This window comes from Trachemys scripta, chromosome 1 (genome assembly GCF_013100865.1).
Source record: "Trachemys scripta elegans isolate TJP31775 chromosome 1, CAS_Tse_1.0, whole genome shotgun sequence".
NCBI lineage: Eukaryota > Metazoa > Chordata > Testudines > Emydidae > Trachemys > Trachemys scripta.
Window position 1 is genome coordinate 46,016,263 of NC_048298.1, and position 72,089 is coordinate 46,088,351.

The 72,089-nt window shown below is 41.8% G+C and overlaps 1 protein-coding gene across 1 annotated transcript; it reads right to left on the minus strand.

Annotated features, from left to right (window-relative positions):
- Positions 1-11,671: 11,671 nt before the first annotated feature.
- TES (testin LIM domain protein) lies at positions 11,672-48,264 on the minus strand. The gene is made up of 7 exons (XM_034768989.1): positions 47,899-48,264; positions 30,088-30,173; positions 20,976-21,228; positions 19,310-19,645; positions 15,828-16,043; positions 15,141-15,299; positions 11,672-13,146 (listed from the first exon to the last, which is right to left on the minus strand). The coding sequence occupies exons 1-7, from the start codon at positions 47,923-47,925 to the stop codon at positions 12,955-12,957; spliced, it is 1,269 nt and encodes a 422-aa protein (XP_034624880.1). The 5' UTR covers positions 47,926-48,264; the 3' UTR covers positions 11,672-12,954.
- Positions 48,265-72,089: the final 23,825 nt, after the last annotated feature.

Sequence of the window (72,089 nt, forward strand, 5' to 3'; positions counted from 1 at the left end):
GTTGCAGGTGGTTTTGGGTACATGTTGTCAGTTGCCCCTTCCTCCGTGAAAGCTACAGCAGACAATTGTTTTGCGCCAGACACCAGGGCGATTAGAAGAGCACAGCTAGGTGCGCTGCGCATCAGAGAGGCTTTGAAAACCAGTTTCATGACTAGCCAGGCTTTGGTGTGACAATTGTGTGTGTTTCTCCTTGATGCAAATCCGCCCCCTTTGTTAATTTTAATTCCCTGTAAGCCAACCACTCTCCCCCCTTCGAAATAAAATATTATTGTTTTGAAACCATGCATTCATTCTTTATTAATTAAAATGAAAATGAGAGAAGGGACAAGGTAGCCCGAGTGGGGTGGGGGAGGAGGGAAGGACAAGGCCACATTGATTTTTAGTGTGGCTACAATAAGCAAACTGTTTGAATGACAGCCTTCTGTTGCTTGGGCAATCCTTTGGAGTGGAGTGGCTGGATGCCCGGAGCCTCCCTTGCATTCTTGGGCTAGGCAGTTATACAGTAGATGCAGGCAGGGGTCTGTGTTCTTGTTGGCTTTCCTGCAGCTCCAACAGACGCTTCATCATGTCTGTTTGCTCCCCAAACAGACGCTTCATCATGTCCGTTTGCTCCCCCATTAGCCTCAGCATCGCATCCTGCCTCCGCTTTTAGCGCTCACTTAATTCTTTCCTGGCCTCTGCCACTGAATGCCTCCATGTATTAAGCTATGCCCTATCAGTGCAGGAGGACTGCATGAGCTCAGAAAACATGTCATCGTGAGTGCGTTTTTTCGCCTTCAAATCTGCAATAACCTCAGGAATGGAGATGATAGGGGGAGCATAGAAACATTCTACACTCTACGATTCTGGGGTCTACGATTCTGCATGGTCACCTGTGCTGCTGAGTTCGCCAAGCTGACCAAACAGGAAATTAAATTCAAAAGTTCCTGGGGCTTTTCCTGTGTTCCTGGCTAGTGCATCAGAGTTCAAAGTGCTGTCCAGAGCGGTCACAATGGAGCACTCTGGGATAGCTCCTGGAGGCTAATACCATCGATTTTCGTCTGCACTATCCCAAATTCGACCCAGCAAAGTCGATTTTAGCGCTACTCCCCTTGCCGGCGAGGAGTACAGAAGTTGATTTTAAGAGCCCTTTAAGTCGACGGAATGGGGTTGGTTGTGTGAACGCATTTTTAAATCAACCTAATGCGGCTAAATTCGACCTAACCACGTAGGGTAGACCAGGCCTAACATATGTATACTCAGTCAGGGAAGGGTTCTATTCCTTCGTTATGCACCTTCAAATATTCCATAGGAGGAGGTAGTACACTTTCTCAGACCACTGTATGCACTCTACATACTGTGTGTAGTGAAGCAGAGTTTCTTCTCACTCCTGCCTCCCTCCCTATACACCTTCACACATTGATTGAAAGAAGGTAGAACCCGGTGGAGGCCTGCTACCTTCCGCATGCAGCATCATTTAGAAAAAGGCTGTTTTCCTTTGGACCCCTTCACTCTCCCACAGACCCCTCTATATCACAAACACATGTAGAAATCTGGTGAAATACTGAGAGATCACTTATTCATCGGAAGTTTCCATTCCACTGATCTATGCGCACATGTGCGGTGCCAGTGGAACATTGGCACATCTTTAGGTTATTGTAAAACAAATATAGTTGACATGCATGAAGTACATTTTTAACCCTTCATAAACTCAGCTAAATCTCAGAACTGAATCTTCTCAGAGCACTAAAAGGCACATAGGCATATTTCTGAACTTATAGCATCAGTCCCTGACAGTGAGGCACTAGATCTTTTTTAAAAATCCTCTTTTCAATGGCAACAGGAATTCTCTCACTCTTTGCTTGCAAAAACTGCAGAACTTTTTATTCAAATTCACACCTGTTCTGATAGCAAATTTCATCTAGAAAGATAAAAGCATGAAGAGTTAAAACATCTGAAAATGAATGTGTTTGGGCAGCTTTAATGATAGGTGTTAGCACACATTCTGCCGATAATTAAATAATACCCAACACTTCATCTTTAAAGCATTTTACAAATGTCAATTAATTCCAGAAGATTCCATTAAGTGTTGTCATCCCTATTTTTAAAATGGGGACACTAAGGAAGAAAGGTTTTCTAAGGTGGGTAGTGGTGAAAGGGGTTAATGACAGAGCCAAAGAGTATCTGGTTCCCCCCGTCCTCACACTGCTAGTTCTTTAAGTGACCAATTAGCCTGTTATGCCAACATAAGCACATCTGATATGCCTCAAAGTTTAATGCTGTAGTCGCTTGCAATAAGTATGTCTAAGTTTAAAAAAAAAAAAATCCTATCCTCTAATGCCTCATGCACTACCACTGAACTTACTTTTTGGTTGATGACCAAACTTAGGGCTTGTCTACACTACAGGGGAAATTCAATCAAAGCTACGCAATTTGAGTTACATGAATAGCATAACTCAAATCGATGTAGCTTAGATCTACTTACCGCGGGGTCCACACTACGCGATGTCAATGGGAGATGCTCTCCTGTTGACTCCCCCTACACTTCTCGATCAGTTGGAGTATAGGGGTCGACAGGACAGTGATCTGCGGTTGATTTAGTGGGTCTTCACTAGGTCTGCTAAATCGACCACCGATGCATTGATCGCCGCTCATTGATCCCCCAGTAAGTGTAGACAAGCCCTTAGTAAAAGCCTTATTAAGCTATACGCTACAGCGATGGTTCCCAAACTTTTGCAGTGGCTCATCAACTGCATTTTGTCTTTTTTTTGCAATGCACCATTATATATATACTGTATACCTTCTCCTCTACCACCACTGCCACCTCCTCTTCACCCTGCTAAGGGGGCACCAACAACCTTGAGCAGCACGCTCTGCCCCAGCACCACAACCCTAATCCTGGCCCAGAAGGAAGGCCTGGGGTGTGTGTGGATGTTAAAGAGAGAGCTTACCCCACACTCACCCTGCAGAGGCAACTTCTAGCTCTCAGAACTGGGCCTAGCTCCCCGCTCCACGAATTGCCACCTGGACATGACAAAGGGGAGGCCAGGCCAAATGTGAGCAAGGGGCATTACAACCTAGCACACAGGGTCACAGTGCCACTCAGGTTTGGCCTGGCTGCCCCTCCATCACCCCATGCACAGGTCACAACTGCTGGACCAGGAAGCCAGGCCTAGCCCTGCAGGACTGTGGGTTGAGTGTGGGGTGGGCTTGTTCTCCAACCCCAACCCCTCTCAGGGGCCTGCCCTCTACACTGGGCTGTCAACCCATCTAGAATCTGGTCAGGACCCTCTGTTTGGGAAACACTGCTCTATAAGGATTTTTTCCTCCCCTCTCCACTATAAGCAGAATCCAGTTAAAAAAGTAATTCCACCAACACACTCACAATGCGATTACTATAGAAACCCTCCTTGCTGAGTGGTAATAAATCACCAGCTGTTTAGGATACCAGTTTTGGAAAGGTTTGCACGTGGCGTGACCCTGTACCACTCTGGAACACAGTGTACATTCCAAGTTTGTTCAAGTGCACATTTTATAATTGTGCATGAAGGCAAGTTTAAACTGCTTACATTAATAGCAGAACTGAGCTTAGGGCAGTAAATTCTACAACTATCAGAACAAAATAAGCTTTCCTTCTTTCTCCTTCCCCAGACTCCACCCGGTTCCTCAAAATTGCTGGCCTATTTACAGATGCTTAAGAGAACCTCTGTGTTGTTAGAATGTTTACACCACGGAGCATTTCAAATGCAGTCCGAGCTACACAATCAAGGCCCACCCCAAAGACAAGAGTTGTACTGTATTATTGAAGAATGTACTGGTTCTACGCTCTACTACCATACAAGGAAGCTCTGCATTCCTGCTGGTAACCTTTTATTACCTCTTAAGTTTCCAGAGCACTGCCAAACTTGTTGAACTTCACGGAATGATTACAAGGCTTTATAAATATAAACCTCAGATTCTGTTTTGTGGTTATGTATGGGAATGCAAAAATGAAGGTAACAACATGTAAAAGAGGACTGGGGCCCTATTTAATAATAGTAATAATCCTTTGTACTTCTACAATTTTGTATATTTCTAGAAAGCTTTACTGGTTTTAGTGAATCAAGCCTCAAATCATTACAATGAGGTGATGTATTTATCATGCCCATTTTACACAGGGCTAAACTGAGGAACAGGAAATTAGCACAGGAAGTGAAGGGGGGCATGGGATTAGATGTCAGGAGTTCTGGTTTCCAGTCACACTGCTTAGTCTAGTGTTCTCAGCCTTTCCAGATTACTGTACCCCTTTCAGGAGTCTGATCTGTCTTGCATACCCCAAGTTTCACCTCACTTAAAAACTACTTGCTTACAAAATCAGACATAAAAATACAAAAGTGTCACCGCGCACTATTACTGAAAAACTGTTTGCTTTCTAATTTTGGCTGTATGAAATTTTAGTTTGTACTGACTTCGCTAGTGCTTTTTATGTAGCCTGTTGTAAAACTAGGCAAATATCTAGATGAGTTGATGTACCGCCTGGAAGACCTCTGCGTAGCCCCAAGGGTATGTGGACCCCTAGTTGAGAACCACTGGCTTACTCTACTAAAACCATGCTGCCACCTCATTCCTTAGCTCTTAAAAAAAGTACTCTACAGTAATGATCCAAAGGCTTCAGTTTCTAGTAATGCTACTGTAGTATTCTGGAAGATTGAGTTGGAATAGGCTAGGATTTTCATTTTGTTTTTAAATAAGGGATTTAAGATATGAATACCAGCATCCAGAACTAAGTTCCCTGTAAGGTGCATGCCTGTGTAGGAGGCCACCGAGGGACACACACTTAACTCCCCCACCCCTGGGCATGGTGAGGAGACACATCTCTCCCTCCCAGCCCCGGAGCTGCAGTGGTAGGGGGAGAGATGCCTCTCCCCCAGCCCTAGTGCTGCTGTGGGGAGAGAGGGCCGGGGGGAGTCCTCTCTCCCCACAGCAGCCCCGGGACAGCCTGCACCCCAAACCCCTCATCCCCGGCCCCACCACAGAGCCTGCACCCCCAGCTGGAGCCTTTATCCCTCTGGATCCCAACCCTCTGCCCCAGCCCTGAGCCCCCTCCCACACTCTGAACCCCTTGGCCCCACTCCCGCCACACATCACCTCCATATTGGTGCACATAACAAAATTCATTCCACACCTGGATGGGAAAAATTAGAGGGAACATTGGCTAGAAAGTATTCCCCAAACTATTAGCAAACTAAAGCCATGGAACAGCTTTAGGTTTACAAAAGTCTTCTGAAAGCTAAATATAAAATAGAAAGCAAATTTTCTATTTGATCACTTTCCTGGAATGCAGGGAGATGCAGATTTCTTTCTTACACACAGTGTTGCTGGCTTTTTATTTTGGAAGGCTACTTAAATATTTTCTAAAGAACTGATTAACAGTTTATTGATTTCCTAGTTACTTGTCATTATGCCTGATTTTTGTCCCTCTGTTATGTTTTTTTAAAACTTGCTTTAAAATTTGTTCAAAACACTTCACTACATGCTTCATTTGGAACTTTAAAGAGGCGTGTTTTTATTTGTCTCTATATATACACTGGGTGAAATGCTGGCCCCATGGGAAACAATAGCTAAATCCCCATTGACAGCAGTGGAGCCAGAATTTCCCACAGTCTGACAAGAGATGATGGACCATATGCTTTTTATTTAGTTAGTTGGTTAAAACTGCAGTTTTTCATATCAACATTTTTGAGAAAAACAATTTTTGAAACTTTTTATTTTTAGTTGTCTTTTATTTTGAAGCAGGATTTTTTAAGAGCTTGTTTTTTTGAACAAAATCCTATTATGTGACTGACCAAAAGTTATACAGTAGTACAATTTAAAAAAAAAAAAAAGAGTGGAGAAGGGGTGAATTCAAAACCAATTTTTTAAATTTTGCTACTGCAGCTTTTGATTGGTCAGTTTAATCACAATAGGATTTATTTTAAAAATTAAAAAATAATCTTTCAAAAACTTGCCTTTTAAAAATATATTTTCTGCAAAAAATTGATAAAAGTTTTCAGAAACCTTTCCATAAACAGGAAATAATTTCCTCTTGAAAATTAGTGAAACAAAAATTATTTTGAAGTTTTTCATGATTCCCTCCTTCTCCCCATTTTTAACTGCATTTAACCATAACCATCTTTAAAGTGTTTGTCTTTATAAACTCCAATGATGTTAAGATAACAAATGTTGGAAAGTTATAGGCAAGATCTCATACATGTGAAGATGACCTAATTACAGTAGAGACTATCTCACAGCAAATAGCAGAGAGATGGAAGTGTGTACCATTATTATTATTATTATTTGTAGTGTTGTTGGAGTCAGGTTGGTCCCAGGATATGAGAGAGACAAGGTAGGTGAGGTAATATCTTTTATTGGCCCATCTTCTGTTCATGGAAGGTACAAGCTTTCAAGCTACACGGAGCTCTTCCTCCGTCTAGGGAAGGAAGCAAGAGCTTTGTGTAGCTCAAAAACTTGTACTTTTCATCAATAGAAATTAGACCAGTAAAATATACCTCACCTACCTCATCTCTTTCATTATTATTAGTCTGGGATCAGAGCTCCAGTGTGCTAGATATTTTACACATACCATACTAAAAAGACAAGAACTTGCATGGATTAATTATAGGGGAAATTAACCAATTTTGGGGGGGAGAGCAGTCAAACAGCCTATGAAATTTTGTGGTTTTAGGTAAGTCTGGCATTGCAGATTACTGGGAGGTACATAGCTAGCTAGAAGATGGATTAATGAAATTTGCATTGCATAAGTATTCACACAATGCTCACCAAAGGCTTGGTTCGGAGACACCCATAACTCCAACTAACATCAATGGGAGTTGTGGGTGCTCTGCACCCATCAGCAACAGATTTTAAATTTCCAGTCTTTTTCCAGCATGTACTGAGCACAGTGTGGGAAAGAGTCTCTGCGGGTGGCCCAAAGTCTAGGATAGGGTCATTGGTGGTAGGGTTATTGTCTTTTGCAGAATGCCTGGAAGTCACCAAATTCAGGCTGTTTCAGACCAAGGTATGAGCAAGTTTCAGAGTCAAGCAGCCCTTTCAAAAAACACTTTGCCTGTAGACCTTCTCTATAATGAGTGGGATCCAACTTGAGCACCTCTGCCTGTGGGTTGGAGGCTTACTTAAGGAAGAGAGAAAAATGTAATGAGCAAGAGGGGGCCCGTTTCCTTTTGGTAATATTTATCCAGATGATTAACAACAGAAATCAGGGCTTTGGAATTTCAAGTTTGTGAAGCCTTTTTGATAGCAAAAGATGCTGTTGTGTTATTTGCACCACCATTTAAAAAAAAAAAAAGTTTTCATTACCATTAACTTTTCATATTAGGTTATAAATAAGGGTATCAAAAAGGACATAAACCCAGAGTGAAAAATTAAAATTTAGAGCCAAACTCCTCAGATCACATAATAAACAATAATACCTAGCTCTGATATAGTACAATTCATCCATGCATCTCAAAGCTCTTTTCAAAGGAGGTAAGCATCATTATCTCCTTTTAAGGATGGGGAAACTGAGGCACAGGATGTTGAAGTGGTTTGCTCAAGATCAGTCTGAGTCCCAGCTTAGTGCTCTATCCCCTAGATAACACTGTCTCCCTTAAATCAATGCATTTTGTATTTCAATGCAGATATGGCTGAGTGGTCATCATCTTCAGTCAAATATACTGTTACGCAAGTGTGTTTACACATAATAGTGCCATTTAAACGCTGCTAATATAAAGTAGCCCCTGCTCACCTGGCAAGCAGCCCTGGATCCTGGAAGCCCTGGAGTTCTTGACTGAGGCAGTCTGCATGGTGGGCTGCCCTGGAGCAATGGACCCTGGAAGTTTGTATTTGCTGCGCAATTGTAGAACACCATGGAAATTTACAGTGCCATGGTCCATAATAATGTTCAAAGAAAAATTAAACTTGTTATTTCATCTAGCACAACTAGTGAGCATGATTTGTATTTTATCCTTATGTTTAATTTTATTTTGAGTGAAAAGTTAGTGTATTCATCAAGCTTCATTAGATGCTCACACACACGGAATACAAGGTAAACCACAACAAAGCCCAGCCTCAAGTCAAAACTGAACAATATCTGGCTTCATTCTTAGTAAATAAGTCCTCCTAATTGGTGGCACATGAACTTTATTCACTGTTACTCTAATTAAGTAGAGGCAGAATCACAAGGCCTAGAGGCATCAGTAGCTTTGCCTGTGCATTAAGGAGACTTGCAGAGGGGAAGTAAGAGAAATTCAAGCCAGTAAGAGAATAAGCAGATGCCAATTCAGTACTTAAGCACTGAAAAAAAAAAATCACTTAACCTAACCAGCTTACAAAGGAAGATGGCAGCACCAGTGCTCCTGAGCAAGGGCAAGAAAACATGAAATCTGAGCACTTTCTCCCATAGCGTACAGCTGGAACACAGTCATGCATATAGTACAAGTTAGTTACAAGAGCTAGCAATTTCTTCGCAGTATAGAGAAGTAAGTTGTCCATTCATGACCCACCATATACACAAAGGGTCCCAACTGTGCAACCCTTGTGCCATCAGTAAGCACCCATTCACATGAGTATTCCTGTTGAAGCCACTGGGGCTACTCATGTAATTACTTATGACTGTGGGGTAAGGATGGCAAAATCAAGGCCAGAGTGATGTGGCATTGTTAACCAGTAAACCGGATGGTTTCATTACTTAAAATAGTTATTTGATAGCATGCGGCTTAACCTAGCCTTGGATGTATTTTATTGGATTGCGATCTCAAACTCACTGCTCTGAGGGCCCCCCACTATCATCACAGTGGAGAACTCTGTATGGAGCCCTCATTGGTGCCACACCAGCATTACGCAGCTGGGGGAGTGTCAGCAGGGACATTCACATACAGGGAACTTGACAGAGCCCAAATCTTCTGTCTTCCAGGACAGATCCTAGGTTGCCTGAAAATGTATTCGAGAAAGGGAGAGGCCCACCCTTTCCCCACCAACCCAGCAGATGGCTCTCTACAGGTGACTCCTGCTACTGCCTTGTATTCTTATATAGGTTTTTGCACCATACTCATGGCTGTAGTCTGAGCGCCTTCATTACTACATTAAGCACTGTGACTACACACCTGTCATATGTTGTTTGTTCTCTCTCATCCTTTCCCCCCCAAGGGAGAAGCATGTGCAATGAAGTCTTATTTTGGCAGCAGTTTATTTGTTTATTTTTAAAATGCATTAGATAGATATACCTGGTGCTATGTGTTTATAACAGAGAAGGTAAGGTCAAAGAACTGCGTCTTGCATTTGGAGCAGAAAGTAGCAAGGTTTGTGATGGCCCTTAGGTTCTGGGGAAGTTCGTTCCAGTCTCAGACCATTCCCGAGAAGGTTCTAGCTCCTGCACAGATGAACTTGGCTTTTATGGTTGAGTTTCATTGTGGCGGAGGGGTGAAGTTGTTGACTGTCGTCTTCGTCCCAGAGCTTTAGACAGTGTTTTTGGTATCCTAGACCCAGGCCCTGGAGTGCCTTGAAGATAAGAACTAAGACCTCGAACTTGATTTGAAAAGTCTATCGGAAGCCAGTGCAAAGTGTGGTGGGCCATGTGTGATGGGCTCATGGTAGCCTGCGTTGCTGAGGGGATGAACTGCAATATTTTCTACTAGTTGAAGTTTCCTAAGTGTTGGAAGTTTCATGCCCAGGCATATCGAATTGCTGTAGTCCAACTGAGAGCCAACGAAGGCACAAACAACAAGGCCAGGTCTTTGTTCCTGGGGATGGGACGGGGGTTGGATCACAGTGCATGAGGGCATAGCTATAGTGAAGTGGAAGGGTCCCATGCAGGAGTGGAGCCTCAGCTTGGCTTAGTTCAGCCCTGAACACCACAAAAGGTATGCCTAGACAGCATAGCTCACGGGGCTCAGGCTGTGGGGCTCTTTCATTGCTGTGTAGACTTCTGAGCTCAAGCTGGAGCCCAAGCTCTAGGACCCTCCCACCCAGAAGGGATCTAAAGCCTGGGCTCCAGGCCGAGCCCAGAAGTCTTCACGGCCATGAAAACAGCCCTGCAGCCTGAGCCCGAGTCAGCTGGCACAGGCCAGCTGTAGGTTTTTCTTTGCTGTGTAGACACACCCAAACTGCTAACAGGTAGGTAGATCAACTTATGCTTTGGAAGCACCTGGGACCCAGACGGACATGGGCATCCCAGAAGTATGAAGCAGAGAGAAGAAGTAGGTTCATCAGAGAGCAGCATGCCTTTAGGCTATCTAGAGAAGAGAGCCAGGCTGGCATGCTTGAGAAAGCAATGAGCTCATTACTACAAAACACTGGGTTTCAGCTTGGCAAATTTAATTAATGACTGTCAGTCACTCAATGAGAAGATGAACGTGCATTGCCTCAATTTGGCAGTTTTGTCTAATACTCAGACACAGTGCCATCTATAAGCCTCAAGGTGTGAAACTGTATCATTTAATCATCACTACAACCAGCCCCTCTGGGATGTCTGAATGTTGCCATTACCTTGGGAACAGCAAAATCCCATGACAGTTGAAGGACAGAAAGTGAACATCTTGGCCAATTAAAGGATCATTTAGGGAGATCACATGCTATTACTAGAATGGAATTTGGTCAGACATCACGGCAGATCCACCCAACACTTGCAAAAAAGCAGCAGTTACATCTTTAGAAGCAATTGGACCTTGTTTTATTCTCATCCAACAGATGGTGCCTCCACCAGCATGACAGGTCTTTGGTTCAGTACTAATTCAAAGAGTTGTTCATGGGAATCACCCCACCACTTCCTATAGCACATGTGTTTTCCTTGGATGTCTCCCATCTAGCTACTGACACAGCCTGAACCTGCTTAGCTTGCAAGATCACAGTCCATGGTGGTACAAGTTCAGGGACATGCACTTTAGGTATGTCCTCTTGGGCTGTTAGGATGTCTCAAGCCCAAAGAGACGGTTGTACAATTTTCCATAATAAAGGGTCCAGGAAACCTATGTTTGTGTCCTGTTAGACCAGTGGTTCTCAAACTTTTGTACTGGTGACCCCTTTCACATAGCAAGTCTCTGAGTGCAATCCCCCTTATAAATTAAAAACACTTTTCTATATTAAAACACCATTATAAATGCTGGAGGCAAAGCAAGGTTTGGGGTGGACGCTGACAGCTCACGACCCACCATGTAATAACCTTGCAACCCCGAGGGATCCCAACCCCCCCAGTTTGAGAACCCCTATGCTAGACTGCAATACTAAATTGGTTATTGTTCATGTAGTTCCAACTGTGGTATTTTGCAGCACACTCATTGGCTCTCAAAGCACTTTACAAAGGCCTCAATGCTTTTGTGCAGTTCTAGCACATCATTCTCACTCAGCAGACAAGCTGAGAGAAATCATAGCCCTCAGGGCTCCCAGTCCTGTGCCTTAAGCACAAGACCTTTGATACAAAATTGGAACTAGTGGTATTTGAACAAAGTTGTATAAATTCATATCAAGATCATGATCAGTACATGGTTTGAACAGACCTTTCCCTTCTGTATTCTAAAGTGCATAAAAAGACAACAGGAACAAGTATTATCTTCAGAACAGTGCGAAGCTTAAAATCGTTACCCAAAGACTTTTTTTTTTGTCCTTGACATTAACTCCCCCTGCTGCAGTAAAGGCATAATACAGCAATTAAAAGAGTGGAATAGAAATTATGCAACTTAAGTTGAGCAAAGCTTTTTTATTTGTGAGCATTAAGGTACATACAGGACGTGTAATTTTTAAAGAGATGAATTTGAAAATTTGCATAGTTCTTTACAAGACCAACATCTCTTTCATTCATGTTTGGCACCTGTATTACACAGATTAAGACATTTCAGCATAGAATCTATTCTTAGAAAGTAAACAAATGTAAATTTTATCCCCTCCCCATCAGATCTCTCCCCAAAATAATCACAATATTTAATCCATTTTGAGTTCTAGAGTAAGTAAAGTTAATATGAAGCTGTAAAGTTTTTGTTCAAATACAAATACTGAAAGGGTCTTGTGAGAAAACTATCCATTTGTTTCTGCTGCTGCTAAGAAGTTACAACATATGCCACTAACTTCTGGATAAAAATTCAGATCACTCAAAATGTAAAGTTATTCACCTTTCATAGAATGCCAGATTCTCAGAATAAAATAGATGTGTTATTCTGTGCCATGCCCCTTGATAAATTGCACAAGTTAGGAAAAGGGCATTCACAAATACTGGAAAAGCCAGTTTAAAATTCTTTACAGAGAAGGAGAAAGGATATGCTCAAAAATCAGACTGGCCTACGCTTGTTGAACTAGAAGAATGAATCCTCACTCATATATTCCAGCTTGACAACAGTTTTCTTTAGTTTTCATGTACACCTACTAAAAAGTTAAGTTGTTTTCAGGGAGAGTAAATTAAGAAGATTAAGTGACAGATTGCATTCCGCTTTTATTGAGTTGTTCTATAAATCTGGGTGCATTTTTGTTTTAGACAAAATGTTTGGCTTTAGCAAATTGCTCGATGAAAGCAGGAATGCTTTTAAAACCGTTAAATTAATTTACTGCCCTAACTGAAGTGAGAAACCTGTATGTATCACTCACATAAAGAGCCACACCCAGGAAATATGCTCTGTTAGTTCTAAGCTTGTTTTCTATCCTACATTTTACAAAAGAAGGATAAAGGAAAGTCTTCTTGGTGAAGACAGCTCTTAAGGTATGTAGCTCACATCATATTTTTCTACATATCTGGGATATGAAAAAGTTAGCATTAAGTGCTCTAAAGCAATACCATAAAGAATAGAGAAATATGAAACTTTCACAAAGTATTACTCATAGTTAAAGAAAGTAAGTTACAGAGCAAGTTTCTTGGTTATTCATTCAGAGTCTTTGGGAATATGCCAATTTTAAAATGCCCAGATATTGCATTTTACAGTAAAAATGCAATGACTTTGAAACATGGGGATACTTAGTTTCATGTACATATTCCCTTTCTTAAGACATCATTTTTTTCTTACATTCTACTGAGCAGAAGACCATTCCTTCTATTGGCATGAATTTCTGGCCAATTAGACTCTTGCTACAACAGGAACACAGGAAGCACTCTGTTGTGGCATGCCAGTTGAAGTTGTTGTAGGTTACACGCTGAACTTCTGGATCAATAGCATTATGGCAGCCTTGACAAACCTGATGAGTGAAAACAGCAATCAAATTATAAACACATTCTCTCTCCAATTTGAGGAGAAGATAGAACTCATGGAAGGCAATAGGAATTACTGGCTGGGAATGACAGATGCACAAAGGGGAATAAATACTGTAAGAACTCTTCTAGGCCAAAAGAAAGCTTTAAAGCTAACTTGGCTATCAGATGGTTTCAAGTAGTCAGCGTACATGTTAAAAAATAAGCGAACGAGCAAGCACTAGTGTTTAAAAATTAAAATAAAAAAATAAATTAAAGAACCCATTGCAATAGAGCCTAAACTTAAACATTTATATAGCGATGGTGACTTGAGGGGCCAACCAGGACAAGTCCTCATTATGCTATATGTTGTACACGGCACCATATTAAATGCCACATCCAGGGTCATTGTCATTATTGGAACAGCTTGCCACTGACAACACAGCATTAACAGACCTGATGAATTGCATAGCCAGCGTAGGGGAAGTTACCTCGCACCATCACTGACCTCTGCAATTACTTGCATTTTTCACCCACTGATTTCCGTAACACAATCCAGTATGGTCAGTAGCTCCTGTTGTGACAGATATGGCAATATCCTGCAGTATTCTGGACAAACCTTACTGAATTAAGTCTAAGTATCTTAGGAGTTCATTGTATTACAAATGCAAATGAGTTTGTATTATTGTGGGATTGTATGTAAGGTCTGTGGGGGGAGACCTGACTAATGTAAACCCTGGAAAGTGTTATGAGCGTCAGAGGACTGTTTAAAACAATGTACCCTCTCCCGTTATACAAGAGCTCAGCCTTTGGCAACCCCACCCTGAGGGGGCCTTTGTCAGCTGATCATCTGTTACACGAGGACAAATCAGAGTCCCAAACTGTATAAAGGAGTGATTTAGTCATGAACATTCTTGGTCAGAGCAAACAGGTGTTATGAACCTGTGACCACAGAACACCCCTCGTATGGGATTTAAGGACTGTTCATCTGCTAGACTCCTTGTTGGAACTGGAGTGAGCTTTGGTAAGCTTATTAGCATGTATGTAGGTTCTTTCACCTCAAGAATAAATGTGCTTGCTTAGAAAGGGCAGTGCAGTAACTTAACTGTGAACAATTATGCTGTTTATAGCCTCAGAGGAGAAGGCAAAGCAGGGCTGCCTAGTCATTCTGACCTGCTGGGGAACTCACTTCCTACTTCATGATGATCTGCACTATTACTTTATGTGTAATCAGTAATACCTGAAAGGTAATGATGACATCTGAGATAAAAAGCCACTGATGGTGTAGTGATGAAACTGACAGTGTGAAAGTGTGAAAATGGTAGTAGCCATGGTTTATGTTAGCAAAATGACTTAATGTCTCCTAAATCTTAAAACCATCCTGCTATCCTAGTAAGTTACACAAGTCGTCATTATTGTATACAGTGTTGTTGTACTGTGTTGGTCCCAGGATATTAGAGAGACAAGGTGGTGGAGGTCATATATCTTTTACTGGGTCAACTTCTGTTGGTGAGAGAGACAAGCTTCTGAGCTTACAAAGAGCTCTTCTTCAGATCTGGGAAATGTACTCAGAGTGTCAAAGCTCTAAATATATTTCCCAGACCTGAAGAAGAGCTCTTTGTACGCTTGAAAGCTTTGTCTCTCACCAAGAGAAGCTGGTCCATTAAAAGATATATTACCTCACCCACAAAATCATCATTAGCCCATTTTCAAATCTTTCAGTTTCTCGGAAGTCTTGGTTCAAGTTTACATACTAAATGCTCTGTAAGTTGTCTAGTAGGTTAACATATTGCATTCTTTTAAACTGCTTCTATATATACACAAATTAGAAAATTATTTCAGTATCAAATGAAAGTAGAAGACAACTGATAGACTTTGACCCAAATTGAAACAATTCATACCTTAGATAGCATGGATGAGAATGTGATTGTATACTGTACCATCAGAAGTTATTGTAGTCATTCTCATTTCTTACAAATCAAGATAACATGAAGTATCTTACCACAGCATGGTTCTTCACGTAGCATGGTTTGCAGACAGGCTTGTCATTTACCATGACATAGATTTCCCCAGCCAAGACGCAGTCACAATCAAAGCAGCAAAAGTGTTTCAGGTGCCAGTTTTGACCCTCTGCCTGGGTATATTCATTGCTGAATATCAGCTATGGGGGAAAAACACCACAAATGTATGATTTGAACAGTATTTCTGTCTAGGAAACTTTATACCACTAACAAGGCATGTTGCCAGGTTTCCAAAATTGGTCATTTGATTCCACTATTTCTGAATCCAGATTGTTCCTGCACATTTAAGTGTATATTCCATGCACATTTAAAGTTACATTTGCTTGGCTTTGTTTCAGAGACCCTCTAATGACGCTGTTAATGCAGTAGATTCCAATGGCATTAATCAGTCTGCTCTCTGCATTTTACGTTAAGATATTTGTATAATTTAGCAAGGCACTCCACCTAGCGTCCTTAGCAAGAAAGACTTAAGCAAGACCAAGCTAACTGCATTGTATTCCACATATATGTCATCTCTCATTTAATTGATAATTAAAATGTATCATTCATCCCTTTGTATAGCACTGTTTCGTTAATATTCAATTATTTTCAGAAGAAAAGACTGGTTTGCAGTAAAAAACCAGTATTCTAAATATGAACACGGGATGGGGACTGGGGGCTTTCCCTACCTCATCACATCCAGCACATCGGGGTTTCTCACTGTCACAGTAGTGTCTTCCACAATATAGGTTTCCATTCTTCCAGAAGTAGATCATGTCCACCAGAAGTTCACTACAGGTGCAGCAGACAAAGCAAGCGGGGTGCCACAGTTTGTCGTATCCAGCACGCTCAGCATAAACGGCTGGATCACCTTCTTTCATGTTTAATTTGCAGCGGTAGCAGGACTACAATGAAGCCATCCAAATTAAGTTAGATATAAAATGAGGATATATAAAATATATCTATATAAAAAAAAATCCCACAATTTGTATTTCAGTAAATCCTAACTTCCCAGCCTAAAATTAAGGAGGTGGAGTTACTCCCAAGGTCAAGGTTAGAAAGTTTTATCTCAGGTCAAACAATAGGTTTAATTAAGCAATAATACAAGGAGATTGATGCTATGCTAGCATAGCACCAAAGCTAATTCACTGGAGGGTGGTTTTTGCAATGTGTATATTTATCCACTAGAACTGGACTGAGACCACCAGAAAATTTCACATGGCTCATGGAACAGTATGAAAGTAAATTAGTACATGTTACTACAGGAGTTCTGTAAGCTATGTCATACAGGAGGTTAGACTAAATGATAACCGTGGTCCCTTCTGGCCTTGGAGTCTATCAATCTGTGAAGAGTCAAGAACAGCACCCAAAAGGTGAGTGACCATTATCGCATTAGCTAATCTAGTATTCTATGGACCAACTCTTTGTGAGAATGAGGAATAACTAGTGAAACCAATAGTTGGATCATATAACATAAGAATAAGGCCATATACTTTTAAGTATTGAGAAGAGATTATAAAATAGTGGCTGTATCTGCCAAACACAGAAGGCACATATTGTTCTTATTTCAAAAATCTGTGTGTTAAGCCTACACTCCTGTGCTGCTGAGCCACTCAGGGCTGTTGTCCAATTATCTATCTTTGGGCAGGGGGAAGGAAGAGAAAAGTATAAACACAATCATACTACAAATAGGTTCCAAGAAGTCTAGGCATATTGTTTTACTAATATTTATATTCTATATTGAAGTGGTTTTGTCCGCCAATTTGACATTAGAGATGGTGTATGCTACACTGTTTATTTATCACTTACGCACTTGCCTGCACTGATTGGTTTTGTTTCACGGTGTGCCTCTTTTCCTCCCTCCAATAGCTATACTGTGAATATGAAACTCTCCACTGCTGCTGCAATCCCTCTATTCTGGTTGGCTCCTTTCATTTTTTCCCCCAAACTGAAGTCAATAAAATGTTCTACTCTGCTTTTCACGCCTTTCAAATAAAATATCTCCAGGAAGTGTACATGAAAGGGAGAGTCCAAATTAAAAAAAAAGGGGGCAGGGAAACAGCTGAAGGGAAAAGCACTAGAAGTAATAAATATTCTTTTGGCTCATATCCTTACTTCAGGCCTGCTTCTGCTCCCATAGGAAAACTTGCCACTGTCTCCAATTAGTTTCAATTTGAGCCAGAGTAGGACCTCCATGGACTCCACCTCCCCTACAACTCACTAGCCCTTGTGGGACAAAGAGGGGCATTGTTCACACAAGATTTTTTCCTGCACCAGACAGATAAAGTTTGACTCACGGAATCCTGACTATCCAATCTCCCTGCTCTACAAGGCTTCTTATTTATAAGAAAACAAAAAAGTTCATTTTAATGAAAATATGTATTTGGGTGTGCCCTAATATAGGTAAAAATTTGGTTTTATCAAGGTATTGGGAGACTCCCAACCATCCCCCTTTAAATTCAGTTTGGAAACACACAAATATATATGGGTCATAATGTCACTATTTGACTCCTTCTTACCAGGGCAGATCATGCTACACTGAGGTGCTTTAGCTTACAAACTCCTAGGAGATTTAAATGGGAGAAAACTGGCAGCAGGGCATTTTCTGTAAATGCTCCTCCACAGTGGGTTGTGAGTGATGTTTCCCTTAAGCCAATATATTTCCAGAGCAGTTCATCATTAGGGTGTGTTGCAAGGTATCACACTTTGCACAAGGGGGTGCTTCTAAGAAAATATTAGAGAGTTTATTTTGTAACACGAAAGATATTGCTGCTGCAGTATCATGAGAAGAAGATTCTGACTCATGACGTATCTTGTTGTATTATGGCTTAATTTCACCATGGCCTGTCAATAGGTGATTTGCTACACATGGGCACGTTATTTTAACATGCGGTAGCAGCAACCATTACTGCAATGGCAGTCTTGTTATTTATTTCAAAAAGTAGTTACCAATATCTAGTTTGCTGCAGCAGTTGAATAAGGATTGCAGAGATGGTCAGATAGAGTTCCTTAACTGCATCAGTCCACACTTAGTTTAAAAGCTTTGAATACACTAGACAAAATGCTACAGAATCTAGTCTTATGTTAGGAATAACTCTTATGATACACTTACAGAGAATGAACTCTAAAGTTACAGATTCCTCCCCCACCAGCCCCATGCCTTCCATGCATTATTCCATGTTTTTTTCTGAGATATTCTGAAGTTACTAAAAACACTTTCATTCAGTTGTAGCAGTCCCTTGTAAATGGTTGAGGTGAATAATATGAATTCCAATAAATTTCACTATCTACTCTTTGAACCCCAATAGCAAGAGTAGGAGGGGCAATAAGTAAAAAGTAAATGGTAAAGTCCTAAATTCTAGTAACAAGTCACCTGTGGTTCAGTCTAACCCTCAGTTACCTGTGTATAAAGAAGTGCAGTTTATCAGAGATATACACAGCAGGTGTTTGCAATCTCTAATCCTAACAAAGCAAGTATGGTTAAAACATACTTGTATAAGAATATAAAAGAACACAAGAGTAGTATTTATTTGCTTCATTTTTGTGGAACTGTCAACTAAGAGATCTTATTCAGATCTTGTTGAGACAATAAAATTTTACTACCAGTACTGGGAATGAATGCCTTCCCTTCAACACCGCATAGAACTGAAGACCATACTAGAGAAAGAAAATGTAGTTCTCAACATGAAAATCTGACTAGTCAAAATATCAATCAGTTATACAGTCTGACTGGTGAGGAAACTTACTTTATTAGGAATATATAATATTTTGGTTTTTTAGTTCTAGGTAAAAGTCAGCAAGTTAAGTTACCTCGGAAAATCTTCCCTTCCCAGCAAGAGGAGAGAGAGAATAGACTACTAAGAACATTCCTTCCCCTTACGAGATTAGTTTATAGCATAAAGAAAGAACACTACTCTCATCCATGATCACCTCTTTATGAACCACACTGTTATATTATTTAGGAGAATAAGGTATAATAGTCTACATAGTTAGGAAGCTTAGAGGTATTTGCGGTATACTTTTATTTAATACTGCCAAGAGTCATGCATTTAAGGATATTTCAAATACCTCCAATGTACAAGCTCAATAGGTTAAAATAGTAGTTTGAATGGTATCTGACAGCAGTCTACCTGTAGCCTTTGCTATTACCTGCTGCTATCTTTATACTTACATACTGGGATCCTTTTTGACCTGATGACTTGTCCTCCATTGCTCCTACAGCTGCTGAGGTGCTTCTGTCACCATTATTTGCATTATTCTTGTCAGTGGCTTTAGCTTCCACCTCACTAGGGAACTTGACATCTCCCACACCAAGTGCCTCATTCTTGTATTTCTTCACAAACTGTTCCATCTGCTTCACCTCATTAGGAGATAACTCATGGCATTTCGAAGGATCCTGATCATGAGCAGGCAGCTGCTTAGCCAACTGTTTCTTCCTGTACTGAGCACCTTCTGAGCCAGCCACAGGCTGTTTCTCCTTTGGAAGCATCTGCATATATTGTCTAGCCTAAACCAGGAACAATTAGATATCAGATGCCACTTCAATTATGGAATCTAGCTTTTTAAACACATGGCTAAAACCAGCAACAGTCAAATTAATCACTAGCAAAATCTTCTATATAAACATTAAGCTCCCAAATGTTAGTAGCTCAAGATGAATGCAGTAGATTAACTGACTTCTGCCCAACATGAAAGACATGCTTGATTCCAAGTCTATTACTGCATTAAAAAAAATTGTAGTATTTACTCCCGTAAGTAATCTCCAACAATGCTTAATATTTATATAGCACTCTGAAAACATTGTCAACATGTATATAAAATAGTTAAGTATTTTACAGATGGAGAAACTGAACCAAAAATCATTAGGCAGCTTGCTCAGGGCACGGAACTGGTTACAAATAACTGTAGCAAAAGAGGAAGATGTAGTTTCAGGAAAGCAAGTACAAAACTAAAAATACGATCTGTAAATGAATGTTAAGTACTGCAGGGTTTAGCATATGTAATTTTAAGCAAATCACTGAAAAAAGATACTGTGTCCTAGCATAGTTCGAAGCAGGCCATAAAGAGAGAATCTCCAGCTATGGATCAGATTGCACTCCAGTACATAAAGTCAACAATTCAAGTTAAAAAGTAAAATAAAAATCCCCAAAAGGCTATCCAAGTGTCTCATCTGGTTGAGCTGCTAACAAACTGAAGGGAGCTTTTCTTTTAGATGTCAACACTGAGCTTGTTCTTACCATATACAGTAACAAACGTGCAGCATTGAGTGTTTCCCTTTACTTTAAACAATGACATAAATTGTATTTTTTTTTTAAAACAGTACATCCCATTTCTTTCAGTCCTTCTAGCAAGGACAGATTTGGGCATTTGTAAATTCTCTTAAGTGCCATTACTAAAGGCATATGCCTAATGCAACGTTTAATCCTAACTATTAGACAAGAACATGGCCTCTTCCCCACCACTTCCAAAGTAAAAACCTCACAGACAGACAGTGTGCAGTAAACTATAAAATACTGAGATCCGTATGAAGACATAGGTGGGGCAGGCTGAATACCAGCACCTCTTTTATTTGAGAGGTAGAGGGGGAAAGAGGGAGAGAGAATCATGTTTTGAAGCAACTGGGAATTTTAAGAGCTATAAAACAAGGATCAGAGATACAATCAAATCAAAAACAAGGACTTGATCCTATACAAGATCCATAAATGTTGACCCTTCCTGTGGATTCCCACTGTCTTCCCCTCAACCACCAAAATAGAAAACAAACAAACAAAAAACCACAAACCCACACTCCAGGAAAATGTTATCACTAAGCAGAAAGTAAGTTCTGCATTTCTTACCAGTGTCTGATTCTGAACAGGAGGAGCCCATTCATATGTCACAGTATTGATGGATATATTCTTCTTGGCAGACACCGGATTAGTCAGTATCATTACGTTGCGTTTATACATGGGAATTCCATCAGTTTTCAGCTTTGCAATAAGGGTTGTGTATTTTGTATCTTCAAAGAGCTTCCCCACTTTCCGATCTTCCTCGTTGCTTGTGAGGACATCATGTTCTTCCTGGCCACATTTGCAGTTTCGACATATTTTTCTATAAATTTGGAGGAATATAGGCAGTTAGCACCCTAACTGCAGGCCACATCTCACGTTAGTTACGTGCATCAAAGTGAACCACTAAAAAAAAAAGCACATCTGCTGCTTTCCAAAAATGTACATCTATAATAATTTAGTGTTTTTAAAATAGGAATAGAGCAAAAACTGGGGTGACCCTTCTGAAATTAAAGAGGTTTTCCATCGTTCCTGTAGTAATCTTCTTTGCCCTTAAAAGACCCAATCTTTATAAAGCTCAAATGGTAATTCCTTTTCCAGTTTCCACACTTCCCTTTTATTGAACATGCCCACAGTGGTTTGTTATTATAGAGTTACTAATAAGTGCTTAAAAACAAGGTCAGATATTGCAATATTCGCTCAAGAGGACAAATGCAAATCTATATCTGAAGTAGCTACCACAAAAACAGAACATAAGAATTGCCATATGGGATTAGACCAATGGTCCATCTAGCTCAGCATTCTTTCTTCTGAGAGTGGTCAGTGCCGGATGCTTCAGAAGGAACGAATGAAACGGGGCAATTCATCGAGTGATCCCTCCCATCATCCAGTCGTAGCTTCTGGCAGTCAGAGGTTTAGGTATGCCCACAGCATGGGGTCTTGTCCCTGACCATCTTGGCTAATAGCCATTGATAGACCTATCCTCCATGAACTTATCTAGATCTCTTTTTGTATCCTGTTCAAAGAACTGTGGCCTTTACAACATCCCCTGGCTGTGTGTTGTGTGAAGTACTTCATTATATTTGTTTTAAACCTGCTGTCTATTAATTTCATTGGATGATCCCTGGTTCTTATGTTATGTGAAAGGGTACATAACACTTCCTTATTCACATTCCCCATACCATTATGATTTTATAGACCAGTTCCCTCAGCTACATGCAGATAGTTCTAGTGCTTAAAGTCTGCCAACTGAGGGGACACTCCCATTCCCCTGCCATGAAGTGATGTCCGCAGAAGACAATAAAACAGGTTTATTTTGGATGAAGACTGCCTAGCCTGAGTCCCTGGTGAAGGAGGAATTGGCATCTGAGAGTCTGCCAGATATCAACCTCTTCCCAGGTTCTAGCAAGGGAGAGAAAATGTGCCCTGACCAAGGGCCAGCAACTTGAAGAAATGACACAGTGGCTATTTTGTTCCAGATCACATGTGGAGGGGTGGGGGGGGGGGGGGGAAGAGGATAGCAATTGTTATTTTCCAATAATAAAGCACAATGAAGGGACTGAAAATCTGATGCTTTTGGTGGAAAAAGGTTGGGTTAGATCTCAGTTCTAAATTTTAAAGAAGCCGTATTGAGGGTGCAGGAACAAACCATCCTAATGTGCAGAAAGAATACTAAATATGGCAGGCAACCAGCTTGCCTTAACAGAGATGCTTACAAGAAGTGGAAACTTGGACAGGTGACTAGGGAGGCATATAAAAATATTGCTCGAGCATGGAGGGGTGTAACCAGGAAGGCCGAAGCACAATTAGAGTTGCCGCTAGCAAGGGATGTGAAGGATAACAAGAAAGGTTTCTACAGGTATGTTAGCCACAAGAAGGTCAGGGAAAAAGTGTGGGCCCCCTTATTGAATGGAGGAGGCAACCTAGTGACAGATGATGTGGAAAAAGCTGAAGTACTCAATGATTTTTTTGCCTCGGTCTTCACAGACAAGGTCAGTTCCCAGACTGCTGCACTGGGCAGCACAGTATGGGGAGGAGGTGAGCAGCCCTCAGTGGTGAAAGAACAGATTAAGGACTATTTAGAAAAGCTGGACATGTACAAGTCCATAGGGATGGATGCAATGCATCCGAGGGTGCTGAGGGAGCTGGCTGATGTGATTGCAGAGCATGGTGGATAAAAACCAATGATTTTTTTTTTATTTAAATCGGATTTTTTGACAAGTTTTTCCTCAAAAAGCATTTTATCTAAAGATAGCTATAATGTATAATGTATCTTAATTAAAACTCAAAGATATCTCATATGGAATAGAGATTATAAATTCTAATTCTTTAGTATGAGACAACATATTCAAGTAATGTTTAAGAAAAGTTTTGTAAATGAATTCCAATAATTCATGGATTAGGGACCCAATCTTATGGGGTTCCAGGGGCTTCTATATAAATTATTTAGGTTAATCTTTCTATCTACCGAATGGGATTCAGTGCTCAGTCTAAAAGATACCATCAGAGATGCTTAGTTTTGCAGTTCTCAAATGGTGGATTTGTGTCTCCAGAGATAACATGCTCCTTTACAGCAAAAATGTTTTAAATTAGTAAATAAATAAACAAACAAACTAGAGGTGAGAAATAACAGACCTCAACCATATTGTCCCTCTGCATATTTGTGCACACAGAGTCAATCCTTTACCTCTCTCTAAAAGTGCAAAGTTTCAAAAAGCATCTCTGTTAAGTCACCGCATCCAGAGCTGCTTGCAGAGAAGCCCAGGAGACCAACTTCCCCTCCTCTACCAGTGCGGAGAAATCCACCTGAGAATCGTGAGGCAGGTGCTCCATGAATTAGCCGTTGCCAAGCAGGTGTTATGTCTGTAGCGGCTTACAATGGCCTGCTGGTTGGCTATGTGGAGCTGCAGGCCTCCGGTCGAATAGACCTTTCGGCCAAATAGGTCCAGCTTCTTGGTGTCCCTGTTTTTAGGGGTGGAGCCTTGGAGCCCCTGGCGCTCTCTCTGTTTGGCCTTATCGACCACCAAAGAGTCCAGGGGAGGGTGGGTATAAAGGTGTTCGTACCCCTTAGATAAAAATCGATCCCTGATCGCTCTGCCGTCGACTCCGGAAATCCACCGCGGCAAGAGGCGGAAGCGGAGTCGACGGCGGAGCGGCAGCGGTCGACTTGCCGCTGTCCTCACAGCCAGGTAAGTCGACCTAAAATACGCAACTTCAGCTACGCTATTCACGTAGCTGAAGTTGCGTATCTTAGGTCGACCCCCCTCCCGCCCCCGTAGCGTAGACCTAGCCTAAGTGGCAGTTCTGCAGAAAAGGACTTGGGGATTACAGTGGATGAGAAGCCGCATAGGAGTCAACAGTGTGCCCTTGTTGCCAAGAAGGCTAACAGCATATTGGGCTGCATTAGTAGGAGCATTGCCAGCAGATCGAGGGAAGGAATTATTCCCCTCTATTTGGCACTGGTGAGGCCACACCTGGAGTATTGCATCCAGTTTTGGGTCCCCCACTACAGAAAGGATGTGGACAAATTGGAGAGAGTCCAGCGGAGGGCAATAAAAATGGGGGGTGGGGCACATGACTTATGAAGAAAGGTTGAGGAAACTGGGCTTGTTTAGTCTGCAGAAGAGTGAGGGGGGATTTGATAGCAGCCTTCAACTACCTGAAGGGGGGTTCCAAAGAGGATGGAGCTAGGCTGTTCTCAGTGGTGGCAGATGACAGAACAAGGTGCAATGGTCTGCAAGTTGCAGCGGGCGAGGCCTAGGTTGGATATTAGGAAAAACTATTTCAGTAGGAGGGTGGTGAAGCACTGGAATGGGTTACCTAGGGAGGTGGTGCTTGACAAAACCCTGGCTGGGATGATTTAGTTGGGGTTGGTCCTGCTTTGAGCAGGGGGTTGGACTAGATGACCTCCTGAGGTCTCTTTGAACCCTATGATTCTAATCCTTGAGCTGGGAGCAGCACTTACAGTGTGTATGTTTGGGAGTGGAGGTGTGAGGAATGGAAATCAGCTTCTTATACTTCCCACCAGATCTACATGTTGCAGAAAGTGGTTTCCCCTCCCTTCTACTCTCAGGGGATGGAGGATGGGTTTATTAGATCAAAACAAATTAAAAGTTCATGAAGAACAGGTTCAGTGCCTCTGCCAGCACCTTCCCCATCCCTGGATGTGTGTGTTAGGATGAGGTGGAGGGAAAGGGGGGATTGAAGAAGTTGAGAAAGCCAACCTTTTAATACCACTCTGGGCCACATCCTGGTCTTTACCACATCCACTTTGTGCTGGCTCCTGGCACAAAGCAAACCTGAAGCTGGCAGATTCAGCTGCCCAAGAAGAGTTCCATAGCATGCCCTCCCCTTCCCCTCACTAGCACAGGTTTGGTTTAACAGCCCTAAATCTCAGGGTCCTGGCCCTCAGTATAAAGGGAATACAGGTACTCCACATCCCTTCCCCCTGTAGGCATAGATCTTGCCAGGCATGAGTAAACTTGAGTGCAAGGTTAGACTGTAAACAAGGGTGTGACAGGCTGTGTGCTAGAGATAGTGTTTTCAGGCTAGTTGAGATAAATGGGAACACCTTGAACTGATAAGCTTGAAATGTAGATAAGGCGAGGACATAAGCAATTATCACACAATCTGCCCAGTGTCCAAACCAGTTAGAATCCAGAATAGATGTTCTGAGCTAGGAAAAATATATATAAACGGTGCAGTGACACAGGTGATTTGGTATTATGGTATCACCTTGTACGCAAACCCCAGGTCTGGGCCCGGCCAATGTGGGCATAGAGCTGTTACATGCCTAATTAAAGTAACCTGAGTGACTAACAGAGTTTTTCGATCCCAGAAAACAAGATGAAATGTTCTCCTAGAACTGGATGAGATGTTCTGGGTAAGCCGAGTGGAAAAGGTCTCGAAGGAAATCCTGAAGTTCCCCTTCTACTGGTATAGACCCTTGGAGCCGGTGCAATTTAAAACATCCTCAGGTAGGGTGACCAGCGGTCCTGATTTTGGGGTCTTTTTCTTACATAGACTCCTATTACCCCTCACCCCCATCCCGATTTTTCACATTTGCTGTCTGGTCACCCTATCCTCAGGGCAGCTGCAAGATGTGCCTCAGGATCTGCTTTTTGGCCCCAGAATGAGGGAAGATATGAAATGTGGCTTAAACCACCATATTTCCCATCCTGGGCTGTACCAGGTGTGGAAGGGTTAGATGACCTTGAGGAAACTACTGGTCCCAAATAGCTTTTTTTGTGAACTTGGCAGGCTATTAGCATCTTTTGGTATTCACACAGCATTGTGAATTCTCAGACTGCATTTCAAAAGGCAAGTCAGAACATCCCCTGCTGCTTGTAATAGGTTATGTTACATGACTCCAGTCTTACTCTCCCATCTAGTGGAAAAGTATGTAATCATACTTAAAGGGCTAGTCTACATTGGCAAGCCTCAGCAGCGCCTTAACGTGGCTTGTGTGGTCGTGGCAGAGCGCTGGGAGAGAGGGACCCTTAAAACATAAATAGGCAAACCTGCAGACCCCCCAACCAGAGGCAACACGTGGGGGTGGGGCACGTGGGACAACATACCCCCCTTCTCCCGATTTCTGCCTTCCATTTGGCCCTGCTCCCTGAAGTGCTGATGTAGCAGGACAGAGCAGTGGTGTATCTCCTTGGCTAGTTGCTGCCTGCTAGTGGAGCCAATGGCTGTGAGGCAACCCCTTCTGATAGCAGGGGGAGATCTTTCTTCTGCAGTAATTTTGAAATTTTTGGTTGCACCCCTCCCCAACCCACACAGGCCGGGTGACCTGCTGGGGTGAGTTGGAGGTGGAGATGGCGCTTCCTCCCCAAGTCCCGCCACCCGAGGCTGGAGCCCGAGTCTTGGCAAACCTCCTGAAACCTGCTCATGCCCCCCATCCCTGGTTGAGAAGCAGTGCTGAAGAAGATTAATATAAGAGAATGCCGGTTAATGTATAAAGTTTTTTCCCCCTTGCAGGGAGGTTTTGCCAAGTTTATAGAAGTCTGCATTTCAACACAATTTCCTTGCCTTCTAGGAGTGGCAAAACCCTGCAGGAATGAGTCTATCATCAATTCACACTGTATTTTAATTTGAACAGTAGATTCCATGCTGCCTTACTTTAACAGTTTTTAAGTCTTTATTTTACCTATGGTTTTTAATAGTTATCTCTTAAAAAGAAAAACCCTGATGGTGATAGTGATAGTGATAGTGGTTCAGAAATGCCAAAACAAAAACAAAACAAAAACCCAAAACAATTAGCCTGATAACGCTAAACTGCTCAGAGAAAAATAAGTGTTGTGGACAATTTTGAAGTCTTAAAACTATACAGTATTAATACCCCTCTGAGAAGAAGTGGGTGCATCCCCGCCACAAAGAGTATTGTTGTAGGCTATTTGCAGACACCACTACATTGACTTACACTTAGTTATTATAACCTTGAAGCCTAGACAGTTTTTTTTTTTTTTTAAAAAAAGCTTAGACTTTCAAATAGTTCTGTAGCAATTCGAAAATAACCTGTAGTTACATGGCTTCACAATCACACCATACACGAGGCCCTATTTATGACATAGATCCGTTCACCTCTGTCTTCCAAGCCATCCTGTGCTCTGGATAGAAAGAGGCTTATAGTTTCCAAACCTGGTCTGTTCCACACAAGGGAAATGGCCTGCCACCAGCTAGCCATACAACTCTCAATCTTTTTCTCCAGAAAGCCTATGGGGTCTTTCACACAAGCATAAGGAGAATCCCCAGCAGCTCTTTGAAGCGTGTTATATTGTTTTCATGCCTGACACTACAGCAGGGCTTTCCAAACTATGGTCATACCATCAGCAGTTGGGGTGGCTGCAATCCCTAGTATGTGGATGATACTCACAATGTGAGTATCTTTTGCTTTTCACAACGTGACCTCTTATGTATGGTGCGCGCAAGATCATGATGCATGGAGGATACCATTTTGCTCTACAAAATGGCATCCTCCACACAGCCTGACCTTGCAAATAACACACATACAAGGTCACGCTGTGCAGAAGATGCCATTTTGTAGAGCAATATGGCATCCTCCATGTGGCATGACCTCACAATATGGGCATCCAAGGTCATGCTGTGTGGAGGATGCCATTTTGCTCTTCAAAAATGGTGTCCTCCATGCTGTTTGGGGTCCTGGGAGGAATTCATTAAAATGGGGTCACACAGCAAAAAGTTTGGGAACCCTTGCTCAAGAAACCAAGGGAAGCCAATTAAAACTGAAACACTGGAGAGCAGATTCAATTCCATCCAGTAGAGGGTAGTACTACACTGGTATCATGCTGAATGTATTCAGACAGTAGAGCAGACAGATGTTAAAAACGTCCAAGCAGAATAAAACAGAGTGGTTGGGTTTAGAGATCTCGTTTAAGCCTCCCAACTTTAACAGCAACTCAGACTGCAATCCTCACCACTCCTGTTGCCCACATTTTCTTGTCTCAGTGAAAAGATAACTAGTAAATTCAAGGTTAACATAAATGAAAAGCTGATCGGGTTAAGATTTTGTCCATTTGTGGTTACATCCTATTTAAAATATGAGCATTTTTATTTCAAACTAGTATGATCAACTGAATGGATTTTCAGGTGTGTTTCCTCCTCCTGACTGATGAGCTGCTGCAACACATACTCGGAGGTCTGCATTTCCTTTATCAGCAAAACTTGGACTTTTTTTTCCCTTCAGTACCCATTTATACAGCATGATTCACTTTACAGACTACTTGCTTTACTTTTAAGGCCATTCAAGAGAGGAAGGATGGGTCAGTAGTTAAAGGCAATACACTGAAATAGTTATACTGGTAAAAGCCCTAGTTTGGATCCAGAATCCAGCATACTGAGTTTACTCTCTGCTGCAGCAGAATGTCTAAATAGAGAGTGAATGTGTCATAGACCTTGTCTACCCTAGAGACCCACCCAGCGTGATATAGTTATATAGTACAAAAGCTATGCTAGTATAAGCACTTATTTCAGTTCAAGAAGTAGACTAAACTATATTGATGCAAAACCAGTATTCTGCATCCAAACTAGTGCTTTTACCAGTATAACTATTTCAGTTAAGAAAAATCCACATTCCTAACCGACAATGTTATACCAGTAAAATTTAAATGTAGTCAGGCTTTAGTAGAGCCCAGACTCTGGTGGGTGGGTGCGGGTGGTGGAAATGATAATATGGGAGAAGTGGAAGTTTTTTTGCTGAGCAGGAGAAATACAGAATACTAATGCTATAAAAAAAACTCATAAAGCCACTATCTGTTTATTGCACAGAAAATAGAGGCCATAGCCAATCTTGGATTCAGGAACAGCATACCATCAAAGTTCAAGCAATATTTCAAATAAATTACTTGAACATGGCAAAAGTTAAGTTAGCAATTGTATAATACTCCACAAACATTAACTCAATTTCAACGTAAATTAAAATCATTTTAACTACAGCTGATCTCAGACAAATGCTTATGTATTTTGTTGGAAGCAGGGGCACAACACATTTAGTTATCAAAACAAAGTGTTTTTCCCCCCCATTTCTCTCAGTGTATAAAATAGAGGAATGGAGTTCCTATTTATGGCCTTGATTCAGCAGGATTCTTAAGCATGCACCTAACTTTTAAACACAAAAATAATCCCATAGTCCCCATTGAAGACCACTCACATGCCTGAAGCTAGGCACTAGAGCAGAGTGAATTCTTTCAGCCAAAATTCCTTTCTTCCCCAGTTCAAAAATTCAGGTCAAGCAAAACAGTATGAGGTTGTGCTGAATTTACCAAAAATTGTTCCAATTGCCTCCTGAAACATTTTCTTTAGACTTTTTTTTTTTTTTAAAGTTTGGATTTTTCCATTCAAAAAAGCTTTCATTTCAAAATTTACTTCAAACTTTTTATAAAGCTAAAAAAAACCTAATTTGGTTTTAAAGAATAGTCAGCAAGAAAAAAAAAAAATAAAAAGCTATTATTTGCACAGCTCTACAAGGCACAGCTCAAGTACTTGCCAAATTATGGCCCTCATCCTGTAAACACTTGAGCATATGCTTTAACAATAAAGTATTTGAGCAGTCTGATTGAAGACAACAGCATTACTGTACTTATACCCCAGAAGTTAAGTATATGCATCAGTGTTTGTAGGATCAAGCCTTATATTTTAGCCAAGTCACACTTGTACTCACCTCCAGAAGTGTAGTTCAAATCCTTCACATTTATCCTTGCATTTTAAGCATGGGGCACCAAATCCTTGTTCATGACCTAAGCCCATCTGTTTAAAAGTAAAGTGAAAGCTTTTATGAGACTTAAAATTATTTTTAAAGAGATTATATTTTGCATCTCAGTTTCCATTATTTTTCCCTTACATTTTATGATCAAGACCTTAAGTGTCAAAGAAAAGAAGTTTGAATAATCAAATGACAACTTATGGAGGATGACATTTTAGTCATTGAACCAAGAACAGAGGCATAAAAGCTATTCCATCTAGTTTTAAAGGTAAATACAGAAAACATTTAAATTGTACATATGTTCAAATGATGGATATAAACTACAGTCAAGAACTCCCTCAAGACATTTATAGGCATTAACTTCAGTCAGAGGTCAGGAATAAAAGAATACAACATCACGAGGATAATGCCGGATATTGCTTAGATGTTATTAGCCACTGAATAGCTAAACGTATCCCGTCCTCAATAGTGTTGTAATCAGTGTAGCATATACTGTTCTCAATCATTACCATTGGCCCACCTCTCTCTGACACAACAGAATATATCTAGAGAAGGGCAATGAGAGTAAACAGTAGGGGAATGCTTTCATATATGGAGAGAATAAAAGTGGCTCATATTTAATTTGGAATGCTGAAAAACAGGAGAGAGTATAATAAGTGGTATGATAAAAGCCAACAATTGAGTGATATTTGCCAGTTGCATAATACAGCAACGTAGCAGTGAAATTAGAAGGTCGAATAATTTTTCAGCTATCAAAAAAAGTTAAAAGGTATATCAGGGTAATTCATGGAATCACCAACATAGATTACTGCTAAGGAGTTAAAGATTCCAAAAAAGGACTAGACACTTGAAAGAACAGAATTTTTATTTACACTTGCTAGAATGACAATGACCATCAATCCTTATAGTCATATAGTGCAAAAAAATACTCCTTCTCCACCCACTAGAATGCATGTGTACACACACCATTCTTCAGATTGCCAGCAGTATATTTGATGTGGGAAGAAAGGAAGCAGTGGTGTCAAATACCACTATATCAGAATAGACTAAATTATTGGTTAGATGTAATATGGTAATTCTTATGCCTCTAAAACAATGAAGCAAAGCAAATCTTTTTATAGTTTAGTCCAGGGTTTCTCAAACTTCATTGCACCGCAACCCCCTTCTGACAACAAAAATAAGTACATGACCCCAGGAGTGGGGGGGACCGAAGCTTGAGCCCAGTTGCCCTAGGTGACTGGGCCAAAGCCCAACCCCCAATGTCCTGGGTGGGGGAGGGCCAAAACCGAAGCCCAAGGGCTTGAGTCCCAGGAGGAGGGCTTGTAACTTGAGCCCTGCCACCCAGGGCTGAAGCCCTTGAGCTTTGGCTTCAGCCCTGGGCGGTGGGGTTCTGGCTCTGGCTTTCGTCCCAGGTAGTAAGGCTTGGGCTTTGGCTTTGGCCCCCACCAGGGCTGGCTCAGACTTGCTACCCCATTAAAATAGGGTCACGACCCACAGTTTGAGAACCGCTGGTTTAGTCGATGGTTCAAATTAATTATTCAGCAGCTTATGTTGCAGTTTGCCATCTTAGATAGAGCTCTAGTTATTCTTACTGCAGTATTTGTGATATGAGTAACATACCTGGAATTGAGAAATCTGCACTTACGTCAGACTGATGAACAAGCCTTCCAAGACGGAGCTAAATAAACTAATGTCATAGGAAATGCCATTTCTGGCAGTTGAAAGATTAATCAAGTGTCTATTAGTGTCACCTTATTACCCTTGAACTCTTCTGTCTGTGGTCTTTGGGCTTTTCCCATGAATCCATAGTATGGGAGAGGACATATTTTGTCCTCTACCATTAGCTACTGCCCCATAACTTAACATTCCTATGCAAAACTCCGGAGCGATTTTCCCTACTTCTTTCCCCAAAAAACTAGCATTTCAAAGGTGCATCCTTTAGATCATGGCTGCACCTTCGTCACCCTGAAGGTTCAAGGTGATGGATCCTAGTTTGCACGGTCAGTTACCCCTCGCTGGATGTGCTAACCTGAACCCAGCTCAGCAAATGTTTAGAAGATAATGGATTTATAGACAGGACTTCTCTCAACCGTATTCTACTCTATTAAATAGGAATGTGACAAATTAACATCTAGCTCACTTGGCTAAAACAGGTCCCTGCAGGGGGCCTTCCAACTGGGGTTCAGGGATAAGACACGCTGATGGGAAACTCACTAATCATTTAATTGGCAAATCCTAGCCCTTGTCTGATGGGGAGGTAGGGTGACTCTAGGTTAAGTTTAAATGGATTTCGAAAGCCAACCTGAGGGCAGGGAGAGGTTTGGAAATACGTGGCTTTGGACCACTGAAGTTCTCCAAAAGTAAGAGGATTTAAAAACCACTTAAAATAAACTCTGAACAATTTCATGAATATTTGATAATCTCCCTCCCAATTCTTCTCAGTCCTAACTCAGACTGCCTGCAGAGAATGCAAACTAATGCTAAGCAAGATCACTTTCCCTGTATGCTACAATAGGCAAAAATTATTCTTGCTTTAAAACAGAATGCCAATAAACTTTATTTACCTTCATATTAGAAGCTTTTAGAGGATATCTAGTATCAGTTACTTGCATGTCATTTTTGTTTACACAGTACACTGAAAGAAAGCCTGAATATTGCAGGCATGAACAATAGATGCATCTGAAAAATATGTGAGAAAGATTTCCTTATTGAAGATTGCCCGGTCTCGGAGGAAAAGAATTTAGGATTTAAAAAAAGGTCACTTACATCATCCCTGTTTCCTGCATAGCTCAATGACCCGATAAATGGACGAGCCATTGTTTATAGAGCCATGATTATCTCCATTTTATCTTGACCAGCTAATCAGGATTATCGGTGATTAATAACTTATTCTAGTGCTAGTCTAACATGTCCAACCAAACAGCAAAACAGAACCCAACAAGCATGGTTACACAAAATACCACATCGACTATCAGCCATCATAGATGAAAGACACAAAGTCAGTGAAGGAAAAACCCAGTTTTAAACAAAGATCAAGAGCAGTGGTGGGTAACCTGCGGTCCATCAGGGTAATCCGCTGGCGGGCCACCTGACAGTTTGTTTACATTTGCACAGCCGCCCGCAGCTCCCAGTGGCTGCAATTCCCAGTTCCCGGCCAATGGGAGCTGCGGGAAGCGGTAGCCAGCACGTCCCTGTGTCCCGCGCCACTTCCCGCAGTTCCTATTGGCTGGGAACTGTGAACCGCAGCCACTGGGAGCTGTGAGTGGCCGTGCAAATGGAAACAAACTGTCTGTCAACCACCAGCGGATTACCCTGATGGCCTACATCATGCCTGTGGGCCACAGGTTGCCCACCACTGATCAAGAGAGTCATTTAACTTAAGCACCCAAAGTCCACCTCATTGCTGGGTGCCTACAATATTTCACAAACCTCTGCTGCATTATGCATTTGTTTTATGCAAAATAAGATTATGTTTGACAAAACCTACCGAAGTATAGAATCAGAAGTTCGGTTGATAAAGAAAACTGTGGATTTAATATACCTAGACTTTTGTAAGGCATTTGATTTAGTACCTCATGACATTCTGAATAAAAAATTAGCACTATGCATTATTAATAAAGCACATATTAAATGGATAACGAAGTGGCTAATGGATCTCAAAAAGTAGACATTAATTGGGAACCATCCAATCAGGGTGTTTCTAGTAGGGTAACACAATCACTGGGGATACAATCTGCAGATGACACAGATTGGTGGAATGGTAAATAATTATTAGAACAGGGTAGTCATACAAAGCAATCTGGATCGCTTGGTGAGATGGGCCCATTGAAACAGAATATGCTTTTTAAAAACACAGTTATATGAAAGTTAAACATCTAGGAACAAGTAATGAAGGTCAGACCTACAAAATAGGGGACTGCATTCTGGAAAGCAGTGACTCTGAAAAGGATTTAGGGGTTATAGTGAACAAGCCATACAATAGGAATTCCCAGTGCACGGCTGTGGCAAAAAAGGCTAATAAGATCTTTGGATATATGACCTGTGGAGTAGCAAGGCAATTTTATGGATAAAAATATGGAAAGAGTTAAATAGGGACAGCCTAGGGTCCTCGTGAACTAGTTACTTTAGAGAGCTTGAGTTGTTTGATACTTAACCCCATCTCCATTTCCATCCCCTGGCCAAAAAAAAAAAAAAAAAAAAAAAAAAATTCTGAAGTTTCTGTAAAGCGGTTAAGCCTGTAAATTCATATAGATTCACAGGGTCCAAGGCCAGAAGGGACTATTATGATCATCAACTCTTACTTCCTGTATAACACCAGCCATAGAATTTCCTCAAAATAATTCCTAGTGCAGATCCTTTAGAAAAACATCCAATCTTGATTTAAAAATGGTCAGCGAGTAGAAAGTTGTTCCAATGGTTAATCACTCTCAATGTTAAAAATGTGTGCCTTATTTCCACTCTGAATTGGTCTAGCTACAACTTCCATTCATGTTCAGAAATACACTAGTCTCTACCCCACTATATGGTCATACTCATTGCCTTTGTTGACAGTAGAACTACTCATTCCACCTCCCAAAATAGTTATTTAGCATCCATAAACAAAATTGTTGCAGAGTTTTGTCCTTCACGTGTACTCTGCACTTGCCAGCATGTGTCAAGTAATATAGTCAAAGAATATTTAGTAGATGTGTCTTTTGCTTCAGCAGTAAGGACTGACTATATTCATAGAACTGTAGTCAATATTCATTAGCGGACTACAACAGACCACATTTGGTGCATTCGAACAGTCCCCAAATTGGCAGGGAAGATAATGAAATGCATTGCATTTTTTCCATTCCTCTTCTCAAAATGGCATGCTTCTGAAACTTCTGAATAGCACTTTATGTTGGACCTGTGGTGCTGTTACTCTGTGCCAGACTAGCCTGTCAGTGTATCCAAAAATATAACAAAGTGCACTGAATATGCACATAAGTAGGGAATGAGAGTTTGAAAAGAGGATGGAATCAATTTCTCCATAAATGGAATTATGGAAGAAACTGTATAGATAGGTCAAATGAAATGCTGCCAGAGGAAGGTTTCTTCATGTCAACAGCTGTTGAAGAAAATGTTTTTTAAGAAAGCTATCCAAAAAAATCTGGTATTTCAAACAAGATTGATGATTTAGGGACAGGTTGGGTATGGAAGATAGTATAAATGTAGTGAACATCTGCTTCATGCTCCTTTCATGACTCATGGGCACAGTGTTTTAAATGGTTACAGCTAAGCAAGTGCTACCAAAAGTAAAGAAGTAGATAAGGAAGTGTTGAGAAAGTAGATAAAGTAGATAAGGAAGTGTTGTTTACTACATCTCATAACACAAGAACTACGGGTCACCAAATGAAATTAATAAGCAGCAGGTTTAAAACAAATAAAAGGAAGTATTTCTTCACACAACGCAATGGTCTTAAAAGACTACTCTACTCCATTCCAAGCTGAACCAGCTGTCACAGTTGACCATCTATAGATTTCAGAACTTTTAGCAAAAGCTTGCTGCTACTCAATAACCCCAGTGGCTGTATGTAAGCTTTTAATAGTTTGTTCATATGCGTGATATATTATAGCAGCCCTGAATGTCTACTATTAACCTGGATTATCAGGGATTTATAACTAGACCGCAAATATTTGACTGAGGCTGAAATTTGGCATAAAAGACTTCAGAGTTCCCCACCGACTTTTTATCAGATATGATTTTAAATCAGGCTGACAGCATTTTAAAGAGATTTTAGCACTTGCAAAAGGGCCACTACACTGGAAATCGAGGTCTTTTGTTTTTAAAAACAAAGTTAAGAGTATGGACAGTGGATGCTTCCCCACATTGTTTCCCCAGTGCCTCACTGTTTAAGTAGGTAGTCCCACCATAACAGGCAAAAAGCAGTTTAGTCTCTGTGACCATTCAATCTGTAACCTATAAACCAAAGTCACTAATGAAAGGGTGATGTTAGAGTGCAGAACATCCTGACATTTCCGGATTCATATACATTGTAACGCGCCTGCCTTGGTGATATGCTAAGACCTGAAATAGATTGTTACCATCGAGTATCACTTTCAGTTGCCATTGCTGTTTGTGATTATTCCTACCCACCACAATATGGATGACCAATGTAGCATAGTGCTAGAAACAAAGAAGTCATTTGTAACCACTCTACTAGTTTTGTTTTTGTTTTTTATGTTTATGAAATACAAGCCCCAAGAGTTATCACTTCTAAAGTTGGGTACAAAAGAGATAGAAGTCACCTTAGAAGAAAACAGATCATCCAGTGGTACCTCATCTGAGGAGGTGTAGTCAAGATACCTGAAATTTAACTAAAAATTTCTATTACAAATAAAAATTTGAGAGGAGATAGTCCACCAGAATGCTAGCACAAGCTATTAGGAAGTGTCTTTAAAGATGAACATAGTCAGAGTCACACCCTCTTCCCAACATAGTACCCACACCTAGGGGTTAGCGCTCAGAATTCTGAGCTGTCTTTTGTTTTCCTTTATGCTTAACTGAAGAGAAAGAGCTAGGTGAAGGAGGTAAAGGACAGAAAAGACATAACTTAAAATGTCATTTCTAGAGAATTTCTACTGCAAGGCTTCCTTTCTCACTCTTGAGTGCCTCTCTTCCTTTAAAAGCCTCCTCTTACACTGGAGCCAGTGAGGCCTATTTGATTTGGCTGCCATCATGAATCACAGAAACTAAACTAAACTAGCTCCATGAAAATTTCAACCTCTAGAATCTCCAGAAACAAAGGGTACCTAAATACTTCCATTGTTTTCAGATCTCTTCAGAATTTAACAAGTTGTACAAGACGTTCTCCAAAGTTCTCAACCCAATGAAAACAGAGGTTTTTTCTCAACTCTTAAAGCATCCACACAAGAAGAAGTGTCACGTTAGGGTACGCAATACTTCATGTTGGAAGAATCTGCAATATGCTGTATTCTTGGATATATTATTTTGCTTTCTCTTGAGAGAAGAATCATCCACATTATTCAAGTCTTCAAAGCAAACACGAGGGAACATACTTTAAGTTCATTCTTTTATACAGGCGTCCTTGGGAGCTTTGTAGAAAACTATAAGTTCTTCTGCTTCAAGCATCAACTTTTCATCCATGTGGATGTGGAAGAGTCAAGAGAAAAAGAAAAAAAATACTTTCCACAGTGCCCCACAACACTTTAGAAAAAGTCACACAAAACAAACAAATCACTGACAGACCCTAATTTAGTTTAGGGAATGTCTAAAATAAGTGTAAAGACATGGACAAAGAGGACAAAATCCACACAAGAGATTCAGCTGCTGGGAGTACCATATTGATGCTATTTTGATCAGGTGATTATGTTTACCCTCATTGTTGGATTGGCTTTTACAGTAGATAAACTTAATGAAATGGAATTTGAAATAAAATCAAGGAACAGATAAGAGTTGTGTTAGATTTCACATTCCATTTCTTATGATTGCAAGTTATAACTACAATTTATGAGCAACCCACCAATAGAAAGAGTTACTGTCTTGATGTAGAGCTTTCCTACGTAGGTGTAGGCTTCTGAGACAATGCCTATGAAATTTAGTGGCAGCTATATGTTGTGACAGATTCAGACAGGAAGAATATAAGAGTGCTGGAAGACAGGTATATCAGTCTTCAGAATGAGCAGGCCCTTGTTCCCTGGATAGCCAAAAAAAGGCTACTCCAGGCCAATTAAGACACCTGATGCCAATTAACCAGTTAAGGCCATTAGGCTAATGGAGACAGCTGGAACAAATCAAGGTCCCACTTATACTGGTTAAAAGCTCTCCTTCCAGTGCTCTTCAGGAGGCTGAGATAAAAGGAGCTGGAGGAGAGGAAGCATTGCTGAATCCTGAGGTAAGGGTGATACTAGGAAAAGGGGACCATGGGGGAAGTGGCCCAAGGAATCAAAGCAGTGTCAGTGGTGAAGGGAAAGCCAACAGCTGCTACCATTAGGGTCCCTGGGCTGGAGCCTAGAGTAGAGGGTGGGCCTGGGTTCCCTCCCCACCCTACAGAGATCACCTGGAGAAGGGAAGCAGGACTCTGTCCAGGCAGGAGGCTGAATTGTGGTTACTGAGCTCTATAGAGCAACAGAGACACTGGGGTATTCCCTTCCAATCTCCCATACTGGCTGGTGATGAAAGTAACTCCAGAGGCTGAGACTCTTGCTGCTACATGGAGAAAGAGGTCACATTGGGGCCTTTTTGAGTTTCTGAGGCCACTGAAACTGCCCAGAAGCATAGGACCCACCAATACAGGCTTGGGACTTTGTCACAATGTGTAATAAGGGCATCATGTTACACCCTTGCCCCCCCAGTACATGCCACAGTTTTATTATTGTAATCTGTCCTAAAATAGGATGGTTTTACAGAGGTATGAAAAAATAAAACATACCAAAAATTTGCCTAGGATTTAGATTAGGTCCAGTTCTGCTTAATATGTTCAACACTACACTGATAAGGCCTCAGCTGGAGTATTGTGTCCAGTTCTTAGCACCACATTTCAGGAAAGATGTGGAAAAAACTAGAAAGTCCAGAAGGGAGCAACAAAATTGATCAAAGGTCTTGAAAACATAACCTATGAGGAAAGATTGAAAAAACTGGGTTTTGTTTCTTCTGCAGAAGAGAAGACTGAGGGGTGGACATACCTTTTCAAGTACATAAAAGGTACTTTGCAAGGAAGAGGGAGAAAAAATGTTCTCCTTAACCTCTGAGGATAGGACAATAAGCAAGGGGTTTAAACTGCAGCAAGGGAGGTTTAGGTCAGATATTAGGAAAAACTCTCAGGATGGTTAAGTTTTGGAACATATTGCCTAAAGAAGTTGTGAAATCTCCATCACTGGAGGTTTTTAAGTACAGGTTAGACTAACACCTGTCAGAGATAGTCTAGTTATGTAGTTCTACATTGAGTGCATGGGACTTGACTAGATCTACTGAGGTCCCTTCCAGTCCTACACTTATAATTTAGGAGCATTTGTGGGAGAAGAAAATCCATTTAACAATATTAAGAGATGCCAGAAAAGTGTTTGTATCTAAGGAGAACATTAGTGAGGATGGTCATAGCAGCACAGACAACAGTATAAATCATGGAGCTGCCTGCAGCAGAAAAAAGATTAGTATACAAGTAGTGAAAATTCATTTGTTACAATGTTCTCTAGCTAAAAATTGTATGCAAGAGTCAGAATGTAAACATTAAGGCATTGGTACACTGCCTGGTGATAAAGCCTAAAGCTATTAAGGAGACTTACTTCTTAAAATTGTCAAAGAATGCTAGTCGTGTTTATTCAACTTGTACAAGTATTTGCTGGCTGCATACACATCCAGCTGTCAGAGATATGGGAATTACAACCATGATCATAACACAAGACAAAACCATTGTCCACCTTTCAATTCGATCCTAGCGGGTTTTTTTTTTCTCTCGGAGTACTCATCTTTGAGAGGGTGGGGAGGGGGCATAGGAAAAAACTAACTAGCCACATACAGGAAAAGCATCACTGTCAACAGTTTATTTTAGTCTATTCACACTTTAGTAAGTTTGGTAGCTTGCATCTTGTACAACAATCATTTATGCAATCAATTGAAATTGGACAATTGTGTCAGGAGACACTTTTAAAATACAATCCTAAAGGGGGGGGGGTGCTTGATGTAACAGTGTATTTAGTAAAGAAGGAAAAATATTGATTTTCTTTCAAGTTCCCCTCATGCTTTGTTCCGTTTCAGTAACTGTAAAAAAACATTATGAATCTGACAGAGCTGTTCTTTATGACAAAGGAGGATGTTAACCATTATACTTTTAACAAATCTCCGCACCAAACATTGTTAGTGACCTTGTTGTTTGGGCCTCCTTACTTTTGCTTGTAAGGAAAGAACTGCTCATTATCTTTTCCAAACACACTTGAAGATAATCATCTTTTAGCATCTTAGCCTAAGCATAGGACAACTCTTTCACTTCAGAAGCGATTTGCTGATTGGTAGAACACACTTCAGACAGCCAGTCAGGATGCACCATGTGAGCATTTCTTCATTTTTATTTTCTTCAAATGAAGAAAAGAAATTGTTCTAAGATCAATTAACAAAAAATGGAATTAGTCATCCCCTTCCACCTCCTTTTTTTTTTTCCTTGCAGGCAAAATTGTTAATTTGTACTGAAAAGTTAAATGGATTTTTTTTTTTTTTTTAAACACTACATTGATAGTGACTGGGCTGAGCTTTCTGTTGTAACTGGTTTCCATGGCAGTAGTAACCAAACAGAAGTGTCACAAACAGGAAGTGTATTTCAAGAGCAATTACTGAACCATGCCCTGCAAAACACAAAGTAAACTGCTCCCATGTGTACTTTAAGTGTCAAGTTAGTGTTGAGCTTTTTCTCAAATACCTTTACTATAGATTTCCAAAGTTGTTTCTCCATTTGCATTCAGTTTTACAACATACTGGAGTATTTTGGCATTCTATTTGTGGGGAGGAAGCAGACATTCCACATTTTTAAGAGCAGTGCTTTGATCTTTTTCTATCAAACTATGTAGACATTTTTACAAAGCAAGTACTATACCATGGAAGATGTACAGAATAATAGTACTCATTGACCGCTTTTCCTTTCCTCTGGAAAGCCATGCTTACAGCATGATCACATTGTTTGTAATGCAGGATGGACTATGACCTACTGACTCATTTTATGAAGTTCACCAATGTAACAGACAGGGCAAAGCCAATTCAGACTTGAGCTATGGCTACACTATGAGGTGCCACTAAAAGGCGTGCAGTGTAGCTGCTGTTTGTCAGCAGGAGAGCGCTCCCCCCGACACAACTTCCACCTCCTCCTCCCCCCTCGAGCGTAGCAGCTTTGTTGGCAAAGTGCCTGTGTAGACAAAGCCTTAGAACAAAGGTCTTAACAGGGAGTTTAATGAAGTGTAACTGTTCAGTTTTCTTATGTCCCCATAGTTAAGTTAAAGTTGTAGAACAAGACTAAACAAACTATTTCTAGCAAATACAATATATGCCTAACATGTCCTCAAATATTCAGCGTACTGTACTTTTTAGGTTACTTCTATTGTATAATCTTCCGTTCCCTCTTTAGATACAAGGCATTTTCATTATCCCTAGTTTAATAACACTTTTAAAAAAATCATCATTGAATTAAAGTAATTTTGTGGGGAGTAGAGTGGAAAGAGGACATTTTATATATTTAGAAAGTGAAATTAAAATTAAGAAGAGAACCAAGTTTACTTATTCCAACTACTGTTGTACTGTTAATATTGTCAGTGTTGCAATTTCAGGGCAGTTTTGGGGGACTCTCAATCTCCTGAGTACACAGGTAGCTAGCTCAGGAACTCCTCTTAGCTGGGCAGCAGTGGCTCCCTCCCCCAACACAGTGCAGGGAGGAGGAGTTAATGGAGGTAACAGCCCAAAGGAAGTCCCTTCCCCTGTAGCCTGGATGGCAGCTGCTGGAGAAGACAAGGCACTGGGGAGCAGGGGAGAGCAGAGACCTGCATTTTTGTATGCTCACATTCAACCTGTGGTTTACAGGTTGAAAATTTAGCTTGCAATTGTCACAAAACACACAATGGGAGTAGTTCAGAAAATAGGATACAGACTAAAAAAACCCTATCATGTATATTCTGTTCCTAAATTTCATGATTTTTAGGGCAAATCTCTTGAATTCTGGGGTGCTGATCCAGTCTGAGCTCATGGGTTGGTAATATCACAATCACACACACACTAAGAAGATTAAGTTAGTGATTGCCAAATGAGTTAGACAGCTGAAGGATTTTACAGTGTTCAGGGGGAGCTAAAATGAGTACTATAGAGCAGGCAGATTCATTACTAAGTTAAGAAGAAAAAGCCAGAGCCTGATCCTGAACTGCTTGTGCCCCTTGATTCCCCCACTGTCTCCACTGCAGTTCTCCTCAAAGGATTTTAAAATAACTGAACTACAGAACAGTTTAAAAGAGAAGGGCGTGGATCGAGAGCACAGCTTCCTGCTACTTTGTATCCTCCTTCTCAGCTCTTGGTTTGGAGGGGAAGTAGTCTCTGGGCTTGTGTATATTAGGCTATATCTATACAGCACACTTACTTCAAGTAAGCACACCTGAATTTTAGTCTAGCCTGGGTGTGATCTTCCCCACTTCAAAGATCTACCCATGTCAAGGCTGCTTCCCCACTCTGAACTTTAGGGTACAGATGTGGGGGCCTGCATGAAAGCTTCTAAGCTTAACTACCAGCTTAGATCTGCTCCGCTGCCACCACTCCCGATGCGAATTCCCTTCCCTGGGTAGCCTTGAGAGACTCTTCACCAATTCCCTGGTGAATACAGATCCAAACCCCTTGGATCTTAAAACAAGGAAAATCAATCAGGTTCTTTAAAAGAAGGCTTTTAATTAAAAGGTAAAAAATCATCTCTGTAAAATCAGGATAGAAAATAACTTTACAGGGTAATCAAACTTAAAGAGCTCAGAGGACCCCCCTCTAGCCTTAGGTTCAAAGTTACAGCAAACAGAGGTAAACACCCTAGTAAAAGGTACATTTACAATTTGAGAAAACAAAGGTAAACTAACACACCTTGCCTGGCTGTTTACTCTCAAGTTTGAAATATGAGAGACTTGTTCAGAAAGATGTGGAGAGCCTGGACTGATGTCTGGTCCCTCTTAGTCCCAAGAGCGAACAACCCCCAAAACAAAGAGCACAAACAAAAGCCTCCCCCCCCCCCCAAGATTTGAAAGTATCTTGTCCCCTTATTGGCCCTTTGGGTCAGGTGTCAGCCAAGTTACCTGAGCTTCTTAACCCTTTACAGGTAAAAGGATTCTGGAGTCTCTGGCCAGGAGGGATTTTATAGTACTGTACACAGGAGAGCTATTACCCTTCCCTTTATAGTTATGACAACCCACATTAATGCATCCTCACCATTTGTGCACTTGCCTGAGTGTCTGGGGAACATCCCATGGTTCTTTGTTCTGAGATGCACTAGGAACTTTCCCAGTTAATTGTAAGAACACTTGCCTATCCTGGGGGGTGAGGAGATGGGAAGAGAAACTGGGAAGTGCATAGGACTCAGTGATTTATTTATTTATTTATTTATTGCCTGTATCCTCTCTGGAAAGTGAGCAGGTACCAGCTCAACTTAAAGTGGAGCCCAGGCTCTAACCCATGGCCCCCACTCAGACAGCCAGCTTGGACTTAATGCACCTCCAAACCTGGATAGATGGTACAGGGGTTAAGGCTAAAACCTGGGTAAGAGCCCTGGTTAATTGTCCAGCATAGATATAATCTTAAAGGTTTCAGAGTAGCAGCCGTGTTAGTCTGTATCCACAAAAAGAAGAACAGGAGTACTTGTGGCACCTTAGAGACTAACAAATTTATTAGAGCATAAGCTTTCGTGGACTACAGCCCACTTCTTCGGATGCATATAGAATGGAACATATATTGAGGAAGTAGTCTTAAAAAAGCTGTGCCAGTGTACCTATTGTTAAAAGGATCCAGTTACAGCAAAGCAAATCCCTAAAATAGTGTTTGAACCAGTTAAAAAAATAAAACCCACACTTGAACCAATTTGGCAATTCAGTAAGCATTTGCTTTATTATTTTAGTCCAAATTAAAGGCAATGAAAGATTTCATAAAAATGGCCATACTGAGTCGGACCAATGGTCCATCTAGCCCAGTATCTTGTCTGCCAACAGTGGCCAATACCAGGTGCTTCACAGAACAGGTAATCAAGTGATCCGTCCCTCCAGCCTCCAGCACACAGAGGTTATGGACACTTCAGAGCATGGTTTTGCATCCCTGTCCTTCCTGCCTAATAGCTATTGACAGACAGGAAAGACAATGTGTGTGGGAGTAGGGAGGAAGAATTATAGGCTCTGATTTTGTTCTTTAGAGCTTGAAAGGAGACCTAGAAGTATCATCTTAGAAGCTTCATCACTTGATGTTTACTCTGCTACTAAATACAAGATACCCAATATATTATAGAAAAACCAATACTGAATTGTCAAGGGATGTCTCTTTTCCATTTCTAGTGTCTATCAACATTGTATCTCGAAGTTTTCATGCCACACTCTGCTCAGTCCACTGAGCCTTCAGTTTTTTAGAACTGAACTATTTCAGGACAATGAATTGCTGTTGTGCACCAACTACACAGTAGATTTAGGGCACCAGATACAAAAACATCCATTTCTAACTTCTGACTAGACACCAGGCCCAGTTTCTCTCTACGAAAATGAGAATACGTTCTTCAGTCTGGACATAGTGATTACTCAATTATCTTGTCAACTCTGGGGTGGCAAACCTGACAGACATTATTGATAATTTTGATTAATTGTTTTAGACAAAGACAGTTGGATAAAAGTGTTAAGAAAATAAAGTGAAAAGGGGCTTGGAGACAAATGGAAGAAAAGAAAACAGGGTTCAATAAAGAGTAGAGAAAGCATTAGTAAGAAAGACAGCAGGGATTCATTTGTTGTGTAATGTGGAAATTCAGGGCTGTGGCCCTTTTGTAAATTCATGGCAATATAAAACAATTTTAATCAAAACACTATTCCACCCCCCATTAGGGAAAGAAAAGCAGTTGTACAATGAGGGCTGGTGATTTACTTGTAAACACAGGATCACACCGTGAAGCTTTCAGTTCATCCTGTTGCTGATCTGTCAGAGGGTTAACTTCTTTTCTTTTGAGAAATGTAAATGTATTCTTTTGTTTAAAAAAAAAAAAAAATGGAGGAGAGGTGATAAACTTTGGTTTATTAATGTTTGGGAGGAGTCTTCCATATCCCTGACTTCATAAGGTTAACTTATGAAAATGCAGCATGCTGCTCTTCTTATTGTGTCAGCTTCAAAGTTTGTAGGTCTCTGATATCTGCAGAAAAGTGTTTGGTGAAAGACTAGCTTTGGAGTCAGAAGTGAAAGTTGGGTTAAAAACAAGACAGAACAAACAGAAAAGCCCTGTGTGTAATATTATCTTTCACTATTTCCATTATCTGTTGTATGATTTAAAGCAGGTGTTCACCCATGACCATTTTGCTCAAACCAATACCAAACTATTAAGCAAAAGTAGGTGTCATCAGGTTCTGTTATCATAACTGATATGCTAAACTATGAAAACACAGGTTTGAAACTTTAAATTTTAGATTTACTCTTCCCCCAGCTCTTCATTGTGTACAAAGATGAAATATTTCAGAAAGAGTGGGGACCCTGAGGTTGTCAAACATCTAAATATTTTACAGGGGCTTAGAGTGCATTTCATAACTGTATTCAAAAAAATTGAGGTTTTTTTACTAATTAAGGTTCCAGTTATATAAGAGACTGTGCAGGCACATCTCTGCCATTCTGTACAGCCCCATTAAAATCAATGGATCTCTGTGTGGCTGCACCCATCTACCGTCAAATGCAAGATCAGGGCCTAAGTGATTTTATAGAATCTGCATACAACATTAATCAATTTTTCCATAGAGATTACATCACCACACACTAACTCAGTGTAAGGTTAAGACTTAGGCATATTGGCTATACTTGAGGAGTCAGAAATGAGGAGTTAACCTACAGTCCCATGACACCCTTGTCATTTTGGTAAGTTTCTTTCTAGTAGACAGACATTTCTTAAATCTTAGGCCTTGGCTACACTTGGCAATTCAGCCAAGTGAAGCGCAAGTGTAGTTGTGCCGCCAGCACTGCGAGAGCTCTCTCGCAGCACTGTAAGTACTCCACCTCTCCGAGGGGAGCAAGCATGCAGCACTGCGAGCACTGATTACACTGGCGCTTTACAGCGCTGCGCTGGGGGGGAGGGCATCTTCACACCCTTGAGTGCAACAAGTTGCAGCGCTGTACAGCGCCAGTGTAGCCAAGGCCTTATAAACATTTCCACTTTTTTCTAAACAAAAGAACATTTTGGATGTCTGCAGGTTTGGATAAGAGCAATAAAATCATTTATAAATCTCTGTACCTAACCAAATACAGTACCACAAAAATGTAAAACATTCACACTTTAACGCAACCTTTGTTCCTCAAGACAAGTTTTGACATAACTATTTAAGACTCTTCCAGGTTTAAGTTTCACACACGCATTTGTCACTAGATCTGGAGTTCTCAAACTTCATTGCATGGTGACACCCTTTTGACAACAAAAATTACTACATGACCCCAGGAGGAGGGGCCAAAGCCTGAGCTGCACCACCATGAGCTGGGGGGCCAAAGCCGAAGCCCCAAGGCTTCAGCCCCAGGCAGGTGGCCTGTAACCTGAGCCCCACCACCCAGGGTTGAAGCCCTCCAGCTTTGGCTTCAACCCCAGGCAGTGGGGTTCAGGCTTCAGCTTTGGGCCCCAGAAAGTCTAAGCCAGCCCTGGTCATGACCCCATTTTAATGGGGTTGCCCATTCTAGGGTCCCAACCTACAGTTTGAGAACTGCTGAACTAGATAAAATGAAATGGCAAGGTTCCTTTTTAAATATCAGTTAAGTTGAAACCACACTAGGAGAAAAAAAAAATGACAACTCCTCAAATCTATTTAAGGCATCCTTGTTACAGAATTCCACATATAATATTCCATCTGCCTTTCCAAAATTCATTACTGAAGAAATTTGCATTAAACTAGAATTTTGACTCTCCATCTGCTTCTCTTACTTATCTCCAAATCAAATAATTGTGATGTCCCAACAAAAAGTTTGATATCACGTAGCAAAGAGCCTGTTTTCCATGTCAATAAAACAAGGTCATCAATAGACAAGACATACAGAAAATGAAATCCATAACTGACTCAAAAGGGAATATTCTTCTCAAAATGAGTCAATTGGTCTCTAGAGTATCCTTAAAGTATACTGACTGAATTAGCTAAAGATTTCATTGAAGATACCCTTTATACACAGTATATACATGAACACAGGTTAGCATGTTGGGTATTCTTTCAGGATTCAATTGTTCTAATATGGCACTAAATTTTTTTGTTTTTTCCTATCAGGTAAAAAAAATTATGGGCTGCAGGATCATGAGTCTGGAGAGCAATTTTCTGTATTTAAACAATAGCCACTGCAGGTGGCGAGAAACAGTCTTTGGCTTAGGGGCTGGGGAAGGACAGTGGGTGATGGTAGTAAGTAGTTAGTAAACTAGTCATTCAGTGCCTCTTATTTTATGCAAGTTTAATCTGGTCACATTAAACAACTCTTCCTATAATCTTCTACTTTAAGAAACAAACAAATTACCAACTTCCTCCCAGCCACCACTTTCACACATACCCACCACCACTACCCATATTTAGGAGTCTTTGAAGGGTAACAGCAAAGCTAGCAAACCTGAGCGAGAACAAGGGAGGGGCCATGCATCATGCTCTGGGGTTGGAGATCTTCACCTCATATTCTAATGGGATCCAACTCAAAGAGCCCCAGTTAACTGGCACAACTCTCACTCTCTTGAGAAGACAGCAGCAGCTTGAGGGAAAAGTCAACATCATTCAAGCAGATCCTGCCCAACATAAGATTTTTGTGGGTGGGGACCCACTCCATAGCTAACGGGGGGAGTATGATTGAAACAGGAGATGCATTCTCCTGTGTAGTGAGAATATCTATCCCCTCCCGATCAGACACCGCAGACCGGACAGCGGCTGCGATGGATCTGAAGGGGGCAGGGGGCGAGGAGAGCAGACAGGGCTGCTGCTATATAGGAAAAGAACAACGAGGTGCAGCAGCGGGGATCTGGAGCCTTGTCCGCCCCAAGAGCGCCCGGGGCAGGTAACCCAGGAGCCCGCCCAGCGCAGCACAGCAAACCCCGCCCGTACCTTTTTCACTTTGCTCTCCAAGTCCATTGTCTCTCTCCGCTGGGAACAAGGCTACTCGAGCGGAGGTTCAGCGGGAGACGCTCACCAGCGGCACGCGGATGTGGTTAGGGCTGCGCTAGCCTCACCCCTGCTTGCACCCAGCCAGAGTAGCTCTTACACTCAAACTTCCGCTGCCCTGCGGCCGCGTCTGCCGCGGAGGGAGTGGCAAGGGAACAAAGGAGCTCCCCAGCCAATCCCGGTGTAGCGGCTCCCTGGTCTGCGAGCCAATCAGAGTCTCACACCGGGCTCCAGCTCGCTTGCCGGCTGAGCAGCAGCCCGGGGCTTGCAAAAGGCCCGACTCAGGGGGTGTGGCGCCTCCCCGGTTAGGGGCTGCGCAGCCGCAGCGGCAGAACGAGCGTGCTCCGAGTCTGGTGCCGGTCTGGGAGGAGTTGCGAAGTTGGATGGGGGCAGAGGGCGCTGAGTTGGGCTTTTGAATCATTCACAGACTGAGTCAGCTGATAAGGTCATGGAGAAGGTATTTGCTGGCGCAACTCTCCAGCTTTGGGCAAATCCGCCTGGAAGTTTGGCTCCTCCCAAAGAAGGGGAAATGGCCTGAAATCTAGTGATGTATTTTGGCAGGAGACAGGATCAGTGCCCGCCTCTCTAAAACTGCCCTCACATGTTCGATAACTTCCCAGGCTCTGTTTTTTCTGGGGTTTGCCTTGTCCTTTGATAAATGTATTTCCTCTTCCTTCAGCGCTACTGCCTTTGGGCAACTTGCCCCACTCTAAGGAATTTCACCGATAAATCACTGCGGTCCGAGGATGACAAAGCAGCTCAACTGAATGTCAAGATGACACAAGCTATGTTTAAAGAAAATGTCAGAGGGTTAGATTTTTGGCTCTGTCTATGCTACAGTTTGGGCCATCTGGCTAATTGCAGGCTGCTTGGCTGGGGCATCACTTTTTGCTCTTTTGTGGTTTGTTTATTGTATTTGTTATAATTTGTATTCTAGTAGTGCCTAGAGGTAATTAGAAAATTGGGGAGTTAGGCACTGAGGGATTTAGAGCAAGATTTTTCAAGGTATGTAGGTGCATAAAACTCCATTGGCATTTGGCAGCCACACACCCGGGCACTTCTAAAAATTCCATTAACAACGGGATTTACGAAAGTACTTAGGGGTGGAATCCACAAAGGGATTTAGGCATTGCAACACTTGCCTAATTTGTAGGCACCTACAAAATCACAAGAACACCCTTGTGATCCACAAAGAAGAGTTAGACACCTAGACTCTCTATAGAATGGGGAGAGAAAATGTGATCTACAAAAGAGCATGCCTGACCAGACTAATGGAGATGCTGATGTGTTCAGCCTTGCCCCTTTCTCAGAAATGGGCACCTAAATCCTGGCTGCAGGGAGGTGCCTAGCTCTGCTAGTGATCCATATTCAGGACCAGTCTCCGTGCATAGGTGCCTACATAGTTTCTTGTGGGAAAGAGTTATGTGCCTGCCTTGCACCACACAAAGGTAGAGGTGGAGCCTATCTTATAGCTTTTATCCCAGTGGCTAAAGCATTCATCTGGGAGGTGGAAAACCCAGGTTCAATTCCCCCAACCCTGCCAGAGAAGAGGATTTGAACAGGGGTGTCCCACCTCTCAGGAGGCTTCTCTAACCACTGAGCTCTTGGTTAGGCTGATAAGGGCTCCCTCAGTCTCTCCTGGTGAAGAGAGAAATACAATGTGATTGGCACAGGGGAGACTCAACACATGGTCTCCTAATACCTGGGACTACTGGAGTACAGAGACCAGAGTAATTCCCACTCTTTCTCACTGTGGTCCATTGACCATTTAAGGATTTATCCACAGTGGAACAGCTTCAACTGGATCTATTGAAAGAGCCCTGCATCAGACTATCCCAGAGCTCAGTTGTTAGAGCACTCTCCTGAGAGTGGAAAGAAGCACTCTATATCCATTCACTGAGGTGATCTATTGTTGAGTGGGAGTGTTTTTTGTGAAAGATTAGATCCTGGTTCCTGTGAAGCCAGCCAGCACTGCAACAGATGGAACTTTGGGGGGGAAATCCTATTTTATTAGATAGGAAAGGAAACTGTTAATAAGTGTAGGGCCTAGCTTACAAAACAAAGTCATAAAATGTGATGTAACCATTTGTTTCCATCACTGTCGCTTGTTTCTAGTGGAGTCTCTATTCTTTCTTAAATAAACTTGGGCACTAAGTGAGTTTTGGTGCCTACAGGGTTTGGTGGGAGTTTTGTGGCTTGTAGTGGGTGACCTAGGTGCCTACATAGCTTTATGGATTCCACCCTAGCTGCCTACATCCCAGACTTAGGCACCTAACTTTTAGGTGCCTAGAAAATCAGCCAGATTCACAAAGCCTGAGTCTGGCACCTGGGCAGTAGCTTACACAATCCCATGGGAGCCTGTGGGGAATTCCAGCGAGAGGGGTGTGTCCTAAATTACACATCTCTCAAAGAGTTCAGTGCCTAAGTATGAACTGCAGGGAGGTGACTGCTTGTTTGGATTGTCCGCTGCTAGCCCTCTCCTGGAGGTAGGTACCTCTATGGATAATTAATGAAAGAAGAAAAAGCAAGTATGAATGCCTCTGTAGCCTGGTGATTTGAGCACTCGCTTAAGTGGTGGGAGATCTAGGTTTGAGTTCCCCTGCTACAGTGACTTTTTAAAGCTTCAACAGGAGAGATTGAGGTAGGGTGACCAGACAGCACATGTGAAAAATCGGGACAGGAGGTGGGGGTAATAGGAGCCTATATAAGAAAAAGACCCAAAAATCAGGACTGTCCGTATAAAATCAGGACATCTGGTCACCCTAGATTGAGGGAGCCCTCCCCATCAGACTAGCCCAATGGCGAGGGCACTCACCTGAGAGGTGACAGATCCCTGTTCAAACTCCTTTTCCCCCTCAAGCAGAAGGGATTTGAACTGGGGGGTTCCCACATTCTGGATGAGTTCTCTAATCACTGGGCTAAAAGTTCTGAGGGAAGTTCTCCTCCTCCAGCTGTTTTGTGTAAGCTTGTCCACAGGGGCTCAATTCAGTAGGTGAGCTCTGAGCACACTTATTGGATTGGGCCCTTAGAATCTTTCCATTTGATGGGTTTTGGATAAGGCTCTTCTGTTTATTTAGGTCTGAAGCAATATAGTCCACCTTTCCTGATTGTTTAAAGTAAAACATTTGTGTGTCATAGCTACTCTCTGAACTCTTGAAATTTGTAAAGAAAGTGGATGTAAACTAGGAAGGTGTCAATTGTTCCTATTTATAAAGAGGGCGGAGGGAATCAGTGACTTGTCAAGAAATTAATATTTCAACTTATAAGAGGCAGTATTGCAAATCAGCCTAAGGGCTTCATCTTGCACTCTTTAAAGTTAGTTTAAATGTAGTTGCTCTGCATATTTTAAACATTGTACCCAACTTTTCCAAACACTAGCTAGGCCAATCACTACTGGAGTAGAACCCATGAGAAGAAACGGTGCATTATGTTATACTGCCAAATTCTTCTTTGTTATATCCGAGCAAATGAAGTTAATGGATCGAACCAATGGATTTATCTCCAGATTTACACCAGTACAACTGAAAACAGAACTTGGAGTCATTGTGTCTTGTGCTTCTTTGTGTATCAGTGATTTTTGTGTAGTTGCTACCAACAAAAGTGGTGTGATTCAAAATATTACTATTCTTCTTAGCAGTTGGTATGCATCTTTGAAAATTTAGATTGTGGTCCCAAACTAAGTTAGGTACAGACTTAAACATTTAAAGAGTCACGCCTTTGCTTTTCATCCTAAAGTGTTCAAATGAGTAAGTCCCATATACATTTTCTCCTTTCATATTTTCCTGTAATCTTGGGGGAGGGGGGGTGGGACATGACTAGATATATACAGTTAAACTGCCCTATGTGACATTTACCAATAATTTGGCAGATTATTTTTTATTTCACGGATTTAAGCAGCTCATATTCTCTCACACACAAACTGTTCTTAAATTGTCAGATGCTAAATGTTCTGTTTTCTCCCAGAGAGGCCAGACATGTCTGTCTTCTAATGTGTTCTTAAATTTTACAACTGCCATTGTTTGCTGAGACTTTATTACAGGGAAAGAAGATTAATATGGGATCCTTTGGATCTTGGCCACATCACAGCAGCTGTTGAAGGCTCAGTCTTGCTCCCATTGAAGTAATGACAATTCCAATTGACTTCTATTCTGGAACTTTAGTAGCAGGCAGCATGGCACAATGCTAATTATGCCAGCTGCTCCTAGGAAGGGATCTATAGACTAGATGCAACCTAGGTCTATGGTGGCTCTTTAGGTCATGTCATGATGAGAGAAAAGGCAATGTGGAAGGCACCAGCTGGCAGTTGTCATGCTGACATAACCAGCATTTGTTGTATCATGTTCCACAGCGATGAGGCTGGTGGTGGTGTGGTTTTTTTGAGGAGGGCTAGATACCAAAGTAATGAGTGCATTATAAGTAACAATCCAGATGCATTAGGTAGATTAGACAGATGCATTTATAAATACAACCCTAAATCTGATGTAGGATGATGTCATAATGGTTATTCATAATGTTTAAAATTCTCTTCTTGTGAAGCTGATATTTAATAAACAGTTTTTATTTAAACATTTAAAGTGGCTCTGTCACTTTAACTTGCAGCTGAATTCCTCTGGTTGTGCTGTTTACTCAAAGCTTTATATGTTATAGAAAATGACAGTGTTGTGCTTTTAAAAATTTTTCTTAAGTATAATTTGAAGTGTAGCATAAATACAGATGTCTGTTTTGCCTCAACGTGGATTAATACACTAATTTAGTTTTCAGAAAACAATTCCGCCCTGAAAATGGATGACATTTGTCTTTTTGTATCTATTTAAATATAACTACTGGTGTAATGGCTTGAGGAGAGATCAATTATTGGGAAAATGGAGCCGCTGCTTTAGTCCACTTATTAGTGCTCTAGCTTTTATTCCTAATAGCAAAATCAGTAGTTATATACATTCTGAAGTGCAGTGCTCCTACCAGAACACGACTGACTATGTTAAAACAATCTATAATTTAAACAAATAAAGTTAGCCAAAATATGTCAGAAAAGTACCAAATAAGGCCAGAGATACTCCTTGGCTCTGTGAAAAGCTGATTGCACAATAATAGTTTCCATAATGTTTCATTTGTTTGACCGTGCATAGAAGTGACATTTGCTGCACATAAAGATGTGAGAGAATAACCAAGAGACAGCTAGGTTAATTTTACCTGTGCTTTTTGTTGTGTTGTTGCTTACCTTGTTTCTGTGTATTTACTTTATATACGTATATCTTGTCTTTATTCAGAACACTTACCTAGTTTTCTGCATCTTTTACCCTAAAAAGCACACAGACAATAAAGTAAAAAGAAACTAGCTTTCAGAAATGCACTGATTTTTAATCAAGTAGGTAACGTAGGATTTTTCTTTGTTATAATCTGGACCAAAGGTCACTGAAGGAATATTCAATAGCAAAAAACAGTAATATGAAATCACCAGAGACTACATTTGGACTCCCTCCCTTGCAAGGTGACTCCAGCACTCATCATAGCACCCTTATTTTTTCACTAGTAGTAATTTAGAGATTAACGGCCTTTTTTTTTTTTTTTTTTTTTTTTTTTCCCCATAAAGGGATAGTGTAACGCCCAGCTAGTCAGAAAAATAGTTATTCTTATGCCATAAAGTATTATTTAGTAACCTCTATCTGGACTGCCAGAAGGTCTCTTAACACTATTTAAGAAGAGTTGTCACCTCACATGAGATCATGCTTTATGGCTACAATTGCTAAGACAAACAGTAATTGACTTACATATTCTGTCTATTCGGTATTACAGGCTATTGTGAGCTTTGCCAGCCACACCCTAGCAGACCCAGCCAGGTCTTAGGAAACAGCCTCTATGCATCAGCCCTCCTAAATACTGATTCCTTTTTTAGCCCTAGGAACAACTCCAGGCTTGGCTGCACAATTAGAGCATTTTCTTGAAGTGGATTAATAATGCTGTCAGGGTCATGCATCGCCAAGCGAGTACTTGAAATACTGAATAGCTCAAAGTCTCTCCATCTATTTATTTCATTCCCAGAAAAACTAACACAAGACTGGAAAAAGAGGTTCCCAACTGAGAAGTGGCCCCCTGCTCTGCCCAATAAATCAGAGAGAAGCTGTAAAATCATAGAGCAGTCCTAGAAGAAGCTTTGATCAGAATGATGAGTAGTTCCCTCCAAACATCTGCAAATAAAATGAAAGTAGTTATCTAGGGTAAACTCTAAAATGTTTCCCTCCTTTCATATCCTTCAACCTATTATTCAGTACTTTAACCTTTATTGTCACACTCAAATCTTTCTTCAGACTCAATGACAGAATAGTAAGGCATAGTTACCCTAATGTAGCTATAGGTATCCTCTTTTAAGTACAAATTTAGGCCCCAGTCCTGCAGATTGCTCTGGGTGGACAGAATCCTGTGGGCACTGGGATCCATCCATGCCATATTAAAACTTCAATTCAAATTTAAAACTGGAATTATATCAATAGTTGCTTTTTAGCTTGTGTGTAATTCATCACATCCCTCATATGCTGAAGTGCTTCTAAAGGCGACGTGGACAGCCCCTTGTTCTTAAGCCTTTTGCTGGAGAGACCTGTAGGTCTATGATGAATTAAAAAAACAGAGTTAGTATCAGGGTTGCTAGGCATCCAGTTTTTGACCGGAATGCCTGGTTGAAAAGGGACCCTGGCAGTTCCGGTCAGCACTGCTGACTGAGCCATTAAAAGTCTGGTCAGAAACGCAGTGAGGAGCTGGGACTAAGGCAGGCTCCCTGCCTGTCCTAGCTCCACACGGCTCCTGGAAGTGGCCGCCAAGTTCTTGTGGCTCCTAGACACATGGGTGACCAGGGAGGTGTTCCGCACGTTGCCCCTGCCCCAGATCCCAGTTCTGCAGCTCCAGTGGCCAGGAACCACAACTAATGGGAGCTGCAGGGGAGGTGCCTGCAAGGATCTGGCATCTGCTTTCTGCAAGCCATGATAAGTGCTGCTGGGACCATGCGCACACACCCCAACCCCCTGTGCCAGCCTGGAGCCCCCTCCTTTACCCCAAACCCCTCATCCCTGGCCCCAACGCAGAGCCCGCACCCCCCTCCCGCACTCCAACCCTGTGTCTTAACCCAGTGAAGTGAGTGAGGGTGGGGGAGTGTGAGGGAGGGAGGGCTCAGAGAAGGGGCAAGACGGGTATTTGGTTTTGCGAGATTAGAAGGTTGGCAACCCTACTCAGTATCTTTCTTCTAACACACAGAAACCTCTCACAAGCAGCCATGAGCCTAACCACATCATGTTTTACACTCACTTCTTGTGCCTTTTCTTTAGGCCTTGATCCTGCAAAGACTTATGTATGTGCTTCACTTTACACACTTGAGTAGTCCCATTGAGTTAAAAGGGAGTATTGACTAGCATTAAGTTAAGCACAGCAGGTAGGCTCCAGGAAAGGACTTAGGCATTTGCGATGCTGAAGATCACAACACCTAATTTTTAGATGCCTAGAAAATCACAGGAACATCACTGCAGTACACAAAGCCAAGTTAGATACCAGGTCTCCCTATACAATGAATGTGATCCACAAAAGTCAGCACACTAGGCGGGGAGCCACTTAAGCTACCAATGGGTAATGCCAACAAGGGGGGTGTTTGCTAAGCCTTGGCTCAGAGAAAGGCACATAAATTTGGGCTACAGGGAGGTACCTATTTCTTCTTAGTGATCCAGGAACCTGTTGACTGAAATGAGGTTCTTACCCACAAAAGCTTATGCTCCCAATACTTCTGTTAGTCTTAAAGGTGCCACAGGACCCTCTGTTGCTTTTTACAGATTCAGACTAACACGGCTACCCCTCTGATACTTGTTATCTGGAGGTACCTATGCCACTTCTTGTGGGGATGAGTTAGGTGCCTGCTTTGCTTCACACACACAACAGCTGGAGGAAAAGGGAAAAAGGAGGAGCCCCCAAAACAGAAAATCCCATAGCTCAGTGGTTAGAGCAGCTTCCTAAGAGGTGAGAGACTCCTATTCAAATAGTTTCTCCCCCTCTGGCAGAGAGGGGTGAATTGAACCTGAGTCTCCCACATCCCCAGAAAGTGTTCTAACCACTAGGCTAAAAGGTATATGGTGAGCAACTCCTCCTCCTCCAGCCAGACTTTACATGGTACCTGGTTGGATAGGTGTGCTTAGAGGCGATCTACTGAATCTGTCCCCACATATGAGCTAGGCAGCCAAATGCCCATCTTCCCTTGGTTTGTGATTTGCTCTGGGGTTTAGTTAGGAGATGAGCATCTGGATGCCTAGAGGGAGGCAGCAGTGTGCATGCTCAGAGGCGGATACTTAAGTGTGGAGGGAACCTTTACCCTTAAAACTTAGGTGCCTAAACTCACTTGGTGCCTATGGGGTATGGCAGGAATTTTGTGGATAACAGCGGAGCCAAAACTGGGATTTAGGTGCCTAAATCTGGGGTGTAGGTGCCTACGTACCTCTATTAAAACTGACTGTAATACGTTAGTAAGATAAGAATAAAAAAGTCAAAATAAGGGTTTTCACAACATGTGCTTATACTTTGCTTTGTACTTCCCACATATCTTCTGTCCTCCTTGTCCATGTGCTGCTCTATTAACGACATCTAAATTCCCTTGCCTCTCTCGAAAGGAATCACTAAGATCTGAGCTCACCTATCCCATCCACCTTTTGATTGCTTCATAACCATCACATTTTAAATATAATTTTGTAGCATCAGTTCTTTATCACCAAAACAGCTGATAAAGACACAAAAAGCAATGAGGAAAGGAAACATTTAGTTGAAGCAGTGTTCCCCAGGACAGGCCAACCTCATTGTTTCTTTCCTCCTCTCCTTCCCCTCACCCTTAATCATATAAATGAAAATGGCAGTTAAAAGTTGCTAAACACTTTTCATTATAAGACCTTGTTTTCAAGTTGCTTTTAACTTTGCCATACGGAATCCCTTTGGGATGAAACTTTCCATGCCAGGTATCTGCCTCATATCTGCCTACTTTTTTTTTTTTTTTTTTTTATTTGTTGTTTTCAGCAAAAATATCTCAGCTGTTTCTCAGAATGAGAATAGGGGAAAATACTTAGTTTTCCTCCTAAGTCTCCTCTGAGCATGAGCTTGTTACAGCTGAATTCTACTAAGATTCTGTCCTGAGCCTACTCCAGCCCAGGGGATGAGCAGGACTTTCCCTGCAATTGCTGTTACCAGCTGCTATATCTCCCATGATCAATGCACCCCTCCTGGCAACCAAGAAGCATGCAAGGAGAAGGAAGGCACATGCATCTTGACTGGAATGCAGAGGTCAAAAAGCCATTCCTGGAGAGCTGGTGAGGGCAAAACCTGGGTCGTGGTGGTAAAGACCAAGATGGAGGATTGAGATGAAGAACTGGTGAGCTTGAGGAGTCGAGGACTGGTGAGGAGTGCTCTTAAACCCCACAGCTAATGGAATTTCAGGTCTTTTTCTTTTCTTTCCCCACTTCAGTCTGCTTTTTTTAAAGACCTAGGAAATTACATACAAACTACTACATTAAAAGAACATTCAGGTTGCAAAGCCAAGCACTCAAAAGTTAGGAAATGCCAGAAATAAGGCTGCTGATGTGATCTTAATTTGGCCCCTTTGTGCATAAGTTTTACTGTAAAGTGATTCCATGATCACATACTATTCTTTCCACAGGGTCATGGCCTCATTCAGTATACAGAATGAATGGTGCTTAGATAATGAATCCAGGTTGTGTGTTGGATCCCTGGAATGAGGCAGTGGATTGCAGGGTAAAAAAGGATGGTTTTGTGGCTTAGACGGATGAATGCCACTCTAGTGAACTGTAAACTATCTTTGCCTCTGCCATAGAGGTTTTTATGTGATATGAGGTGTGTCACTTACACCAAACTCTTCATAGGTGGCCACTAAAGTGTTCCTCATTTTCTGTGTTCCCAAATTGAAAGAGTAGCATGTTCCAACCCTCCAATGATGAATGCAGAACCAAGGGCAAATGTGATGTATTCTGATATGCCTTTGTAGTCCCATTTCTTGAACAATTATGTAGCAGAAATAGCTGGGAAATTAGTTAATTAACCATTAGAACAATTTACCCAGGGTTGTGGTGGATTCTCCATTACTGACCATTTTAAAGTGAAGATTGGATTTTTTTTTCCCCGAAAATATGCTCTAGGGATTATTTGGGAAATTTCTATGGCCTGTGTTATACAGGAGGTCAGACTAGATGATCACAGTGGTCCCTTCTGACCTTGTAATCTATGTATCTATGAATGATTTGTCATTTATTTATTTAAATTGATACATTCTCTAGGTGTAAAAGCTATGTTAAGCCAAAAATTAAAGACAACATAAATGTCAGATCTAGTTCTATAATATAAAACTATAATCCCTAAAAATGGTTTTTCAGTCAGCTACCCTATTTGGATATATTTCCTATCCAATTTTGCCTAGTTGTACCAGTGAAAAAATTGACTAATCAGTACTAAAGACAAAGATATGATTGCTCTCTTTAAATATATCAGAGGAATAAATACCAGGGAAGGAGAGGAATTATTCCAGCTCAGTACTAATGTGGACACGAGAACAAATGGATATAAACTGGCCATGGGGAAGTTTAGGCTTGAAATTAGACGAAGGTTTCTGACCGTCAGAGGGGTGAAATATTGGAACAGCCTTCTGAGGGAAACGGTGGGGGCGAAGGACCTGTCTGGTTTTAAGATTAAGCTAGATAAGTTTATGGAGGGAATGGTTTAATGGGATAATGTGATTTTAGTCAAAGGAACAGCGTGCCATGGCAGGTAAATAGTATAATGGCTAATGAGGGTCAGGCTGGAGAATCTTGCCTACGTGCTTGGGGTTTTACTGATCGCCATATTTGGGGTCGGGAAGGAATTTTCCTCCAGGGTAGATTGGCAGAGGCCCTGGAGGTTTTTCGCCTTCCTCCGCAGCATGGGGCAGGGATCGCTAGCAGGAGGATTCTCTGCTAATTGAAGTCTCTAAGCCACAGGATTTGGGGACTTCAACAGCAGAGTCAAGGGAAAGGGTAGGGACAGCTTTGTGGCCTGCATCATGCGGGAGGTCAGACCAGATGATCATAATGGTCCCTTCTGACCTTAAAGTCTATGAGTCTATATGTGGACAAGATCCCATAAATGGGTTAATTCTCTTAAAAATTCATCAATCATTCTTTCATCTAGGACAAGCAGGATTTTTTTTTTTTTTTTTTTTTTTGTCTTGATAGGTGAGCGGCATACATCACCAATTTGGTTAACTTAATGTACCCTTTCTGTGCATATGCACATTAAACATTATTTGAAAGCTGCTTATGACTATTTAAAGAGGAGATATGATGTGGTGCTGTTTCCATAGAAATGGAGATAAATAATGACGTAATCAACATGATAAAATGACCACTTTGGAATATTTGCATTAGTTTCAGGTAGTTTAATTACTTTTTGTATTATTTCAAGACACAAAATTAAATTTCTTCATGACCTCAAAGCAACACCACAACAATCTAAAGGGTAAAACAAAATCTAGTAATTTGTGCAAGTATCATTGAAATTTAATAGCACTGTTGACACTTCTAGTTCACATCATTATCCTAATTTGTTCATTGTTATCTCAGAGTGCGGGGTTACCATAATCTTCATTGCCTTGGCACGTTTACAGTTCTGTGCAGGGAAGATTGTTCTGACTACAGACACAGTTGATTGTGCAGCAACCCCTATTGGTACATGCACAGATAAGGTCTTTGTAGCAGCTCTGAAACCATTAGGCCCTTGAAGAATACAGGAAGTGGTTAATCATCCATATTTTTTTCCACCCATGTTTCAATGGTGACCCAGTAACTGATTTATCTATGCGTGAAGACCTCCAAATCTTTGTTTGCCAAGATGCTTTTCTGACATGGTCTTCAAAACTGTCCTAACATGGTGGGAGTTTGGCCAGTGACTTGTCCTTTGATGGCTAGATTGAGACACAAGCAATACAGGTCTCCATGGGTCTCCTTTTTTCTCACTCTGATCATACAGCACTGCTACCAACTTCCTTGCTGCAGAAATCATAGCTTGTCCATCACTCTCCCAATTTGGCAAGATATCTGAAGTGGTAAGCTCCCTTTGTTTTGACACTAAACAGATTTCTTTTCCCACTACCAAATAGGGATGAAAGTCACATCTTTAATGCGCATACAGCAGGAAGCATGTTGCAGAAGTCAGAAGTGAGTGTATCACAAATTACTTGCTTGTCAGTTGTGCTGTTAACAGTGCCTGTTTCAATATGTTATCTATGTATTCTGTTCTTGGAAGCAGTGAACAGTAAGGGCGAAAGCATCTGTATTAGGTGACCTAATTACTGATTCTTTGACAGTAAGTGACCCAAAAGCCATATTGGCACATACAGCATGCTGAAGCATCCTTCTGTCCACTTCCTCTTGAGTACTGTACAGGTCTTGGGCTTCTCCAGCTCCTGTACTGGTGATGGACTTCACTATTGGAAAACCATCCTACAATGAGGAGTGCTTGTGTTGGGTGTGCTACTACACTCTCAAGGGCATTTTGAATCATATATTCACAGAGGAATTTTACAAGTGACTGCTTGTTGGATGCCATGTAGGAAACTTTTTCCATGGAGGCTCAGGGTAACCACCAATCACCTGGTATGTCTTGCATACAACTTTAGATCATGTCCAGTGTTATCTTTTGTAGTTTTCATAGAGTTACTGTTGTCAGATCTGTGAAAGACTAAGATTACAGAATTAGCTTTGTCAAATCCTTCTAGGACCTGCCTCAAATATGTAGCAGCCAATTCATTGAATCTGTGGAATTTGTCTTCAGCCATCATTTGTGTGAAAGCTATGGCATCTCTGATGCACACGGTGGTTTCTTTGTTGCATGGATTCTTTCAGCTTGAACTTCCAGCTGATGCCCTAATTCAACTTTGTCCTCATTGTTCCATCAGCATGGAAGAGGGACATAGGCACAGGTTCTATTGGGTAACAAAGAACAGTTGCCATTGAAATATCATCTTGCTATGGACACACCTCTATGGAAAAACAATTTATAAACTGTTATTGTCTGTCCCTTGCCAGACTTAAATTTGGTCTTCTTGCCCATGTCAGCAAATGTTTTGATGCCAGATAGCTTCTTTAGCCCTATCAAGACATATGTCTCATCAGAATCAAAGTGCATCTCTCACAAATCTCTCCATTGTTTTTCATCAATATCTGCCTTTTTCAGTAGGGATTCTTGTATGTCTGTTAGATATACTCCATGTATGTGCATAAGTCACCTCTGGATGTGATTCACAATCAAATGGGTTTGTTATATTGTTGATGACATGGTTGGCAAGAGCTATAACATCGTGTTCATCCCTCTTCAGTGCAGGGGGTTTATGGATTTTGGTCTTCACTATTTCTTGTTAGTTCATTTCTTTCTCTCATAGCTCTTGCATATTTATAATATGAAGCTGAGTATTGTCCTCTCTAACACTAATACTGATCTATGCATAAGTGTCACTGAAAGCTAGTTTCTAGATTATTCCAAAGGCTAGTACTGCATCTCTAGGCAATTTCAACTTAAATCTTTTACCAGGCAGAGTAGATGCTACATTTTATGTACAAAAGTTTACACACAGAGAAGCATTACATTAGGACTTCATGTACATTCATGTCCACCCGGTAAGAAGTACAAACTATGGGCATGCAATCTACTGCTACTGGTGCACAACCTGATCTGGTCAGCAAATTTCACTTGAAAATATAGACAACTATTATAATCACTTGTGAGATACTTTGACTACTAGGATTATGTCCTGTGAAAACATATCATGTTAGTATATTGCACAATGTTGATATTCGCCACTTTTGCCACATGCTAAACAGCTTAATCATAAGACTGGAAGAGACCTCAAAAGTCATCTAGTCCAGTCCCCTGCACTTGTGGCAGGACTAAATGTTATCTAAACCATCCCTGACAGGTGTTTGTCTAACCTGCTCTTAAATCTCCAGTGATGGAGATTCCACAACTTCCTTAGGCAATTTATTCCAGTATTGAACTACCTTGGCAGTTAGGAAGTTTTTCCTAATGTCCAACCCAAAACACCCTTACTGCAATTTAAGTCCATTGCTTCTTGTCCTATCCTCAGAGCAGGGGCACATGTACTCTTGGGGGGTGGGGGCAGGGAGGCAGAGCTCTTCCATGGGGTACATCAACTCCTCTAGATATTTGCCTAGTTTTACAAAAGACTACATAAAAGACTACATAAAAAGCACTAGAGAAGCAAGTACAAATTAAAATTTCATACAGACAATGACTTGTTTATACTGCTCTATATACTATACACTGAAATGTAAGTAAAATATTTATATTTCAATTTATGTATTTTATAATGGTTAAAAATGAGAAAGTAAGCAATTTTTCAGTAATAGTGTGCTGTGACACTTTTTGTATTTTTATGTCTGATTTTTGTAAGCAAGTAGTTTTAAAGTGAAGTAAAACTTGGGGGGGAGAGGGTACACGAGACAAATGAGACTCCTGAAAGGGGTACAATAGTCTGAAAAGGTTGAACATCATTGCCTCAGGTTATTCTCCCTCTTCCTTGTAACAACCTTTTATGTACTTAAACTGTTACCATGTCGCCTCTCAGTCTTCTCTTCTCCAGACTAAACAAACCCAGATTTTTCAATCTTCCCTCATAGGTCATGTTTTCTAGACATTTAATCATTTTTGCTGCTCTTCTCTGGACTTTCTCCAATTTGTCCACATCTTTCCTGAAATGTGGTGCCCAGAACTGGACACAATATTCCAGTTGAGGACTAATCAGTGCAGAGTAAAGTGGAAGAATTACTTCTCATGTCTTGCTTACAATACACCTACTAATACATTCAAGAATTATGTTTTCTTTTGCAACAGTGTTACACTGTTCACTCATATTTGGCTTGTGATCCACTATGCCCCCCCGATCTTTCTGCAGTACTCTTTCCTAGGCAGTCATTCCCATTTTGTAGGAGCACAATTGATTGTTCCTTCCCAAGTGGAGTACTTCGCATTTGTCCTTATTGAATTTCATCCTGTTTACTTCACACTATTTCTCCAGTTTGTCCGATCACTTTGAATTTTAATCCTATACTCTAAAGCACTTGCAGTCCCTCCCAGCTTGGTATCATCCGCAAACTTTATAAGTGTACTATCTATGCCATTATCTAAATCATTGATGAAGATATTGAACAGACCCAGAACTGATCCCTGTGGGACCTCACTTGATATGCCCTTCCAGCATGACTGAAGTATTGATAACTACTGCCTGGGAATAGTTTTCCAAATAGATATGCACCCACCTTATAGTAGTTCTATCTAGGTTGAATTTCCCTAGTTTGTTTATGAGAGGGTCATGCAAGACCGTATCAGAAGCTTTACTAAAGTCAAGATGTACCACAACTACTGCTTTTCCCCCCCCCCATCCACAAGGCTTGTTACCCTGTCAAAGAAAACAACTGTTAGGTTGGTTTGACACAATTTGACAAATCCATGCTGGCTGAAAAAATATTTGCCCATACAAAACCAATAAAAATCTTTTAATACATTGTTGTTTGCTAGTTTTGACCAATAAACATCAAATTAAGATGTTGAAATTAACTAAACAATAAACAATAGTCATAGTTATGTTGTAGTGTTTTGGGGGCTATGCAAAACTATTACACTTTTTCATTTTGGGTACCATTGTTTCACCTTGTCTACAGGGTTACAGTACCACCTGAGGTCTCATGTGAAGATCTCATCTAAACATCCATAAATTAAACTTTCAAATTATATATGATGTGGGGGTGTGTAGGGTGGGTACATTAAACTCCAACAAATAGCTTTTTCTGGAGAATTATGACATGCCTATGAAGTGATTTATGTTAGAAAGCAATGGTCAGTTGAGAACTTGAAATTACATGGAAGCAGGAATGCAGATTACCTAGGGCATAGGAGCCATCTCTTTCAGTATTGAAATTGTCACTCATCTCTCACCTAGTTTGGGTAACAAGCCATGCTGTTTTGAAACTATCTTATCCTATTTGTCTTTAAAGAGAGATGACATGAGTTACATGTTTTCTTTGAAGTGAGACAATGGTCAAGTATGTTGGTCTAAATGATCTGCTAGTGAATCTAAAATGAAAATTTACAATTTAAAATAATACAGTGAATGTCTCCTGAACACTTGTGGTGTGGGATTAAGGGTAAAAAAATCGATACACAATGTTCCTGATTCACTACTGCATTACTCCAGTTTTATAGTTGTATAAAGCCATTCTGGTTAATGGAGAGGCAGGATTGTCCAGTGGTTGGGGAACTAGTCTTAAGCCTGGTCTACATGACGATTTTAGGTCAAATTTAGCAGTGTTACCTCACGCTTTTTAGCCTGGACCCATCCACATGACGAAGCCCCTTTTTTCGACTTAAAGGGCTCTTTAAATCAATTTCTTTACTCCACCTCTGACAAGGGGATTAGCGCTGAAATCGGCCTTGCCGGGTCAATTTTTGGAGTAGTGTGGACGCAATTCGATGGTATTGGCCTCCAGGAGCTATCCCAGAGTACTCCATTGTGACCGCTCTGGACAGTGCTCTCAACTCAGATGCACTGGCCAGGTAGACAGGAAAAGGCCTGTGAACTTTTGAATCTCATTTCCTGTTTGGCCAGCATGGCAAGGAGAGCGCGGATCTCATCAGCAGAGGTGACCATGATGGAGTCCCAGGATCACAAAAGAGCTCCAGCATGGACCAAACAGGAGGTACGGGATCTCATCGCCGTATGGGGACACAAATCCGTGCTAGCTGAAAGTCTCCAAGGGCATGAAGGACAGAGGCTATCACAGGGACGCAAAGCAGTGCCGCGTGAAAATTAAGGAGCTAAGGCAGGGGTCGGCAACCTATGGCATGCGTGCCAAACATGGCATGTGAGCCGATTCTGAGTGGCATGCTGCTGCCCACTGAGAGGAGGAGGGGCAGAGGGGCTGGAAAGCACCATGCTGGGGGAAGAAGGGGGAGGAGGTAAGCTTGGTCCTGCAGCAGCCAAGCTCCCCGCTTCTTCCCACAACATGATGCATTCCAGTCCCTCCTCCTCCCCCTCTCCCTGCCAGTGATGGCCCTTGCCAGGGGGAGCAGAGCAGAGCCGAGTGGCAGCGTGCTCCCTGCTCCGTAGAGGAGGCAGAGAGAGGTAGGGACGGGCCTGGGGAAAGGGGGTGGATCAGGGCATATCCCTTCCAGCCCCCTGCCATGAGCCGCTCAGGGCAGGGGGCTGTGAACACCCCCCCCCCCCGCGCCGAGCACCCCTGCCGTGCGTGCGCGCCCCCCCCCCCCAGTCTTGTGCCCTGCACCTCCACACACACCCCCAGTTGCCCTCTGCCCTGACCTTGAGTTGCCCTGCTCAGCCCGCTGCAGGCCTAGGTGAACAGAACCCCAGGCTGGAAGTGGGCTGAGCAGGCTGGCGGCGTAAGATCAGCATTTTAATTTTTAAAGGAAGCTTCTTAAACATTTTGGAAACCTTATTTACTTTACTTTACATACAACAATAGTTTAGTTATATAATATAGACTTAGAGAGAGAGACCTTCTAAAAAACATTAACATGTATTACCGGCACACGAAACCTTAAATTAAAGTGAATAAATGAAGACTCAGCACACCACTTCTGAAAGGTTGCCTACCCCTGAGCTAAGGCAAGCCTATCAGAGAGGCAAACGGCCGCTCCAGATCAGAGCCCTGAACATGCTGCTTCTATGATGAGTTGCATGCCATGCTAGGGGGTGCAGCCACCACTACCCCAACCCTGTGCTTTGATTTGGTCAATGGAGAAGCACGCAACACGGAAGCGTGTTTTGGGGACGAGGAAGATAGCGCACAGCAAGGAAGCGGAAAAACTGGTTTCCCCAACAGCCAGGATATGTTTTTTACCATGGACCTGGAGCCAGTAGCCCCCAAACCAACCCAAGGTGTGCTCCCAGACCCTGAAAGGGGAGAAGGGACCTCTCTGGTGAGTGTACCTTTGTAAATATTAAACATGGTTTAAAAGTAAGTGTGTTTTTAGTGATTAATTTGCCCTGGCATTTACAGCCAGTACAGCTACTGGAAAAGTCTGATGTGTCTGGGGATGGAGCAGAAATCCTCCAGGAGAGCTTTATGGAGATGTCCCTGGATGTACTCCCAAAGCCTTTGCAAAAGGTTTCTGGGGAGGGTGGCCTTATTCCGTCCACCATGGTAGGACACTTTGCCACGCCAGGCCAGTAGTCTGGAATCATTGCATAACAAAGCATGGCAGCGTATGGTCCCGGTATTTGCTGGCATTCAAACAACATCCATTCCTTATCTCTGTTATCTTCAGGAGAGTGATCATTCATGTGGCTGAACAGAAATGTTCCCCGCTGTTAGCCAGGCCGTGGGGGGGAGGGTTGAAGCGATCATCCCAGAGAACTGGGTGTATGCGTGGGGGGTGTTATTTGGGTTTGTGCTGCATGCTAACCTGCAAACCGCAGCCCATCCTTTTAAATTGCCAACCCATTTTAAATGGTCAACCCACCAGTCACTTGGTATGGGAAATGAAGGCACTGCTGTTTGAAACCATTCCCACACATTATGAAGGTTAAAGAAGCCAAAACACTGTGGCTTACCATGGCTGCCTGCAAGCTGAATTCTGTTGCCTGGCACCGCGTGAGTGATCTCTCACACCAAACCCGCAAGCCCTCAATATAAGAGGCAAAATCCGACCTTGTAACAAAAGCAAATGTGCTATGTAATGTGAACAGCAAGGTTTAACATGAAAGAGTCTACCCATTGTTCTCTAAAATGTCTCTTTAACTACCACGCTCCTTTTTTTCCCCTCTCCACCAGCTGCAAATTTTTCTCCTTCACAGAGGTTAGCAAAAATTGGAAGGCAAAAAAAACGCACTTGGGATGAAATGTTTTCTGAGCTCATGCTGTCCTCCCACACTGACTGACAGAGCACAGCAGAATGCGTGGAGGCAGACAATGTCAGAGTGCAGGAAAGCACAAGTGGCATCAGCTTGCTTACAGAAGGCAAGAGTCAATGCTCCAGCAGCCAGAGCACCAAACTGATATGCTCCAGCGTATGGTTGAGCTGCAGGAAAGGCCTTGTCCTTCCCTCCTCTTCTCCCCCCCGCCATCCCTCCTGGGCTACCTTGGCAGTTATCCCCCTCTGTGTGATGAATTAATAAAGAATGCATGAATGTGAAGCAACAATGACTTTATTGTCTCTGCAAGCGGTGATCAAAGGAGGGAGGGGAGGGTGGCTAGCTTACAGGAAAGTAAAGTGAACCAAGGTGGGGAGTCATCAAGGAGAAATAAACAGAACTGTCACACAGCAGCCTGGCCAGTCACGAAACTCATTTTCAAAGCTTCTCTCATGCGCACCGTGCCTTCCTGTACTCTTCTAACAGCCCTGGTCTCTGGCTGCACGTAATCAGCAGCCAGGCAATTTGCCTCAACCTCCCACCCCGCCATAAACATCTCCCCCTTACTCTCACAGATATTGTGGAGTGCACAACAAGCAGTATTAACAACGGGAATATTGGTTTCGCTGAGGTCTGAGTCAGTAAACTGCACCAGCACACTTTTAAATGTCCAAATGCACATTCTACCACCATTCTGCACTTGCTCAGCCTATAGTTGAACAGCTTCTGACTGCTGTCCAGGCTGCCCGTGTATGGCTTCATGATCCACGGCATTAAGGGGTAGGCTGGGTCCCCAAGGATAACTATAGGCATTTCAACATCCCCACTGGTTATTTTCTGGCCTGGGAAGAAAATCCCTCCCTACAGCTTTTGAAACAGATCAGAGTTCCTGAAGTCGCAAGCGTCATGTACTTTTCCCGGCCATCCCATGTTGATGTTGGTAAAACATCCCTTGTGATCCACCAGTGCTTGCAGCAGCATTGAAACATATCCCTTTCGGTTTATGTACTCACTGGCTTGGTGCTCCAGTGCCAAGATAGGGATATGGGTTCCGTCTATTGCCCCACCGCAGCTAAGGAATCCCATTGCAGCAAAGCCATCCACTATGACCTGCACGTTTCCCAGAGTCCCTACTCTTGATATCAGCAGCTATTTGATTGCTTGGGCTACTTGGATCACAGCATCCCCCACAGTATATTTGCCGACTCCAAATTGATGCCCGACTAAGCGGTAGCTGTCTAGCATTGCAAGCTTCCACAGGGCTATCGCCACTCGCTTCTCAACTGTGAGGGCTGCTCTCATCTTGGTATTCTGGTGCTTCAGGGCAGGGGAAAGCAAGTAACAAACTTCCATGAAAGTGCCCTTATGCATGCAAAAGTTTTGCAGCCACTGGGGATCGTCCCAGACCCGCAACACTGTGCAGTCCCACCAGTCTGTGCTTGTTTCCCGGGCCCAGAATCAGCGTTCCATGGCATGAACCTGCCCCATTAACACCATGATGTGCACGTTGCCGGGGCCTATACTTTGTGAGAAGTCTATGTCCTCATCACTCTCGTCATCGCGCTGCCATCGCCTCCTCACCTGGTTTTGCTTTGGTAGGTTCTGGTTCTGCATATACTCCAGGATAATGTGTGTGGTGTTTAAAGTGCTCATAATTGCCATGGTGATCTGAGTGAGCTCTATGATCCCAGTGCTATGGCGTCTGGGCTGAAAAAAGGCGCAAAACAATTGTCTGCAATTGCTTTCACGAAGGGGGGGAGGAAGGAGGTGCCTGATGACATGTACCCAGAGTCACCTGCGACGCTGTTTTTGCCCCATCAGGCATTGGGATCTTAACCCAGAATTCCAATGGGCGGCGGAAAGTGCGGGAACTGTGGGATAGCTACCCACAGTGCAACACTCTGGAAGTTGACGCTAGCCTCAGTACTGTGGACGCAGTCTGCTGACTTAGTGCACTTAGAGCATTTTGGGTGGGGACACACACAATCGACTGTATAAAAAAAATTTCTAAAAAAATGACTTCTATAAATTGGACCTAATTTCGTAGTGTAGACATACTCTTAGACTCAGGAGACCCAAGTTCAGTTCTGTAGTCCATCCCAGGCTTCTTATGTGGCCTTGGGAAAATCACATATGGTAAAAATTTCCAAAAGGAACTGGAGTGCTTCACAGAGTGTCATGGGAATAAATACATTCAACTAAGAGTTGCTCAGATAATGTGGTAAACAGGGTCAATATAAGTATCTCAAATAGGTTATAGGGCAGTAATGAATCCCAGAATTTGAAAATGACCTAATATTAGAAACAGCTGATCAGATGTTTGTTTAATTCTGCTGGTACAGCCTATTATCCTCTCAAAAGAGGAGAATAAACATTTTAACAAGGAGAATTCATTTGGGGTTTGATGCAAAACCTATTCAGATTAACAGAAAAATTCCCATTGATATCTACAAACTTTGGATCAGATCCTTGGCTAGGTCAAATTACTTCAAGTGACAATGGGACTTGATTTATCCCCTGCCCCAATTACAGAGGTCTGCTCATAGCTATATACAAAGATGCTGCTGTACATTTGGAAAACCTGTATTTTTCCTTTTGAATTTGAATTGCAATTTCAAACCCTGTTTTCAAAACAAGATTATCAAACATCAAATATAAGCAAAGCTCTTAGTAAATCTGAATGCAAGTTAGCAGTCATTCATTGCACATTATTAAACATTTTTCACAAATCACAGTGTTGTCACTGTAATTAGAAGCCTCTTTATACTGCATTAGTGGCTTGTTAATCTGACAGAGATGTTATTAATATCAAGGTCTTAAATATGACATTTACATTAAAAGCTTCTTGCTCTTGAGACATCTGTGATTATTCTGTTTACTTTAGAGACTTTCACATCATTTAGGAGAACTTCATAATATATTAGTGACTTTGTATTAACCTCCTGCTATAATTCTGATTTAAATTTGTAAAGCCAGTAATAGTCTAGGCTGATTATATTTGCTACTTTCATATTATAATTAAGGCTGGACTTCTGGCATGGCTGCCATAAGAGTTTTGAAACCAACAATTTTTACAAAAAACAAAACTAACTAACAAACAAAAAAACCAGTCCATGGTTGGTGGGTTTTTTTTTTTTTGGTTTTGTTTTCTGTAATTTGTATTTTCTGCCTGTATATGAGTGGGGGGGAGCAAGGTGAATGATAAATAGGGGAAGAGACTTCAATGAGAGCCTTGAAAGCTGCAAATTTAAGTCTTGGGCTGCCTAAGGGGTTATTGGAGAAAAGGAGCTTACCAACAACTATCTTCAAGAGATTAAATCCTCCATGGAGTCTTAAAGCCCCCCCTCCCTTCCCCTCCTCCAGAAAAAAGATCTTGGAGAGTCAGACTGGATTTCAACATGTAGCTCCAGTATGGCAACACATCTGTTCAGAATTGTCCATTGTTACACACAGAACTGTCCACTTGGCACATTTTGTGATTTGCAATAAAAGTAATTGGGGAAAAAATAAAGGTTGCGGTTGATGCAAAATAATGCCAAGGACTTTTGACATTTTAAAAACTATATTTCCTTGACTCCTGCCCTTCTTCTCATAAAACCCCTCTGATTCTCTCCATAAAATAAAATTAAAAAGAGCCATGAGAAAATGACAGTCCTAATTACAATATAAAATATATATGGATCAGATTGTGGCCCAGCAGTTTAGGGAAGTAAAACGCACAACCTCTGTGGTTCTCCAGAACTTGGGGTTCTTTTCTTGCACAGCTCCTGCAGCACCCCTTGCATTGGGCAGATTGTAAATGTCAATGCAAGATTAAAGTTAGAAATAAAAATGCCAAAAATTAGTAAACAGGGACTGGGAAAACAAGAATGTCACAATAAGATTAACTTATCCACATTCAGTAGTGCAAGTAGAATCCATTTCTTACTGGTACGAGGGGCACATGACCTCCTCACGTGATCCTCCACATGACTCCTCCCCAGCCCACCCCTAGGGCCCCCACACTATCCCCATCCCCTCCCCATGATCCACCCCCCCTTACCTGGGGAAAGGCTGGGACCGGTACAGCCATGCTGGAGACTGCCAGCGTTCTGCTCCTTTCCCTGCTGCGGTTCCCACAGGGCTCTCCCGGGAACCGCAGCAGGGAAAGGAGCAGAATGCTGGCAGCCTCCGGCGGCTGTACCCACCCCAGCCCTAGCCTCAGCCCTGTCCTCCGATGGGGCTGCTGTATAGACAGATTTCAGAGAGCAGCAGTGTTAGTCTGTATCCGCAAAAAGAACAGGAGTACTTGTGGCACCTTAGAGACTAACAAATTTATTAGAGCATAAGCTTTCGTGGACTACAGCCCACCTCTTCGGATGCATATAGAGTGGAATAAATATTGAGGAGATATATATATACACACATACAGAGAGCATAAACAGGTGGGAGTTGTCTTACCAACTCTGAGAGGCCAATTAAGTAAGAGAAAAAAACTTTTGAAGTGATAATCGAGATAGCCCAGTACAGACAGTTTGATAAGAAGTGTGAGAATACTTACAAGGGAGATAGATTCAATGTTTGTAATGGCTCAGCCATTCCCAGTCTTTATTCAATCCTGAGTTGATTGTGTCTAGTTTGCATATCAATTCCGGCTCAGCAGTCTCTCATTGGAGTCTGTTTTTGAAGTTTTTCTGTTGTAATATAGCCACCCGCAGGTCTGTCATTGAATGACCAGACAGGTTAAAGTGTTCTCCCACTGGTTTTTGAGTATTATGATTCCTGATGTCAGATTTGTGTCCATTAATTCTTATACTCTTAGCCCAGCAGAAGAGTCTGTCCTATCTCGGGGCCTCTCCTTTTGTCCCTCCAGACCCATGAATATGATACAGTTCTGCGGTGACCTAGAATCCTACTTTCGACGTCTCCAACTCAAAGAATATTTCCAACATACCTCTGAACAGCATACTAACCCACAGAATCCCCCCTACCAGCACTACAAAAAAATGAGCATAAATCTCATTGAAATCTTAGTCCAGACTTCGAACTGACCATATCTTGTATACCCCAATTCCAGATGCATTGTGTACAATATTGGCTTGACCTTGGCTTCAGCCTCTACAGGCCTCTTCAGGATCCCGTGCCAGAGATGTCAGTGCCCTCCAACAAGTATGCTAGTGATGGTAGTATTTTTGATGTACTCCTGCTCCTC

Bases quoted from the DNA above. Each gene is read 5' to 3' on its own strand.
- TES (XM_034768989.1), bottom strand. From the start codon at position 47,925: ATGGACTTGGAGAGCAAAGTGAAAAAG. The intron at 30,174-47,898 runs GTACGGGCGGGG...ACTTTTAAACAG, and splicing joins TGGAGAGCAAAGTGAAAAAG to ATGGGCTTAGGTCATGAACA. The intron at 15,300-15,827 runs GTAGGGAAAGCC...TTTCCCCCATAG, and splicing joins GATGTGCTGGATGTGATGAG to CTGATATTCAGCAATGAATA.